General features: G+C 58.7%; 1 protein-coding gene and 1 long non-coding RNA gene across 14 annotated transcripts; both read left to right on the forward strand.

The window, feature by feature from the left end:
- The first annotated feature begins 6,595 nt into the window (after positions 1–6,595).
- On the forward strand, positions 6,596–37,795 carry TPCN2 (two pore segment channel 2). 12 transcript variants are annotated; one of them, XM_045165856.1, is made up of 27 exons: positions 6,598–6,793; positions 10,474–10,554; positions 11,307–11,371; positions 12,117–12,193; positions 12,563–12,740; positions 13,959–14,075; positions 14,921–15,107; positions 17,451–17,557; positions 20,378–20,477; positions 21,375–21,440; positions 21,749–21,813; positions 22,342–22,442; positions 23,008–23,089; positions 23,258–23,344; positions 27,449–27,568; positions 27,655–27,714; positions 28,792–28,920; positions 29,465–29,575; positions 29,677–29,726; positions 30,906–31,005; positions 33,042–33,113; positions 34,247–34,320; positions 34,807–34,888; positions 34,974–35,056; positions 35,398–35,479; positions 35,797–35,891; positions 37,003–37,795. In XM_045165856.1, the coding sequence occupies exons 1-27, from the start codon at positions 6,682–6,684 to the stop codon at positions 37,079–37,081; spliced, it is 2,562 nt and encodes an 853-aa protein (XP_045021791.1). In that variant the 5' UTR covers positions 6,598–6,681; the 3' UTR covers positions 37,082–37,795. The 12 variants fall into 12 exon arrangements, 9 of the variants coding, with proteins under 9 accessions (XP_045021797.1, XP_045021798.1, XP_045021791.1 ...); XM_045165859.1 differs by lacking the exon at positions 14,921–15,107 and adding an exon at positions 18,255–18,327 and having other exon boundaries at positions 6,600–6,793; XR_006641135.1 differs by lacking the exon at positions 37,003–37,795 and having other exon boundaries at positions 6,597–6,793; positions 34,974–35,100; positions 35,797–35,857.
- An 18,848-nt stretch (positions 37,796–56,643) lies between these two features.
- LOC123465773 lies at positions 56,644–63,783 on the forward strand. 2 transcript variants are annotated; one of them, XR_006641045.1, is made up of 4 exons: positions 56,644–56,990; positions 61,245–61,446; positions 62,548–63,306; positions 63,634–63,783. It is a non-coding gene; the product is annotated as an uncharacterized LOC123465773 (long non-coding RNA). The 2 variants fall into 2 exon arrangements; XR_006641044.1 differs by having other exon boundaries at positions 62,548–63,783.
- The last annotated feature ends 4,653 nt before the right edge of the window (positions 63,784–68,436 follow it).

A 68,436-nucleotide genomic window follows, 5' to 3' on the forward strand; every position in this document is an offset into this window, starting at 1 on the left:
TTGCCTGGAAAATCCCCGTGGACAGAGAAGTCTGGTGGGCTACAGTCCATGTGGTCCAAAAGAGTCAGACACAACTGAGTGACTAAGAACATAACATGCTCACCAACTCCCAGAGCCTACTCAAACTCATGTCCATCAAGTCGGTGATGCCATCCAACCATCTCATCCTCTGTTGTCCCCTTTTCCTCCCACCTTCAATCTTTCCCAGCATCAGGGTCTTTTCCAATGAGTCAGTTCTTCTCATCAGGTGGCCAAAGTATTGGAGTTTCAGCTTCGGCATCAGTCCTTCCAGTGAATATTCAGGACTGATTTCCTTTAGGATGGACTGGTTGGATCTCCTTGCAGTCAAAGGACTCTCAAGAGTCTTCTCCAACACCATAGTTCAAAAGCATCATCGTCCCAACCCACCTCCCAAACCCTGTCTTGGGCTCCCAGCCCAGGGGAACCTGGGTATGCTTGCCTGCCCTGGAAAGGCCTCGGATTCCTCCCAGCCTGACACAGCCCCCCGTCTCCCAGGCTCTCATTCGGGCTCCCCACGGGCCTTCTCTCCTGCAGGCACCCCAACCGCGAAGGCTTCTGGGCTCTGCCCTCCTGCCCCTGCCTTGCTGACCCTTATCACCCACAACTCTTCCCTTGGCCTCTCGGTTCCCATTGCGACCAACGACCCGGGTCTCCCCAGATTCCTTCTGTTTGTGTCATGTGTGGGAGAACTCAAAATAGCCCATGCAGTCTATGCCCAGCCTGGGAAGCAGATGGTTTTCCCAGGGGCTGGTCCCCAGGGCACACATGATGTCTTGCTCACCAATGCCCCAGCTTTTGGCCCCATGCTCAGCTGACATACTCTCTTCCCAGGCTCAGGCAGGCTTGATGTCCACTGAGTCCCTCACTCACTGTGTGGCTATAGACAAAGCACATGACCTCTCTGAGCCTCAGTTTCCCCAAGTGCAAACGTAGGATCGTTGCTTTGCTAATCTTGGTGGTCATTTCAGGAATGAAGTATGACAAGGGCCTTGAGAATTCTTTGTGATCTTAAAACACTGAGTTACATTTCTCCCAGAGATGGTGGAGGAGGGAGGCAGGGGAGGAGCCGGAACGGGGTCTGAGGCCCCATCATATGTCCTTCGTCTCTGCAAATGCGAGTGGCCGCTCTCATTGTCTCCATTTTATGGAAATAGAGACTGAGGCTTGGCAAGGGGGTGGGGCTACTTGAGCTTAGAACGGCGGTTGTGGACAAGGATGTGAATTCAGAGCTGAAAGATTTTCCCTTTGAGGACAGGTGATTTAAATGTTTTTCTACTTGCTTTTTTGTTTTGGTGTTGCCTTACTTGCATATGGGATCTTAGTTTCCTGAACTGGGATTGAACCTGTGTCCCTTGCTTTGGAAGTGCTGAGTCTTAACCACTGAACCACCAGGGAAACCCTTTCTGTGTGCTTTTAGAAATCGTTTGAAACTGTTCTGAAGAGCAGTTTTTGTCTTATTCAATCAACAGGAATGATTCCTAGCATGCAGAAGGTACTCAATAGATGCATGGATGAATGAGTGACTGAATGAGTTAAACCATGAAGCCACAGTGGCTTTATGGGCACATCAACCATGGCCATAGGAGCCTGGTGGGCTATAGTCCATGGCATCGTAGAGTGGGACACGATCGAGTGGCTGAGCACACACACACACAAGCATGCACAAACCATGGGTGTCTGCTTGCCGCTCCTGCAGTTGACAGGGGAGACCCAGCCCCATGGTGAGCACTGGCCTGGTACATCCAGGAAGGAAGTGGATGTGGCCAAGCAGTGTCAGGAGCAGGCCTAGGGCGCTGGTCACAGCCCCAGGCTGGGAAGGTGTCTGGGCCCCTCTCAGGTCTCCTCCACGTCCTGGCGGCCTCCCCAGGGCAACTCCATTTGTCGTTGTTGTTCAGTCTCTGAGTCGTGTCCGACTTTTTGTGACCCCAGGGACTGCAGCACACCAGGCTTCCCTGTCCTTCACTATCTCCCCGAGTTTGCTCAAACTCATGTCCATTGAGTCAGTGATGCCATCCAACCATCTCATCCTCTGTCGTCCCCTTCTCCTCCTGCCCCCAATCCCTCCCAGCATCAGAGTCTTTTCCAATGAGTCAGCTCTTCGCATCAGGCTGCCAAAGTATTGGAGCTTCAGCTTCATTAGGGCAGAGGTTCCATTATTTCTCTGTAAAACAATGTGGGAATGAGACATGGAACTTGTTGTCCAAAATAACATGGCTGCAAGCATGCATACAGAAGCCGAGGGGGCATTTCTGTCATTCAAACCAAGTTTGGTGTGACCTGTGGGAGAGAAAGTTCTCTGTTGACAGTGTGAGCCTCTAACAGTGGCCCTGATACGGCATGAGGGATGCCCGGGCTGACCCAAAGTCGCCGTCCCCACCAAGAGGACGCCTTCTTTCACTACAGGTTCCAAGGGACGCAGGCAACAAGAGCCACACTGGAAAGGCAGCTTTGCATGGTGGGTGGATTCCTCATTCATTTATGGCATGTGTGGGGAGGGGGTGGCTGGAGACAGGAGGACACTGGCCCCTGTTGACTCTTACGTCTGTTTTCTTGCCTGGGGCAGGGCAGGAAATGGAGTTTATGACAGGGATGCGCTTTCTCGTCTGCTTTGCAAACCAGGGATTCTGTGACTGCCTGTGGCTTCCTCTGGGTTGGCCGTGTTTGCAGGGGAGAAGCTGCTGCTCTGTGGCTTTGGAGGGTCACCTGGGCCCTGCCCCAGGCCTGGTCTGATGTGGCCTGTCCTCTTGGGTGGCCTGACTCTCCGGTCTGCATTCCATCCTGAGTGGGTCCTGCACTCCTGGACTCAGGTGGGCTGGATCTGGTGACTTGTTCTAACCAACAGAGCACAGTAGGAGTGATGGGTGTTGCTTCTGAGATTAGGTTCTAGAAGATGGTGATTTCCATCTTGTGAGTCCTCTCTGACTTTTCTCACTTTCTTGTCCTGATGAAGCCGGTTGCCCTGTCATTGGCAGCCCTATGGAGAGGCCATCAGCCAGGGAACTGAGACCCTGGCCCATGAGCCCGTGAGGAACTGAACTCAGCCTATAGCCACTGAGGGGGCCAGGCCCCGGCAGATGTCTGCAGCCTCTGCTGCACGTTGATCGCAGCCTGCAAGAGATGCAGGGAGGCATCCAGCTAAGCTGCCTTCAGATTCCAGTCTTGGAAAAGCTGGGAGACAAGAGATGTGGCTTTAAAATGTGACATTTTGGGGTTATTTGTTACGCAGCTGTAGATAGCCATTACACATATTGCATTGAATGTGTCTAAGGAAACACATAAGCAGCATGTGAAATTGGGACATTTATTGCTTGTCATTGTTTAGTTGTTGTTTAGTCACTAAATTGTGCCTGACTCTTTGTGACCCCATGGACTGAGGAGCCTTTTGGGATTTCCCAGGCAAGAATACTGGAGTGGGGTGCCATTTCCTTCTCCAGGGGAATCTTCTTGACCCAGGGATCAAACCTGTGTCTTCTGCATTGCAGGCAGATTCTTTACCTCTGAGCCACCAGGAAAGCCCATAAGTAGCACATGAAATCGGGATATTTGTGCACAGGAGACCCAAGGGGCCCTGCTCAGCATCAGGCTGTGGATGAGGGCCAGCAGGCCTGTGGCAGGAAGAGGAAGGAGAGAGGAAAATGGGGATGGGGTGTCAGCTGACACCCCGGATCTCCTGCAGGCTTGCTTCCCAGTCTGGGGCACCAGAAGGACCCATGGACAGAGCTGGTAAGAAGCCTGGTGACCTCCTACAACCTCACCCACAGACAGCAGGAGATCCTGGCGAGCTCTGTCACCTCTGGCCTCAGATTCCCCATCCCATGGCGTTTTGCGGGGCATGTGGAGAGAGCCTGCTGAGTCTGCCTCCCTCCCTGCAAGCTTGGGGAATGCCATCACAGCACCCTTTTTTCCTTTTCTGTCGGCCTCCTCCATTGGACAGACAGGGAGCTCAGAGGGCCTGCTGGCCCTCGTCACTGAGCGCCCCACTTTGTCCAGCGCCTGACATGCGTCATCTTGATTGAGCCTTCTCAACAGTCACATGTGTATGATAGTCGCTCAGTTGTGTCCAACTCTTTGTGATCCCAAGGACTGTGTCCCGCCAGGCTCCTCTGTCCATGGGATTCTCCAGGCAAGAATACCGGAGTGGGTTGCCATTTTCTTCTCCAGGGGATCTTCCCGACACAGGGATTGAATTCCGGTCTCCTGCACTGGAGGCGAATTCTTTACTGTCTGAGCCACCAGGGAAGTCTAACAGCCACGTGAGGCTGCTGTAAGTCTCTCCCCACTTTATAGATGGGGAGCCAGGCAGAGGGGGTGTGTGACATGCCCTCAGATAGTCCAGCAGCAGAAGCAGCAGTCAGAATGTCAGCATCCCAAGCACCTGCTTTGTTCACTGCTGTGCCCTAGCACCCAGCCTGATGTCTGCGGCACAGTAGGTGCTCAGTACACTTGCTGGGCAGGACTGGCTGAGTGACGGCTCCTGGTCAACCTCACAGTGGCTGGACTTGGAGGAGGCAGCTCACCCAGGGGCTGGACTTCAGCCAAGGTTACGTTGCCTTTGACGGGTGGGGAGGCGGGGAGCTGTGAGTGCCCAGGGACTCCTGTGGGCCAGTGCGATCCCCTTCAAGCTTCACAGCGGTCTTGGTTTTGTTTTGATCCTATTTCACAGAAGGGGAAACTGAGGCACCCAGAAGGGCCATGACTTGCCTGGAGTAGTAACATCAAGACCAGGCTGGTGTCTCTCTGGTTTCACTCACAGGCCAGCACTGCTCCCTTGGCCCTGCCCCTCTTAGCCAGGGCCCCAGTCCCAGGAGGTCCACACACGGCACTACCAGCAGCCTACCCAGAGGACCCTCCCAGGCTTTACTCTCCCCACAGTTTAAGGCTGACCGACTAACTAGTAATGGACATGGCCCAGAGGCCATCTGTCTGTGCCCCAGGGACAGTTTGGTTCTACCAAGGACATACATTGGCATCTCAGAAGCCTTGTTCCTGTCTTCCCTTTTGCTAGAGCTCCTCTGTTAACCCTGTGTTCAGCATCCAAACCAGCCTTGCTTGCACCAAAAAGTCCACGTAAATGCTTACTCAGCACTGCATTCCATTCTGGCCTCGTGGGTTTGTATAAACATCAAAGGAATTCTTTAATTGCAATAAAGACGAGTCCTTGGGGGATGGGCCATTTTTGCAAAGTGTTAGTTGCTTAGTTGTGTTCGACTCTCTACAACTCCATGGTCTGTAGCCCACGAGACTCCTCTGTCCATGGGATTCTCCAGGCAAGAATACTGGAGTGTGTTACCATTCCCTTCTCCGGGGGATCTTCCTGACCCAGGGAACAAACCCGGGTCTCCTGCACTATAGGCAGATTCTTTACTGTCTGAGCCAAGACGGAAGCCCAGAGCTGTGTGCATCTATTATTTGCTTTTTCAGAATAAAAATATCTTACTTTTTCCCAGGTTTGAAGATACAAACTGATTAAAAAAAAATAAAACCCAAACCAAACCCACAAACACATCCTGCGATTTCTCTCTATCATCCTGGGATAACCACAGTCTTGCCCACCAGGGCTGTATCATCTTTTAAATACTTGCCAAGCTATGGGCTCACTGATTTCATTGTTATTGCAATTTGTGTATCTTTATTTTAACCAGGTGGAGCTTTGCTTCAAGCACTCATTATTCATATTTCTTCTTTTGTGAGCTTCTGGTTCTTATCCTTTGCCCCTTTCCCATGACCATGATGCTGGGAAAGATTGAGGGCAGGAAAAGTGGGGGACAGAAGATGAGATGGTTGGATGGCATCACCAACTTCAGTGGACAGGAATTTGAGCAAACTCTAGATAATGAAGGACAGGGAAGCCTGGTGTGCTGCAGTCCATGGGGTCACAAAGCATCAGACATGACTTAGCGACTAAACACCACCACTTATGGGGAATTTAATCTTTTTCTTATTTCAGAACTCTGTGGAAGGCAGAATTTTGGGTCCCATGACCTCTCCCTCCCCATCATGCTTGTGGTTGTGGTGGGTTAGATGGCAAAAGAGATTTTGCTGATGTAATTAAGGATATTAATTAGTTGTGTCTGGCTCCTTGCAACCCCATGGACTGCAGCACGCCAGGCTTCCCTGTCCATCACCAACTCCCAGAGCCTACTCAAACTTATGTCTGTTGAGTCGGTGATGCCATCCAACCATCTCATCCTCTGTCCTCCCCTTCTCCTCCCACCTTCGATCTTTCCCAGCATCAGGGTTTTTTCCAATGAGTCAGTTCTTGGCATCAGGTGGCCAAAGTATTGGAGTTTCAGCTTCAGCATCAGTACTTCCAATGAAGGTGGGTCGAGGCGGCCCAAGAATGAGCATTCCTAATCCGTGCCCACGTGGGGCGGACTGAGCCGGCTGGACCACCCGTTAAGAACGCGCTTCTCCCTGCCCATAGGCTTTTATAGCCCCTCCCACCAGGAAGTTGAGCCCCGCCCACCAGGGGGCGTGGAGTCGGGTAAGTCCCGTCTCCACGAGCAAGCTCTCCATCCTTACTGGCTGGTGGGAAGGGACGCCCCTTCATCACAGTGCTGTCCCCGCCTCCGCCCGAACCCCGGGGCGGGGGCACTGCGCCTGCGCGGTGGAGCTCGGGTTTAGCGCCTCTGCGCGGTCCGGGTGGCAGGCGGAGACCCTATGGCGGACACCCTGGAAGAGTCGGAACCCCTTCTGAGCCGGGCCCACGGCGGCAGCGGCCGCGACTGCCCAAGGGGCGTACTCACTTGCAGCAGCGTCCAAGAGAGCCCTGGTGAGCCGCGGCCTGGGGAGGGGCTGGGCCAAGCGGGGGCGGCGCGTCAGGTTCCCGGCGGCCCGTGTCGCGTCCCTGCTGTCGCTGCGGGTGCGCCCCCCTCTCCCCAGGCCGGGGTCCGATCAGGCCTTGCGGAGGGCTGGGCGGCTGCGCCATGCGGACCCCGATCCCGGCCTGGGAGCTGGGGGCGCGGGGTTGCTGGGGGTGGGGGGGCGGCGGTCTCTCCCTGCTCCACCGACCGGCTGGACAGAGAGGCCTCGCTCAGCCCGGGAGCAGCCAGCCCCGTTCCCCCGCCCCACCCCCTAGTCTTCTCCGTGGGCTCGGGGCTTCGTACTTTCCGTAGATCGCCTTGGTGACTCCTAGGAGGACCTACTTCCGTTTTCCCCAGTTCTTATCCGGGAAAGTGAGGCACAGAGAGGGGCGTTCCCCTACCCAAGGTCACACAGCCAGGAAGTGGCCGAGGTGAAGTCCGGCTGGGAGTGAATTGTGAGGCTTCCCAAACCGGGGTGGCTTCCTGCCTTTGCCCTCTGCAGCTCTGGCCTGCCCTTCCTGTTTATCGGCAGAAAGACTGCTAATTCCTGGGGAGGCCTGGGAGGGTGGAGGCCTTCTGTCCCTGTCAGATCCCAGGGGCTTTGGGTGCTGGATTTGGGAGGGAAGGGCTTCAGCCTCCTTTTATGAAGGGGGAAACTGAGACCCCGAGAATGTCCACAACTGGTGCAAGATCACAGCCCTGGGACCTGTCGCAGCTGCTGCTGTCCTGCACGGGGTGCTCCTTAAGGGGCCACCTGGGCTCCTGCTTGCGGGGGGTCTGTACTGTGTGCGCGTCTGTTGGGGTGGGTGCCTGACCGGAGATAGGAAACATGCCCACCTGCCCATCTCAGAGCCTGTCCCAGGACAGTTCTCCATCCAGCCTGTGCCAAGCCTCCCAGGGCCCCGGAAAAGGGACATAGGACATGGTGGTGTTCAGGGGGAGCAGACTTTGTGTCTGGAGGTCCAGGTGCCTTTCTGGTGCTGCCACTTCCTGGCTGTGTGACCTTGGCAGGTCTAACCTTTCTGTTGTTGTTCAGTCTCTCAGTTGTGTCTGGCTCTTGCCAACCCCATGGACTGCAGCACACCAGGCTTCCCTGTCCTTCACCATCTCCTGGAGTTGGCTCAAACTCACGTCCATTGAATCGATGAAGCCAACCTTTCTGAGTCTTTGTAAAACGGAGGTGGTCACTGGGGCTGCCCTGGAGGGGGCCCTGGTGAGGATTCAGAGAGAGTCTAGGTGCCTGGCCCGGTGGCAGAGTTGGTGCTCACTGGTGCCGATAGCCATTCTGAGCAGAGAACTGTGATCATTGCAGGTCCAGCCCCGGGAGAATGCAGGGCCAGGCGGATGAGACCCTCACTGTAGAGACAAGAACTGGGGCAGGCAATGTGGCTGGTGCGGGGGGGACTCTGGGGAGGGCTCTTTGTCCAGACCCTGTGGCCTTGGTGAGGGCTTCTGAGAACACAGACAAGACACCCTGTGTTCTGGATTTCCCTGGCCAGGCTGTCCAGCCAGGCTCTGGGGACCCTCACTGAGTTTACCCCCAGCTCCCATGCAGGGCTGCTGGATAGGACCCTGAACTCAGGGTCTGTCTGGCCTACAGCCAGACTCTCCTAGGAACAAAGGTAGGGGAAGGCTGCTGCTGGGTGCCCCTCGGGCCCCAATGAGCCCCTGTGGTCAGGTCCTGATTCAGCCCCTCCTCATGGACCACGACTGCAGGGTGGGGATAGTCGTTTTCTCTTCCCCTTCCTGGTCAGGGAATGACCCTCTTACTGGTTATGGTAAAGTCAGAGGACAAGGGATTGCTATGCTATAGAAGGGGCTTTGAGAAGAATACTGATAGTGAGTGTTGATGAAGGGATTACTGTGCATAGCACGTTAGCTACAGTAACCCATTCAGCCTGCACATCAGTCCTGTTGTGTAGGGCCTGCAGGAACTGAGGCACAGCGCAGGAGGGGACTCGCCCAGGGTCACACAGGCCCAGCCAGGGGGTGAGGGGGGCTGGAACCAGCGCGGGAGGGGACTCGCCCAGTGTCACACAGGCCTAGCCAGGGGGTGAGGGGGGCTGGAGCCAGTGCGGGAGGGGACTCGCCCAGGGTCACACAGGCCCAGCCAGAGGGTGAGGGGGGCTGGAACCAGCGCGGGAGGGGACTCGCCCAGTGTCACACAGGCCTAGCCAGGGGGTGAGGGGGGCTGGAGCCAGTGCGGGAGGGGACTCGCCCAGGGTCACACAGGCCCAGCCAGAGGGTGAGGGGAGCTGGAGCCAGCACGGGAGGGGATTTATTCTGGGGTGTTGGGAAGGGGAGGCCTGGGGCAGGGGGACCAGTGCAGGGCTGACGTGGGACACAGTGTTTGAACCCTCTTGTCCTCTGTGCTCTGACATCCTACCCTGGTGTGCCCAGTGGGGAGATGGGGGTGTGGACAGGTGATTGCCCGCCCCCTGCACCCCACCCTGGGGCAGTGAGTTCCTAGACCGCCAAGCTGCAGCATGGTGCTCCTGGCAGGGCTGATGGTGCCTGGGCAAGGTCGTGGAGGCTTTGGAGAGCTTGGCCTTGGTGGAGCCAAGTTTGGGGTGAGTGGCGAGGAGGGCACAGGCTGGAGGAAGCGGCAGGGGAGGAGGCGGGCGGAGTGTGGACTCTCTCCTGGGGTTGGGGGGACCTGGGGGAAGCTATGAGGTGCAGGTGGAAGGCTGCTGCGGGGGGAACAGGGGGACAGGGTGGGAGGGCCCCGGGGGTTCTGGCGCTTCGAGGGCCAGGTGGCTGGAGTTGAGCGAGCCCCTTCAGCGGCCCCCAGTCCGGGTCCTGGAGCAAGCTCTGGGGCCTCTGGCTGCCTGTCTTATGCAGGCAGCTCGTCTCCTTGGGTCCCCTCAGGCCGAGCTCCGTCTCGCACCTGGGTTTTCATGATATGGGGGCCCTCAGACCGTTCTGCCTCCCCGGGCGCCCCTTGGCTGTGGGTCGACAGGCGTCCCCAGCCACTGTGTGCCCCGCGGCGGCCTGGGCTCAGTGGACGCAGCAGGGAGCAAAACCGAGCGCCCTCAGATTGCAGCGTGCCCGGGAGGCTTTCCGGGGAAGCAGCGGTCGCCACCCTCAGAGCCTGCCTGGGGGAACTCCTGGGCCCCTGGGGGTGAGCGTGGAGGTTTTCTGTGGGGGGACCCCGAGGTGCCGACGGACATGGTGCTTGTTCTCGGTGACACAGCAGGGTGATGGCAGAGTCCCGCCCCCTGTCTCTGTCCATGGTCCCCCATGTCTCCCATTGGTCCCTGGACCCCGCTGCATGGGCTCGGAGGACAGTGACACAGCCTCCCTGGGGACGGCAGACAAGAGGCGGCAGTGGTCTGGAGCCCTGCCCAGGTATCCAGCGTCCCCTTTCTTGGGCATCTCTCTGCCTCTCTGTCTTCTCTCGGTACCCGTGAAGGGTGGTTTTGGCAGCTGCTGACCTCCAGGGACCAGACATGAGAGTAGAGTCTTCAACAGGAATGGTGACTGATTAGTTCAGCTCATCTCAAAGCCCTGCGAGCCGCTGTGGGCTGCGTGCCGGCTCTGTGTCCTGGGTACCTGGGCTGCACCCCACCCGCCCCCCACGGCCTCCCTGGGGGGTTCCGCGTCTCCCTGGGCTACAGCTCCTCATGCCTTTCTCACACCCTTGTGTCAGGGAGTGGTCCCGTGCAGAGTTGGAGCGGCGCCCATGCTCACCAGGCGGCAGGCAGCACGCCCGGCCAAGGGGACCGACCAGGTGCGCAGCCTGAAGCTCCCTGATGGGGGGACTGGGGTACCGGGCTGAGGTGGGAGCCCTCAACTCGTCCTGCCCGAAGGCCCCTCGTAGTCAGTCCTCCCTGGCCCCTGATGGCCCCTGTCTGGTTGGCAAAGGCTCCCTCGGCTCCTGCCCTTGGGGTGACTTGGCTGCGGCCACCTGGCCCTGTGGGCTCATGACATGAGCTGGGGTGGGGGGGAATTAGGGGGACACGATGACCCCAGAAGGCCCTTCTTAGGTCTCCGTATCTGGTGGAGGGTCACGCAGCACCTCAGGCTTCTAGACGTGACGCTGATGTGTCAGTGTGAGACCCGTGCCCTTGTTTGGCAGAGGGCTGGCTGGGAGCACCACCCCATCTCACAGTCAAGGCAGCCGGGCCGCGGTGTCCTGACAAAGGCCGCCCAGAGGCCCGTGGTGGGACGGCGTGGGGAGGAGGACCATGAACGCAGTCCATGCGCCAGGCCGGCCCTGGGGGTCCTGCACTCACCTTGGGGGCCCAGCTGGGCGGATGTTAACACACCCATTGGACGGGGCGATGGGCACTGTGGGGGCCGCTCCTGTCCTGGGCCCGGAGCCTGTCGTTCAGACCCTGCCCCGCCCAGGGCGCAGGCATCTCATTCCAGAGCCTCCGAAAGGTCGCAGCTGGGTCCTCACCTTGCTCTCCCCAGGAGTCCTGGGCTGGGCGAGCATCTCCCGATCCCACTCCTCACCCGCCGCGTCCCCTCTGCCCACAGGCGCCGCGGCCAGGCGGGATCTGTGCTTGGACCAGGCTGTGGTCCTCATCGAAGACGCCATCCAGGTGGGTGGGCCTGCGCTTGCCCTGGGGCTTGTGGGGGTGGGCGGGCGCTGCTCCACCGGGCCCCTTCACCCCGCCGTCCTGGGGCCAAGCTGTGGTTGCCGGGCCGTACGGTCGTCTCCCCCGTGCTGATCGGGATTTAGGGCTTGGTCCCCTCCAACCCTCCTTAGGAGACGTGCGCCAGGTGCCCTTCTGGGTCCCTGGTCACTCATTTTGCCGATTCACCATCTGCCCAGGCCTGTCGTGTGCCGTACTGCTCTGGGTTCTTTGAAAGATACCCAGAGGTGGCATGACCTTCCTTCGCCTGCAGATGACACCCCGGGTTAATCAGGGAGATAGACTGTGGGAGCTGGCAGTACCCTCTGTGGGGGGTGAGGCTGGCAGCATCCTGGAGGGTGACCCGGCTGAGGCGGGGCGGGGTTGGCCTTGCACAGAAGTGAGGAGAGCCTCACGGGCAGACACAGCTGTGTGCACAGCTGTGCATCCACCAGGCCGGGGTCCGTCCACCCGCTGGCCCCGGGGTCCGGCCCTTGGGCGTTCTCCCTCTGCCAGGAAACCTTGCAGCTTGGGAGGGTCCGACCTTGCTCGGTGGCCACGAGCCCACAGTCCCTGTGGAGTGGACTCTGTGATCCCCGGGCCGTGTCCCCGCCGTGGATGTGTCGTGGGGTGAGGGGCTGCCCTGCACGGGCTGGCTGTGCGGTGTGGCACCGAGGGGACCCTCACCGCCCTGTGTGACCTCCACTTCCAGTATCGCTCCATCAACCACCGCATGGACGCCCGGTCTCTGTGGCTCTACAGGTGGTACTACTCCAGCAGCAGCCAGTGGTGAGCGGGCACGCGCCCCACGGGGCTCCTGCGGCCGGGCCTGGGGGGTTTCGGGGGGCAGGCAGGCTCCCCTCCCTGGGGTGGACGAGGAGCCGCTGTCTTCCCTGGACGTGCAGAGGCAGAAAGGGCCCCTCTGTGGTGAGGGCTCCTTTCCAGAATCTTCCGGCCAGCCGTGGCACCTGAATTTGGACCCCGTGTGTGTGGTCTGACCACACGCGGGTGGCCCCGGAGCAGGAAGTGTGGGCCCCGGCCTTTGGACCCGTGGAGTCTTCCCTGCCGCTTTCCAGGCATCCCGCCTGCTGGGCTGCTCTCTGGGCCCCCGAGCATGGCTGGTTCGTGCCTTCTGACCAGTTTCGGTTCCTTTTCCAGGATTCTGAGCTTCACCATTTTCTTGATCCTGGCTTTGGCCTTCGTTGAGACCCCTTCCTCACTCACGCGTACCTCAGACGTGCGCTACCGCCCGGCCCCCTGGGAGCCGCCCTGCGGCCTGACCGAGGGCATCGAGGCGCTCTGCCTGCTGGTCTTTGCGGCCGACGTCTCCGTGAAGGTGAGGGGCCACCTCGCCCACCTTGCCCTCCCTCCCGGCCGCGGCTTCCCGGGTTCATCCTTCCCTCTCCTGGAGCCAGCTGCTTGTCCCAACCATGCACTTTGACCCGCGGGGCACAGACCTGCCTCTTGGATGGCCCTCCCCCTCCAAGACCATTGATGGGGGTCGGCCGAGCCACAGGGGTGTGCAGACTCGCGGGACCCGGGGAGGGCGCGGCTGAGGGTCCACAGTGCCACCCTGGGGAGAGACCCCTGCTGATCAAGTGGGCCCTGGAGGGGTCTCTTCACAGCCCTCACTGCCCCCGCCGTCCACTGCCCCCGCTGTCCAGGGAGAAGCCCGAGGGGAGGGGCTGGTGAGGGGGGGGCCGGTGTTGGGGGCGGGACAGATGCCTTGCCAGTGTGCCAGCCTGGCTTCCGTGACCCGGATCCTTCCAGAAGCCAGGGCGGGGCACGAGCTGGGCTGTGTCAGGGCGTCAGAGCCATAGGGACCCACCAGTGAGACCCCGCTGCTGGCCATGGCTCCCACCACTTCTGATAAACAGCGGTGACGCCACCGCGTCAGCCTCACGGGCACGTCCAGGGCTGAGGAGCTGCACCTGCCTGCGGTCCCTTCAGGGGGCAGTTCAGCCTCTGTGGTCTGACCCCGAGGGGCATGGGTGAGCCTCAGTGCGTGTGTGACCAAGAGCCCCGGGCAGTGTCTTATTTCTCCTTTTTTAGCCTATGATGTGGTTAGGAGGTCTGGGGGTTTTAACCTGGAACTGAAAGTGGTGAGTTTTCATTGGCCTTTTTTGAACGGCCGGTCCGTTGGGGAAGTCTCAGAAGGTGGGAGAGAGCGTGGGTTTTATCTGCAAATAGTGACCTCTGGGGGTGTCAGTGATAGAAAGTTAGGCGCCGGCCACCCAGATGACAAACCCACCCTCCCAAGGCTGGCCCCTGGGCCACTGCGCTGGTTCCTGGTTTTTCCGGAACTGTCCCCACGCACAAGCCACAGTGGTGACCGGACTGGCAGGACGGCTGTGAGGACAGGCTGGAGCGGGTCAGTGCCGCGCCCGTGGTCATGGGCAGGCTGGGTGAGGCGCGTGGCCTCCTGCCCGCGCCCAGTTCCTGCTCCGAGTCACGCGGGGACCACGTGGCTGCCCGGGGCCGCCCAGCGCCCCAGCGTCCACACGGCGCAGGCCTCGCACTGGCTGCCCCCGCTCAGCCGCCGTCTGTCTTGCAGAGCTACCTGATCGGGTGGGCCCAGTTCCGGAGGAACCCCTGGCTGCTGGCCTACCTTGTGGTGCTGGTTGCGTCTCTCCTGGACTGGACCGTGTCGCTGAGTCTCGTCTGCCAGGAGGTGGGTGGTCAGGCGGCTCCGAGGGGGAGGGGGCGCTCTAGAGGGGGGTGGGGGCGCAGATGAATGGTGTGGGGTGCGGGGGAGAGCCCTGGGGCCCTGCAGAGGGGGTGGCCAGGCGCTTTGAAGGCAGCAGGGAGTTTTTGGGGGTGGGGGCGCCCATGAACGGTGTGGGGTGTGGGGGAGAGCCCTGGGGCCCAGTGTCCCTCTGGCCCAGCTCTGCGCCATCCTGCTCAGTCACCCACAAGCCAGAGCCTTGATCCCACCTTCAGGCCCAGGGAAGGCGCGAGGCCCTGGGGGCGAGTTCCAGGGTCCGGTCCTGCCTGCCATCTGCAATCCCACCCCCAGGCATGCTGCCTGCCCAGAACACCCAGAGGCACCGCCCTGTGATTCAATAGATCCGAGCTTGCAGATGTGGGTTTGGGGGCGTCTGTAGCCCTGAGGGCCGGTTGGGGCACAGAAGCCCCGTCAGGTGCTTTCGAGAGAATTTACTGTAGGAGCTCAGACAGGGCTTGAATAAGAAAGAGAGAGGGGAAAGCCCGTGCCCTGGGGCTGGGGGAGTAAAGGAGAGACTGGGGCTGTGGAACTCAGGGGAGGGGCTCTGGCCCTCCGGGGGGTGCTGGTGCTTCCAAGAGGCACGGCGGTGGCTTAGTTCTGGGGGTGCTGGACGCTGGGGAGGGGGCACACCCCGGGTGCTACCAGCGGGAACGGCATATGGACAGAGGCCAGCGGGCACCCCCGCCCCCTCCTGCTGCCCTCCCGCCCAGCGGGGCAGCCGATGCAGGCGTCAGGGGTGGGTTCCCAGCTCACAGCAGGGCTGCGGGGCTGAGGGGTGGTGCCCCCTGCAGCCCCCCCACCCCCGTGCCTCCTCCACATCCCTGCTTGAGGACCTCCTCCCTGAGGAGCTGCCGCCCCATCCCCACCAAGGAGAAGGCTCGTCTCCTCCCCAGACGAGGCAGAGGCCAGCCCACCCACCGCCGGCTCCATTTCTGAGCGATGGTCACTGTGTCCATCAAGTGTCACCGAACATTCTGGGTGAGGGTCCTCCGTGAAATTAGGGAAGAGAGAGGCATGAGGGCCCTTACTGTGCACAGACACTGTCCATGTACCCAGCAGGAAGCACTGCGTGGCTTGTGTGCTGAGAGGCTGGGGACCCGAACTCACACTTGCAGTCTCCCTGCCCCAGCCCCACATCCCTGGGTCTCTGTACACAGAGACCTTCACTCCTGAGGGGCTCAAGTCCATGGTGGTCCTGCCTCTTTATTCCTGGAGTTTTGTGATAGTTGTTTGTCCTGGACGTCCCTCAGGAGCCCAGACAGACCTCCCTGGAGCTCTGCGCCCTGCCTACCGGCGGCCAGTCCTTTTCACGGACAGCTGTGGTTCAGAAACACCCTCCTTGGGGGTGGTCCTGGGAGAGGTAGGGGGGGCGGGGGGCAGAGTCCACACCCACCTGCCCGCCTGTCTGCTGAGGACAGCTGACTTGCTTGGGGAGGGGCTGGCGAGTCCCCCCGGGGGCCACAGTGGGGCCGGCACTGGGCTGTGCCAGAGGCCAGGGTGGGGAGGTCCATACTGTTGGCCCCGGGCATGACCCCCATCCCGGTCGCCCCAAGCTGCAGGGGGCAGGTGGCCAGCTGAGCAGAGGTGGGGGTGAGGGTGCCCAGTGCGGCTGCCGGCCGGAGGTGAGGGGAGGGTGCCCTGGGCTTCCAGGTGGCCATGGAGGGCTTGGGCAGGGAGGGGAGGCCATCAGCCTTGTGTTTGTGAGACAAGAAGATGCCCGCTAGGACATGTCTGGAGTTGACGGTTTGGGCTGTAGATTGAATGTGGAGGGGCCCTCGATACTCTAAGGACAGACCAGTTCCTGGGCCGTGAGGCCAGCGAGAGGGGAGGAGGGACTCGGGGTCCAGCACGTGGTCGGGCACAGAGCGGGTGACCTAGGTGTCAGGTAGGGGGAGGCGCCTGCCGGCGAGGCTGGAAGACAGGAGGTGATCTTGGGCTCAGAGACTTGGCGGTCACCGTGGGCCGGTCCAGTGTCTCGGGCAGGTGGGTGGATCGTCGGGAACAGGGACAAGGAACAGATGAGCAAAGGGGAGTGTGGCGTTTTTGTTGTGAGTGGAAGGTATTGAAGCACGTGGTGTGTGTGTGCATGTGGGGACGGGGTAAGAGCCCTGGGGGGCCTCTGAGGGGCCAGGGTCCTGAGCACAGGGAGGAGGGCCCTCGGGTGTGACAGGAGGGGGACAGGAAGGGGTGTGTGTTGATGTGTGTGTGTGTGTGTGTGTGTGTGTGTGTGTATGGAGGTGCAGGTGTGTGAGAGCACATGGAGGGGTGGGGGTGGTGTGTGTGTGAGTGTGGAGGTGCAGGTGTGTGTGTGTGAGCGTGAAGGTGTGTGTGTGTGAGCATGGAGGTGTGGGTGTGTGTGTGCACGTGTGTGAGTGTGGAGGGGTGTGTGTATGTGTGAGCATGGAGGTGTGTGTGTGTGTGTGAGCATGGAGGTGTGTGTGTGTGTGAGCATGGAGGTATAGGATGTGTGTGTGTGAGCATGGAGGTCCAGAGTGTGTGTGTGAGCATAGAGGTGTGTGTGTGAGTCTGGAGGTGTGTGTGTGTGTGTGTGTGCACGTGTGTGAGTGTGGAGGAGTGTGTGTGAGCATGGAGGTGCAGGTGTGTGTGTGAGCGTGGAGGTGTGGGTGTGTGTGTGAGCATGGAGGTGTGGATGTGTGTGAGCGTGGATGTGTGGGTGTGTGTGTGAGCGTGGAGTTGCGGGTGTGTGTGTGAGCGTGGAGGTGCGGGTGTGTGTGTGAGCGTGGAGGTGTGGGTGTGTGTGTGAGCATGGAGGTGCGGGGGTGTGTGAGTGTGGAGGTGCGGGTGTGTGTGAGCGTGGAGGTGTGGGTGTGTGTGAGCGTGGAGGTGTGGGTGTGTGTGAGCGTGGAGGTGTGGGTGTGTGTGAGCGTGGAGGTGTGTGTGTGTGTGTGCATGTGTGAGCGTGGCGTTGTGGGGTTCCTGCTCAGTTTCTGCCGGTCTGGTCTGTGTGGGAGGCTGTGACCCAGAGCATATGAGGGGCTGGGGGCCACAGATTGAGGAGGCCTGGGACAGCCCCCGGAAGGTAGGACAGCGGCTTCCCAGACAGGTCCAGGGGCTCCTGCCCTCTGTGAGAGCGGGGTAGAGGGCTGGGGAGACAAGCTGGTCACCCACCGGCCTGGTGCTGGCGTGTCTGGGGCCCTGGGGGCCCTGGGTTCGACCTGGGCTCGGAGGGACGTGGAAGTCAAGGTCGGCCAAGTGGGCAGCCTGGGGACAGCCGAGGCCGTGGCCGTCCTCACCAGGCGTCGGGTCTCTGGCTCCATCCTGGGGGCCGCGCTCAGGGTCCCTGGTGTGGGTCTCTCACAGCCCCTGCGAGTGCGCCGGCTGCTGCGCCCCTTCTTCCTGATGCAGAATTCCTCCATGATGAAGAAGACACTCAAGTGCATCAGGCGCTCGCTGCCGGAGATGGCCAGGTGGGCGCTGGGCCAGGTGGGCCGTGGGGTCAGGTGGGAGCTGGGCCAGGTGGGCGCTGGGGTCAGGTGGGCCATGGGGTCAGGTGGGCGCTGGGCCAGGTGGGGGCTGGGGTCAGGTGGGCGCTGAAACAGGTGGGCCCTGGGGTCAGATGGGCTCTGGGACAGGTGGGCGCTGGGGTCAGGTGGGCGCTGGGTCAAGTGGGCTGGCAGGGCGGGGCGGGGTTTCTGCTCTTTGCTGGGGGCGTGGGGCTCCCTTCTTCTGGCCAGGGGGGCTTGTGGGCAGGCAGGCATTTGGGGGTCTCTGTCTCGCACCTAAGGCAGCCCTCTTAACGGCCTTGCCTTGACCTCTGCCCCCTGCTCCATCCTGCATACGCTTCCTGCCTTGGCCGTGACCACTCACTTCTCTCCATCCCTGGCCCCCCACCCTCTCCCCGCACCCCCACCCCCATGACTCACGTGGCTGACCCCTCAGCGCTGGCCCAGGTTGATGGCAGCGGTCTTTCTCCTCTGCGAGTCCCGGGGGTCCTTGGAACTGTCTCTCCTGGGACAGGTTTGCTCGAGTTGCACTTCTGCCAGGGTGCACTGAGCGGCTGAGCAGGGCCGGCTTGGGGCAGGGAGCTCCCCGCTGGGCTGGGCCGGGTCAGTGGAGCCGGGGTGCGTCCGCCGGGCGCTGAGTGCCGCTCCCCGCTCCCCCCAGCGTCGGGCTGCTGCTGGCTGTACACCTGTGTCTCTTCACTGTGTTTGGGATGCTGCTCTTCACCGGCGAGAAGGTACGGCGCCCTCTGCCCTGCTCCGCCAGGCAGCAGCCTGCCAGGCGCCCCGCAGTGCCGCCCCCGTCGGTCCACTGGCCGTTCACTGGCCCTCCTTCTCTGCACCCCTCTTAGATGGAGGCCTCTCAGACCGGCCGTCAGGGCAGCCCCTCTCAGCCCCTGCCTGTTTCTCCAGAGGGGACCCCTTCCTGCCTGGACCCCTCCCCTCTCAGCCCCTCACTGCTTCCCAGCCCCCAGCTTCTTGCTGTGTGGGGATGTTGTCTGTGTAACTGTGAGCATGCTGTGTGTGTGTTTCTGTCTTTGTGTGTACACGCATGGGGGTATCTGTGTGTGTGTCTGTGTAACTGTGTGTGCTGTGTGTGTGTTTTATCTGTGCGAGTGCATGCATGGGGGTGTCTGTGTGTGTGTGTCTGTGTAACTCTGTGTGTGTGTGTGTGTTTCTATCTCTACGTGTACACACAGGGGGTGTCTGTGTCTGTGTGTGTGTCTAAGTAACTGTGTGTATGCTGTGTATGTGTGTTTTTATCTCTGTGTGTACACACAAGGGGGTGTCTTGTGTGTGTGTGTGTGTGTGTAACTGTGTATGTCTGTGTGTGTGTTTCTATCTTTGTATGTACATGCATGGGGGTGTCTGTGTGTGTGTAACTATGTGTGCTGTGTATGTGTTTCTATCTCTGTGTGTACATGCATGGGGGTGTCTGTGTGTGTGTGTGAGACTGTGTGTGTGGTGTGTGTTTCTATCTCTGTGTGTGCATGCATGGCGGTGTCTGTGTGTGTGTTTCTATCTCTGTGTGTACATGCATGGGGTGTCTGTGTGTGTAACTGTGTGTGCTGTGTGTGTTTCTATCTCTTTGTGTGCATGCATGGGGGTGTCTGTGTGTGTGTAACTGTGTGTGCTGTGTATGTGTTTCTGTCTCTGCGTGTGCATGCATGGGGGTATTTGTGTGTGTGTGAGACTGTGTGTGTGGTGTGTGTTTCTATCTCTGTGTGTACATGCATGGGGGTGTTTGTGTGTGTGTGAGACTCTGTGTGTGTCGTGTGTGTTTCTATCTCTGTGTGTGCATGCATGGGTGTGTCTCTGTGTGTGTGTGTTTCTATCTCTGTGTGTACACGCATGGGGGTGTCTGTGTGTGTGTGAGACTGTGTGTGTGGTGTGTGTTTCTATCTCTGTGTGTGCATGCATGGGTGTGTCTCTGTGTGTGTGTGTTTCTATCTCTGTGTGTACACGCATGGGGGTGTCTGTGTGTGTGTGAGACTGTGTGTGTGGTGTGTGTTTCTATCTCTGTGTGTACACGCATGGGGGTGTCTGTGTGTGTAACTGTGTGTGCTGTGTGTGTGTTTCTATCTCTGTGTGTGCATGCATGGGGGTGTCTGTGTGTATGTGTGTGTGAGCCTGGGTGGCAGGGGCAGCTCGGCTGGGAGGTGGGAGCAGTCACAGTATCTCAGGACCCACGTGTCTGTCCAGTGTCACTGCTGTTTATGGAGCACAGGATGGGTGGGGTGGGTGAGGGTGCCCCCCTGGGAGTAGGGGAGGGGTGGGCCTCTGACCTGGGAACATGGAGGGTCCCGAGTTGCCCATGGAGGGCTGGCCCTCAGGTGGCAGCTAGGAGAGTGGCCTTGCGAGGCTCCCTGAGTGATGAGGTGGTTTTCTGTGCCTGGGCGAGCACCTCCCACCCACACTGTATCCAGGGCACACACACGGCCCGTGAAGTCTGGCTGGGAGCGGGCGGGCTGGCCTCTGCTGGGCCCTCTCGGCCCAGGCTGTGATGCTGCCCGCCAGGCTGGTAAGAGCTGTTCACTGTGGCTCCAAGCAGGCCTGCCCCAGTGGCCGGTGTCCGTGTGGGGCGTCCCTGGACACTGGCTCTCGGGCCCAGAGGTCCTGAGTGCAGTCTGCCCGGCCTGGGGCTTGGAGCCCACTGGGAGGAGATGGAGAGATGGGCTCTGAGGCTGCGCAGCCGTAGTGGGAGGGCTGGGCTTGTTGGGTGTGGGGCCTGGGCTTTGTGGCCCGAGGCCCGGTGACTCCTCAGTGCTGCTGTGTCTGCTTCCGCAGGACGCTGGGCAGGACCGGGAGCGGCTGACCTACTTCTTCAACCTGCCTGAGGCACTGACCACCCTCCTGGTGCTGCTGACCACCGCCAACAATCCTGATGGTGCGGGGGCTGGGGGCAGGGCAGGACGCGGGGGTGGGCAGGGGCTGAGCCTGGCACTGGGCGTGGGGGCCCCCGAAGCCTCTTTGTCGAGAGCTGGGGATTAAAGGTGGAGCCCCAGCCACCTCTTTGCTGGTTTTCTTTTCCCCCTTTTTCGAGTGTCCTTCTCTCTCCTACTCTCCACCCTCTTCTTCCCCTTTCTTTCTAGTTTTCTGTTTCTGTTCCTTTTCCTCTTCCGCTCATTTTCTGAGTCCTGAGAAGCTAGAGGTGGACACTCTTCTTTGTGGTGATGGACCGACCTGGGCTCAGCGGGCCCCTGGTGGCCGCCTCCTCTTTGAGGCTCAGCCCCACCACGTGTGAGGCCCCGGGGTCTCTGGTGGTTGTGACATGGACTGTGTCAGGGTTGTTGATGGGGCCTCTGTCTGCTCAGGCCAGGTGTGTGGCCAGGAGGTGAGGGTGTTGCGGTCCTTGGGCTCAGCTGTGGCCTGGCCAGCCTGGCTGGGGCCTTTCGTCTTGGGCTGGGGGTGATCACCAACCATAGAGACCCTCCCAAGAGCTCAGCCACTGGCTTCCATACCTGGTGAGAGCTGTGCCCGGGACCCTGAGCACTGCCCCCACATGTCCTGCGAGTCCTCCAGTCACTGAGGGAGGGCTGGGCCTTGTCTGCACGGAGTGCTCACAGGGATGTGTACAGGATGAGCAGCCTCCAAAGCTCGTGGGTTCCCCGTCCCCACAGGTGTGCAAGCAGAGGTGTGAGGGGCAGAGTTTGGGCAAGAAGGCCCTCCAGGTCCACCAACACAGGGCCCTCCTTTCTGTTGAAAAGACAGTGGTATAAGACAATGAAAGGGATCAGCTGGACGTTGGGATTATGAGTGTTTTATTGTCTCTGATTTCTTTCAGTGATGATTCCTGTGTATTCCAGGAACCGAGCCTACGCCATCTTCTTCATAGCCTTCACCCTGATCGGTGAGTCGGGGCGGGTCTGCAGGGGTCACCTGGGGCAAGGTTCTGGGTGTGTTCCCCAGCCCTGTGACCTCCCCTCCACGTGACCTGTGTGGTTTTCACTCTGTGTGACCACCAGTGCCTCAGTGCCTGCTGGGCAGGCCAGGTGCCGCCCCCATCCGTACACGAGGGCCTCGGGTCCCTGCCCTGCTCACTCAGCCGGCTTGCTGCTGACGGGCTGGCCCCCCGATGCTGCCGCTCCTCCAGACCCTGCCCACATGGTCCTCGCTGACCGTTTGATCTCTGCTGACCATGGCCTTTTCTCTCCCAAGGGAGCTTGTTTCTGATGAACCTGATGACGGCCATCATCTACAACCAGTTCCGGGGCTACCTGATGGTGAGCGGAGCTGCCCCCCTGGCCAGCTGTGCCTGGAACTGCCCCTGGAGGCCTGGCAGGGAGCTGGCCTGCAGGGTGGCCCCAGGGCTGTGTGGGTGTGGACGTGGGTGGGAGGGCGGGGCCTGTGGTGGTCTCGGCACGGCCTCCACCTCCCTGCCGTGGGTGACCTCCCTCTCTGCTCCCCAGGGGTGCTGGCCCCACAGCCACCACTGGCCCCTTCTCTGCCCCACTTCCTCTAGGGGGAACCGCAAGGAGACTGAAGCTCCCGGGGCAGTGACCACACCCCCTACCCCCCATGTAGGTGGGCCAAGGACCCCGAGTCCACTGAGAAGGGATGCATACCTTAGTGAATTTCACAGTGGTGGCTGCCAGCAAGACCTGGCCCTTGTTGTCTCTGACTGCCCCCCGATGCCCACAGGGCGAGGGGCTGCTCCCTGGGCTGCGAGTGAGCAGGGGCTGTCTGGGGCGAGGGGCAGGATGGCCATGGACAGGGCTGGGTCAAGCCCCTCAGCCCCATCCCCTTTTCAGATGTCTCTCCAGACCTCACTGTTGCGGAGACGGTTGGGGACCCGGGCTGCCTATGAGGTCCTCTCGTCCGTGACTGCAGAGGGAGAAGCCCACCCCAAGCGGTGAGACTGGGGGCTCCCGCCCCTCCCCCGAGGCTGCTCTGGGAGGGCTGTTCATGGGGGGATGTTTCCCGAGATCCCTGCTGGCAGTGGGTCGCAAGGCTCCTTTGGAGTCAAGCATCCCTGGGTGGGTTTCATGGTCCTGGTGTCCGAGTTAACTCGTGTCCTCGTGACCTGCTTGAGATCCCGGTCTGAGGGGGGCCGTGCACTCTGGCCTGTCCCCCTGGCGCCCTTCCCACACCCGAGCTGTGACTTGGGGTCCAGGACGAGAAAGGCCTGGGATGCACGTCCACTCTGCCCCCTACTCTGTGACAGCTTTGAGGCAGTGTCACAGAGCTGCTCTGGTCCCCACCGCTCACTGGCCCCGGGGCCCGTGGGTCGCATGCTCTAGCATCCTCAGCTGCTCCTCTCTAAGGCAGGACCACGGGGTCTCAGGATTTTGGAGACAGGAAGACTGTCAAGCGCTCCTTCCTGGAGAACTTGTCACTGCCCAGGCTGCTTGGGCCAGCGGTCAGGGCGCCTAAGGGTGCTGAGTTGGCTGGGCTCACTGAGGGCATCTTCCCCACAGACTTGGGGTGAAGCCTGAGGATTTCTTGCAAGTACTCCAGAAAGTCCAGCTGGACAGTGACCACAAACAGGCCATCACAGAGGTACTGGTCCCCCCTCCCCTCTACCCCGCCTGTGCCTCTGGGCTCCCTAGGTCACGCGGGTGTCATTTCAGATCGGCCGGGCTGGCCTGGTCCTGGTGGGCCTGGGGGCGGTGCCCTTCCTGCCCTTGGGCTGGCTGCCCAGCACCCCCGTGCGTTCCTGCTTTGCAGAAGCTGCATTCCCGTGCTGATGGCCTGCTGTCAACTGACGAGTTTCAGAAACTCTTCTACGAGTTTGATAAGAGGGTGATTAAAGAGGTAACTGTGGCCGGGCCAGGGGCACCTGAGGTTAGCAGGGAAGTCCTTGGTGTCTCTTGGCATTGATTGCCTGAGTCACTTTTAGTGACCGACGCTGGGACTCACCTTCCCAGGGATTCTGGCCCCTAGGGTGTTCGTGGGAGCAGAGCTGGTGTGGCTCTTGGGAACTGGGGAGATTTTGTGACCTCATGAAATTCCCAGACCACAGGGACTGTAGTCCTGACCCAGAGGAACTTCCCAGTTTTCTGCATTCTTCATAATAGACTTTTCTTCTCTTCTCATACATCCTAACCCGGGAGGTTCCTGAGTTTGTCCAAAACCTTTGTCCGTTGTCCTTGACACTGATTTTTAAAGTTAGCAGGTGGGCTTAAGCATCCAGCTTAACACTGTGTCCACAGTGTTAAGACCCTGGCCTGCCTGCATTTTATGTGGCAGGTGTCTGGGAGGCAGCAGGGGAGGAGGTGCAGGAGACAGCCGAGCTGTTCCCAGGCAGACTTTGGGGCAGCGGAGGGGGCTGCCGCTCCAGCCACTCCAGCCACCGGGCCTTGACAGGGCCGAGCTGGGCTTGAATGGGGGTTGAAGAGGTGGAGTCAGTCGTCTCCTGTTGATTGGATTCCTCGCACTCAGTGTCACCGTTGAGTCAATCAGCTCAGCTGCTGTAGCAGCTACCGCAGCCTGTGCGTGTGTGCGAATTCTGGAGGTACTTAAATACCAGGGCTTATTGTCTCCAGGTCTGGAGGCTGGAATCTGAGGTCCAGGCGTGGGCAGGGCCGGCGTGTGGATGGAGGCTGGAATCGGAGGCCCAGGTGTGGGCAGGGGTGGCATGTGGACAGAGGCTGGAATTGGAGGCCCAGGCATGGGCAGGGCCGGCGTGTGGACGGAAGCTGGAATTGGAGGCCCAGGCGTGGGCAGGGCTGATGTGTGGATGGAGACTGGAATCGGAGGCCGAGGCGTGGGCAGGGCCGGCGTGTGGACGCCGTCTGCTCGCTGTGTCTTCATGTGGGTTTCCCTCTGTTGTGTGTCTGTCTCCTCATCTCCCCTTCTTATAAGGTCAGCAGTCCTATGGGATTAGGACCCACCCCAGTGACCTTATTTTAACTTAGTTGCCTCTTGAAAGACCCAGTTTCCAAATACAGTCACATTTGAGGTCCTGGGGTTAGGCTCTCAAAATATAAATTTTGGGGGATGCACCTTAGCCCACAAGTTTCTTCTCCAGGTCTGTGGTCAACCTCTGAGGCCTCAGGCCCCAGTCAGAGGTGGTTTTCCCTGAGAACATGAAGCCTTTCCAGGTTCCCCAGAGGAAGTCCTGTTTGGCCTGGAGCTATGGGTGCTGTACCCTCGGCCCCTGTGTGGTCAGCAGCATCCTCGTTGCAGGACCCATGGGGTACAGGAGATGGTTATAGGGACAGACAGGCGGACACTTGGTATGTTAACATACATGACACCGTCTGTGTCCAGGTGACTTGAAGGGAATAGTAAGTACGTGCCATTGGGTGCAGGCTTTATAGAAACCATGATGATGGTTTTCAAAGGATAGTAATTCTGGAAGCACCTTTCTAGATGATGGTCCTGGGGCAGGAGGTTTGCGGAGGTTTGCTGGGCCCAGGAGGCAGCTCTTGGCAGCCGTTGTTGTTTTGATTTGCTGTGGTCCAGCCCGTTTCTGGGTGCAGCCTGACCTGGGTGAGAAAATGTTGGGAAGGTGGGCTCCTTTCTCAGGGTTCGCTGGGCCAGCCAGACCCTCCCTGGGCACTTGCCAACTGGCCTGTAGGATGCTGCTGGGTCCAGGTCGTCCAAGACCAACTCCCCCTTTGCCTTGAGCCAGGATCTGATATCAAAAGGAGGTGCGTGGTTGTGGTGGTGGCTGGTGACTGGTCGCACGTGCAGGCCATGCCCCTCATCTGACCACACCCTCCTGTGGCCACGCCCCTCCTCTGGCCACACCCCCTCTGGCCACGCCCCTCCACGGACCACACCCTCCACTGGTCACACCCCTCCTCTCACCACACCCTCCGCTGGCCTTGCCCCTCCACGGAATACACCCTCTCTGGCCACACCCCTCTCTGGCCACACCGTCCGCTGGCCACGGCCATCCTCTGGCCACGCCTTTCCTACTGTGGTTCATGAGATGCTCTCTCTTCCCATATGCCCTAGATTTAAACTCCAGAACTATGATTTGAGGCTGGAGTTTGGGTCCTAGAAGTTTGGGGAGCTGTGATGTCCTTGTCGTGGTTTTATGACATCCTCCTTCCTCCCCAGTGCTGATTGCCAGCGGGCAGGCAGGTGCCTCAAGGATTGTTAGCATGTGAGGGCTTGTCCCAGGTGCCCTGACAGGCTGTGATTTTGGAATCACTTCTGAAGAGAGGCGTTTACTAGGTGGCTGATAGCAGGACATCATGAGCCTTCATGAGAGTCCTCCCATGTATGGTCACCTTCTGTTCATCACCCAGGCCTTGGTCCAGTGCTCGTCAGTTCATGCTAATTGGGTGTAGAAAAGGTACCATGCCAGCTTCTGAAAGCCTGTTTCTCTTTTACTTTTTTGGCTGCGTCACACGGCATGTGGGATCTTAGTTCCCTGACCAGGGATTGAACCCGTGACCCCTGCAGTGGAAGCCTGGAGTCTTAACAACTGGACCACCAGGGAAGTCCCTGTTTTTGTTTTAATAAGATGCTTTTGAGGTTAAAAACATAGCAGGCATTCATTATAGATAGTAGCAAGAAATAGAAATACCCACCCAACTGTCCACCTTCCAAGAATAGTAGCAAGAAATAGAAAAACCACCCAACTGTCCACCTTCCAAGAAATCATTTCACGGAAATCATTTCAAGGTTTGTTATTTCTTAATAATGACGTGATATATGAGTTCATTCTTCTTGTAATAATTTAACATAACGGATAATGCTGAAGTCTCTTTTGGCCAATATATCAGTCTGGGTTCAGGCAGGAGACAGAAATCACGTAGAAATTTAACATCGAAAAGTATTAACTGTGATAAGAGAGTCACTGTAACATATGGGGAAACTCTGTGGTCCCTGAGGGTGGAGGAAGATGCCTGGGGAAGAACAGACCTGGGAGGGGACCCCTTCCCCAAGGCCAGGGTCTGGACAGCTTTGGAGAAGTTGTGGTCCAGACCCCAGGGGGACAGAGATGTTTGCTGGTTTACCTGGGCTGGAGCTGGTCTGCAGTCACTAGGCAAGCAGGATGCCACCGTCTAGGGTGCAGCAGGCACTGGCCATGAGCAGAGCATGTGGAGTGCAGAGGGAATTGGGCACCGGGGCCGGCTGGCGGCCTCTGGGCACCAGTACCCACGTGGAAGACGTTCTTACGGGATCAGGCTGTGCTGCAGGTCACCAGGGAACCGTGCGTCTGAGTGTGGGGCTGGGTCAGAGCTCCACAGGTGTCTTTCCCTGACTTGAGGTATGGTTAGTGTGACAGAGGAGCCAAGTGTTCAGTTTGATCAAATTTAAATTTGAATCAAGTGGCCACGGCCAGCGAGTAGCCGCCCTGTGGGATGGTCCATCTCGTGCTGCAATGACCGCTCTGCACCTCTGTCCTGGTGCACAGGCGGGGGCCTCTCTGACGGGGAGCAGGTTGGCGTGGGTCTCTGGGGGCGGGGGGGCAGGTTGGCGTGGGTCTCTGGTGGGGGGAGCAGGGTGGCATGGGAGTGCAGGGTCTCACAGGCATCTTCATGGTGTATTTGTTGCCCAGCTGCCCTCCTCTGATCAGGCTCCACTCCAGCCTGGTGACGGTGTGTGAGTTACCTCCATTATGTGCTAAGTTTTCATAGTTAATAGCAACTAATTTATATGTATATTTTCACGTGACACTTGGCATATGTTTAAGACGACTGAATGCTTGTCTGTCTCGGGCTGCTTGCAGCATCAGCGCCCTTCTGGGTTATTTCCATGTCTCTCGGTGTTAGACGATTGTGACGATCATCTTTGTGCATAAAACTGACACCGTTGGAGAGGTTTTCCTGAGGCTGGAGAGTCTGGGTTGGGAGGCAGGGTGGGATGACTGAGTCCCAGGAGAAGGGTGTTGGGCATCTCGGTCCCCCGTGGCCGAGGCCGGCTCCATCATGTTTCTGAGTGTGCGTGTCCCCCCAGCACCCGCCGCGGCCCGAGTACCAGTCTCCGTTTCTGCGGAGCACCCAGTTCCTCTTCGGCCATCACTACTTTGACTACCTGGGCAACCTCATGGCCCTCGGAAACCTTGTGACCATCTGTGTGAGTGCGGGTTTGCCCTGGCATCGCTGCCTGCCGGCTCTCTCACCGGCCCCCGGGCTGAGCCGCCGACCGCTTTGGCTCTGCAGGTGTTCCTGGTGTTGGACGCGCACGTGCTGCCCAAGGACCGCGATGACTTCGTGCTGGGGGTGAGCTCTGCAGCCACGGGGCTGTCATCCAGGGTGATAGGGCGTGAGGGGGCAGAGGGCACAGCCTCCCCACCTCAGGCCCGGGTCTCTGGGAGGCAGGGCCATCCTGGTGCTTCACCGTGGAGTCTGTGGAGTAGGGAGACGTAGGGCGTGGGGTTCGAGGGCCTGTCTGATGGCTGGGGAGCCTGGATTGGGGGGTACAGGTGTGCCAGTTGTGGTTGAAGCTGTGGCTGGGGTACAGGTCCCCCGAGGAGAGGATGTGGACCAAGAAGGGGGTGCTGAGATGCCTGCATTTGGAGGTAGGGGGCTCGGGAAGAGCCGCCTAGAAGGGTGTGAGGAGCAGCAAAGAAGTGGGAGGGGAGGGTCACGTGGCCCCAGCGTGGGAGGGGGTGCCTGTGCACCACGCATTTCACCATGTGCAGCCGGGCGGGACCCACGGGGCCCTGTGGACAGAGCCGCAAGGGTCTCATTGGCCCCACTGTGGGTGGGGACGTTGGGGGAGGTCGGGGAGCAGGGCAGGACCCACGGGGCCCTGTGGACAGAGCCGCAAGGGTCTCATTGGCCCCACTGTGGGTGGGGACGTTGGGGAGGCTGGGGAGCTGGGCGGGACCCACGGGCCCCTGTGGACAGAGCCGTAAGGGTCTCATTGGCCCCACTGTGGGTGGGGGATCTTGGGGGAGGCCGGGGAGCCGGGCGGGACCCACGGGGCCCTGTGGACAGAGCCGTGAGGATCTCATTGGCCCCACTGTGGGTGGGGGACGTTGGGGAGCTGGGCGGGACCCACGGGGCCCTGTGGACAGAGCCGTGAGGATCTCATTGGCCCCACTGTGGGTGGGGGACGTTGGGGAGCTGGGCGGGACCCACGGGGCCCTGTGGACAGAGCCGCGAGGATCTCATTGGCCCCACTGTGGGTGGGGACATTGGGGGAGGTTGGGGAGCTGGGCAGGACCCACGGGGCCCTGTGGACAGAGCCGCGAGGATCTCATTGGCCCCACTGTGGGTGGGGGATGTTGGGGAGCTGGGGGGGACCCACTGGTGGCACCAGGACCGAACGCTGGGCATGCTTCTCCCTTTCAGATTCTCAACTGCATCTTTATTCTGTACTACTTGCTGGAGATGCTGCTCAAGGTGTTCTCTCTGGGCCTGCAGGGCTACCTGTCCTACTCCAGCAATGTGTTCGACGGGCTCCTCACCATCATCCTGCTGGTAAAGTCTGAGACGGCTGAGGCGCAGCCTCTTGGGCGGGCGGTGTGCACTCAGCCTGTGTACAGGGTCTCTCAGCTGCCCCTGGACCCCAGGGGGCCGTAGGGCCTGGGCCTCCCGCCTCTGGTGACAAAGGGGCTGGCTCCCCCGGGTTCGGCTGCCTGGCGTGGGGCTACAGGAGGCTCATTTCTGCTGCCTCTGTGGGTCGTCGGGGCTGGGGCAGGGTGAGGGCAGGCTGCCTCTCCTGACACCCCAGGGACGCCTGCAAGGACCCTGCAGACCCCGCCAGCCAGCACAGCCCCACCAAGGACAGTGGGGCCTCGGCGTGCGGAGGGATGGGCAGGGTGTCAGGCACTGGGAGTCTTGGGAAGTGTTTGCCCAGGTCCTGGGGGAGTGAGGGCCGCTCCTGGTGTGCACGTCACGGCAGCGCTATTAGCGCAATACGGATTCGTGTCTGACGGATCGGAGCCGTGGGCCCCCGGCAGCAGCAGGGAGGCAGCTGAGATGAGGGCCTTCCAGTCCATCCTTGACCGCAGTTTCTCCCAAGCCCGGAACTCCAAGGCCCTGTCCCAGCCCTGCCCTCCGCACGTGCAGCCTAACTCCTGAGGCCAGGGCAGCCTCAGCAGCGGGACGTCCCCACGTGGCACCAGCTGAGGGGGTAGGACCGGCTGTGGCTTCTCCCCAGATGCCCTCAGGGCCCGCGTGTTAGAGCCACCGGTGGCCTGCCGTAGCGAGCCTTCTTCTCTTTTGTGATTAAAGGTTTTGGAGATCTCCACTCTGGCTGAGTACGGCTTCCCACACCGGGGCTGGTATGTGTCACGGAGAACCCGGGAGGCCTGGCTAGCGCCCCGGGGAAGGGTGTGTGTCTGGCCTCTAGCCGCTGGTGCAGGCCGCTCTAGGGCCGAAGGCCTGACTCGCAGGCGAGTGGCCACAGCTCCTGCCCCGCCACGGCCTGTGGGGTCAGGTGCCTTCTCCGCTCTTGGGGACTCTGCCTTAAAGGCCTTGTGGCCGCCTTCAGGATGATTGTGTTCCCAGAGCTGGGGTGGGAGGCTCTGGAGGTGCCCCTGCGATGGGACCTGGGGCCCAGGTGTGCCAGGGGCCGGAAGCAGGGAGGCCCCCGCCAGCACTTCCCACCCTGGGTGTCAGTGCACCTCCCCATGGACGTCAGGGTGGCTCAGGGCTCGCTGAACTCATGCTGCCCCCGGTTCTGGCCACGCGGAGGTATGGACGTTTGGCCAGGGGTCCCAGGGTGCCTTGCGGCGTGGCGTGTGGCAGCCTTGGGGGTCTCGCTGCCCAGAGCACAGCTGTCCTGGTGAACTCGCGTGCTGACCTCACGCCCTCAGGGGGCCTGGTCCATCGGCTGGGCTGCCTTCGTCTTAGTGGTGCGCTTGTGAGTCGTCTGATGAGGATGGGCTGGATGAGTCCTGCCCCTTGGGGTCTCGGGAGGGGTCTGTGTCAAGGGGGACGGGGGCAGGAGCAGTGAAGCCTCGGGGCCGCCCGGCGGCTGTGGGGCCAGCTCTCCATGTTTCTTACGTGCACTGAAAACCCACAGGGCGCTTCTGGTGGGAGGTGGTGAGGGGTGCGTCCTAGGTGAGAATGGGTGAAATTTAAATAGAAACGAGAGCACAGTAAGGCCCGTGAGGGGCACCCAGGGGACGGGGTCACAGCCAGGGGCAAGGTCCGAGGATAGGAGACGGGTCCGGGGCCACGTCTCTGCCAGCTCTGCTGGGGCCGGAGCTGGGCATCTGGCGCCCCCGGGTTCTCCCGTCACGTTGCCCTGCACCACATGGGGCTGTGCCCTGGGAGGTGCTGCCATGAGCGCCCTGGGCCGCGGGCTCAGGCTCTGCCCTCCCGTCTCGACGGAGTTTTTCCGGTGGGTGGCGCCTGTGGGGCGGCTTCCTGGCACCCCGGTGGCCCTCTCTGCGTCTGTCTCTGGACCGCGCGTCCCCTGCGTCCCTTTGCCGGCTAACCCGTCTCTGCGTCTGCAGGAGGCCGGCGACGCTGGGCCTGCTGTCACTGTGGGACATGACGCGGCTCGTGAACGTGCTCATCGTCTTCCGCTTCCTGCGCATCATCCCCAGCATGCAGGTACCGCCGGCGCCTGCGGGCCTCGCTCTGGGGGTGGGCGTGCCTGGCGGGCAGGGACCAGTGCTGAGCACCCTCCCCCAAGTACCTGGGGTCCCTCTGCATGCGCCCCAGCCTTGTGTCTTGGCTGGGTGACGCTGGAGGTGGTTGGGAGTGTAAGGGCACCTAGCCCAGACAGCACGGGGGTGTTGGTGGGGCCTAGGGGAGGTCATGTGCTCCTCGGGGTCCCTGGCCTTGGTGGGCAGCCCCCAGGCATCCTGAGTTTCCCAACGGCCTTGGCATGGGCTGCTGGCGGCTACTGGTGCCACCTCCAAGGACCCCCAGTGCAGGAGTGGAGTGGCTTGTGACTGTCTCTGAGCCCCGGTTTCTCATAACGTTCCTGCCAGGAGTAGCTCCAACTTTGGAGGCGGGGCAGTCCGGGTGTGCAAGCCCAGCCCCCACCCAGCACGGGGTGGGGGTGTCGTTCCTGTCTGCTTTCCTGAGCACTTCTCAGGAGAAAAGAACCCGAGGACACCTACCTGCCCCCTTTCTGACTGTACAGGTCTTTCCCCTGTGTGCGTCGTGCCAAGCTGTGCACCTGGCCTGTGCAGCTGGTGACCCGTCGCCACCCAGCGGTATTTCCCATCTGAAGGGGCTCCTGGGTGCAGAGGACTGGTCCCCTGAGCCCTCCATACATGTACACACCTGTGTGACCGACACGTGCAATGCACACAGCACATGATCACACACACCCAGAGCACACACAAAATCATACACGTGTACACGTAATCACACCCTCATATAATCACACACGTCATCTCACACACACACGCATGCATGCATACACCAACAGATGGATTTGCATGTAACTACACAATTACACATGTGTGTAACCACACACATACTTATAATCATGCAGTCGGGCGCAATATAAGCACAACTGTATGTATACACGTGTGTGTGCTCACACACACAATCATCTATACACACGCGTGTACACATGTGCATATAATCACGTGTGTGCACACGTACAGCAGAGTTCCCGCCTGCTGGCGTCTGGTGCTGTTTCTCCTGACTTACCAAGTGGGGAAACTGGCTGCTTGGAAAGCTGGTCTCTGGGGCTTAGATTGACATGTACCAGGGTCCCCGGCTGGGTCTCTGAGGCCCCACACCTCAAACCCCGTCACCCAGGGCTGACGGGCCATCTCCAGGTCAGCCTTTCTCAGGAGCCTCCAGACCAGCTTTCATGGGCCGGTGGGCAGTGTGGGCCAAGGCCCTGCACATTGTGGCTTCACCAGTGGTCTTGGAGGTGTCTGCACATGTAGGGGTTTCTGTGTTGGGGTGGGCAGGTGTGTATAGTCGTGAGAGTGTGGGGGTTGGCATGGGTGTATGTACAGGTGAGGCGGGTGTGCATGTGTACAGGTGAGGTGTGGGTGTGTGTACAGGTGCGTGTACAAGTGAGGTGTGTGTGTGCAGGTGTGTGTAAAGTTGAGGTGAGTGCATGTGTGTACAGGTTAGGTGTGTGTGGGTACGTGTACAGGTGCATGTACAGGTGATGTTTGGGTGTGTGTGCAGGTGTGTGTACAGGTGTTTGTGTGTGCAGGTGTGTGTACAGGTGATGTGTGTCTGTGTAGGTATGTGTACAAGTGAGGTGTGTGGGTGTGTGTACAGGTGATGTGTGGCTGTGCATGTGTGCAGGTGATGTGTGGGTGTGTGTGCAGGTGTGTGTACAGGTGTTTGTGTGCAGGTGTGTGTACAGGTGATGTGTGGCTGTGCATGTGTGCAGGTGATGTATGGGTGTGTGTGCAGGTGTGTGTACAGGTGTTTGTGTGCAGGTGTGTGTACAGGTGATGTGTGGCTGTGTGTACACGTGTCTGTGTGCACGTGTGTGTACAGGTGATGTCTGTATAGGTATGTGTCTGTGTAGGTGTGTGTACAGGTGAGGTGTGTGGGTGTGTGTACAGGTGAGGTGTGGGTGTGCATGTGTGCAGGTGATGTGTGGGTGTGCATGCAGGTGTGTGTACAGGTGAGGCGGGTCACCCGCTCTCTTGCCATCTCAGCTGATGTCCCTGGTGGCCAGCACCATCCTGGACTTGATCAAGAACATGCGGGCCTTCGGCGGGATCCTGGTGGTGAGTCTGGCCGCCCGTGCTGGCCTCTCGGGGGAGCAAGGCCGGGCCACTGGGTGGGCAGCCGGAGCTCTGTGGGAAGTGGCAGCCTTCAGAAGGAGGGTCCCTGCGTTCGGGTGGAGCAGGTGACCGAGGCCCGGGGATCCCAGGGCAGGGCGGGACGCTGGAGAGAGGAGCTGGGGTGGTTTGGCTGAAGGGACAGCCTGACCACACCGCCTTCCCAGAGAGCCTCTTGGTCACTTCCGAATCCCTCGTATGTCCTGGGCCCTGGGCCACAGTGAGGAGATGAAAAACCTTAGAGGCACCAGGGGCCCCCCAGGGCTCACAGAGGCCCCAGAGTGGTCAGCCATCCTTGCTTGAGGATTTGGGGAACTCAAAGCTGCTTTTGCTGAGAGAATCTTGATGTCCCCTAGCCTGGGCCAGGGCCCCCCAACCCTGCCTCCTCCACTGTGGTCCTGCCGGAGCTGGGCCTTAAAAAAGGGGCCTGGTGATGCTCTAGGCACGAGGCCTGGCAGGAAGGAGAGAGGGTGATGAAACCCTGCTGTTGTGGACATCAGGGGGCTCCGTGGTGCCCAGGGCTGTCAGGGATGCTCAGGGGACCTGCTTCAGGCACTGCCCACAGGCCCCAGTCTGCCTCGTGGAGGAAACAGGCCCAGAGAGGGGCTGGGTTAGCCTGGGGGTGCTCCTCGTCCTCCGCCCCCCAGACACATTAGCGATGGGTCAGGGGCGGCCAGCAGCCCCTTCTCTGACTGGCACACAGCTACCCAGGGGTGTGTCTCGGACGCCTGCTGATGGACGTGGGGAGGGCAGTGGGCTTCTCCCAGAGGGATGTGGCCACTCCAAGCCCTCTTCCCAGGATGCCTTCTGCAGCCCCTGCTGCCCAGTTCTCCATGGGGCCTGCCTCCTGCTGCACCTGCCCTGGAGGAGGGCTCACAGCCCCAGTTCTCCCCCCAGGCCCCCATGTATCCCCAGGGCTTCCCTCTGGGACAGGTTGGTGGCCAGGAGGGGTGCCTGGGGGCAGAGTCCCCGTGTCCCCGGGGAGAAACCCCTGCTGGCATGCAGCCCCTAGCAGGCCCTGCCTGGCTGTGTGGGGGCCCCCGCAGGCGTGCGATGCCGACGGCCGCCTGCCTCCCCAGGTGATCTACTACATCTTCGCCATCATCGGCATCAGCCTGTTCCAGGGCGTCATCGTGGCTCCTAGAAACAGCAGGTGAGCTGGGTCCTGGGGGTGTAGGGGGGTGTCTCCGGGGACGCTGGAGCCGGGGTGAGGCCTCGGAGGTGGTGTGGGGTCAGCTCCCCAGGAGGGACCTCCTGGGTCCCCTTTCTTCCATGGTGTCCCTGCTCTTCTCCCCCACCTTCCCTCTAGCAGCCCTCTCTAGAATCTGCACTGAGGGTGACCCCTGACCCCAGGCCCCTTTCTGGAACTGCAGCCCAGGCTGCTTGCTGCATAAGGGGTGTCCAGGGCTTGGCCTAAACTGCGACCCTCCCTGGCCCGCCTCTGCCCATGTGTCCACAGCACTGGTCTCGCTGCCCTTGGCACCTCCTCGGTTAGGGGGCACATCGTCTTTGTCCCCCTTTCTCAAGGGCCCGCTGGGCCCATGCAGAGTAGGGGCTCAGGCGGGGCTGGGAACGCGGGCGTGTGTCCCACTGCGGCCCCCACACTGACCGGGTTGTGCCCTCCCATCCCTCCCCGCAGCCTAGCCTCTGTCAATGGTTCCGCGCCCTGCGGGAGCTTCGAGCAGCTGGAGTACTGGCCCAACAACTTCGACGACTTCGCGGTGAGTCCCGTGCCCCTGCCCCTCGGTACCCCACCTGCTGCCCCTGTTCCCTGCGGCCCCCTAGAAGCCCTGTGTGCCCCCGCAGGCCGCGCTGGTCACTCTGTGGGACGTGATGATTGTGAACAACTGGCAGGTGTTCCTGGACGCCTTCCGGCGCTACGCGGGCCCGTGAGTGACCCGGCCTGGCCGCCCTGACCGCGGCTCTGCGCGGGGTGCGCGTCTTGGTCTAACCTCCCGGGGCTGCAGGGTGTACGGGGCAGCAGGTGGCTTCTGGGGGGGCCTGTGACCTGGGGTGAAGGGGCTCAGCCCGGAGCTTGGAGAGCTCAGATGGCCCCGGCGCTGGGCCAGGTCTGAGCCCCAGCCCTGCTCCTTCCAGCCCCCTGAAGGCCAGGCTGGGCCAGCCTGGGGGTTTGGGTGGAAACAGCGACATGGAGCAGGGAGCGGTGGGTCCAGAAGAGGGTTGCGCTGGACTCACAGGCGCCCCCCGGCCTCCCCCTCATTCTCCACAGGTGGTCAGAGGTGTATTTTGTGCTGTGGTGGCTGGTGTCGTCGGTCATCTGGGTCAACCTGTTTCTGGCTCTGATTTTGGAGGTAGTGGACACGCCCGGCCCAGACTCTCAGTTGGAGTTTCTAACTTGATGAGGTGGGGTCCACTTGGAACTTGGTCGAAGAGCCTGTGCTGGGTTCGCACAGCTCTGGGGTGCGGCTCGTCCTGAAGGCTCCTGACCTTTGACCTGTGGGGTGGGGCTGGAGGAGGGCCCTCAGGGAACCGCTTCTGTAGGGGCCGGGGGCCTTGTCGGGCCTCGGGTCCCGGTGTCCAGGGGGAGCTTCTCAGCCAGGCCGCCATGGGAGGGGTTCACGCAGGGCCCGGGCCTACCCACCACCTGTCCCTCCCTCCCTCCTGCCAGAACTTCCTTCACAAGTGGGACCGCCGCAGCCACTTGCAGTCCCTCACGGAGGAGCTGGAGGACACCTCTGAGATGACCCAGGAGCTCCCGTTCAGGTGCGTGGGGGCGGGCGGGACGAGAGGGAGGGCGGGGCCTGGGGCAGGAGGCGGGGCGAGAGGGAGGGCGGGGCCTGGGGCCGGAGGCGGGGTGAGAGGGAGGGCGGGGCCTGGGGCAGGAGGCGGGGTGAGGGAGGGCGGGGCGTGGAGCAAGAGGCTGGGCTAGAGGGAGGGCGGGGCATGGGGCCGGAGGCGGGGTGAGAGGGAGGGCGGGGCCTGGGGCAGGAGGCGGGGCGAGAGGGAGGGCGGGGCCTGGGCAGGAGGCGGGGCGAGAGGGAGGGCGGGGCCTGGGGCAGGAGGCGGGGCGAGAGGGAGGGCGGGGCCTGGGGCAGGAGGCGGGGTGAGAGGGAGGGCGGGGCGTGGAGCAAGAGGCTGGGCTAGAGGGAGGGCGGGGCCTGGGGCATGAGGCGGGGTGAGAGGGAGGGCGGGGCCTGGGGCAGGAGGCGGGGTGAGGGAGGGCGGGGCGTGGGGCAAGAGGCTGGGCTGAGAGGGGGCGGGGCAGGACCAGGAGGTGGGGCGAGAGGATGGGGCGTGGGACGAGAAGCGGGGTTGACAAGGAGGGCAGGTCGGGAGGCGGGGCCGAGGGGGAGGGTGGGGCGGGAGGCGGGGCGACTGGGGGCGGGGCCGAGAGGCGGGCCGGCGGGGCATGGGGTGGGGGCGGGGCCAAGAGGGAGGGCGAGGCGTGGGCGGAAGGCCTGACCGAGAGGGAGGGAGGCGGGAGGGAGGCAGTGGGCAGGCGCTCCTCTTGGGACCTCCGGGGCTGCTTTTGCTTCTGCCGTTAGTCCTCAGGTGACCCTGTTGGTGGGTGAAGTGAAACCTCGGCCCCTCTTTCCCATGGTGACCTGGAGCTTGTTCCTCTGGTGGCTCAGAGGCGACGGCCGCACCACCCTCCCTGAACGTCTGTGTGTGTCCCAACCGCACAGAGTGGGCTTCTCCCGGCCTTTGAGGGACTCCCCGTAAACATCCTAGAGGTGGACCCAAGCCCCCTGTGGGTGGTTCCGCGCAGCTCCTGGTCCCGAGAAGCCCTGACGAGGCCTCTCCATCATCCCTGCGCACCTACTTCCCTACAGGCGCCCAGGGCGCCCGGTCCATTGTCTCCCCCGTTCCGCAGGGACGTCCTGGAGGAGCCCACGGAGGAGGAGCTGGTGGAGAAGTTGAGCCGCCACCCGCACCTGCAGCTGTGCAGGTGACGTCCGGACACCTTCCCGGTTGCGGCGGCCAGGCGGCCTCGGGAGGCTCTCAGGCCGGGGAGGAGGTAGCCGCGACCCAGAGGAGGGGCCTTCCCCTTGGGCAGACCCGCTGTGTGGACCGAGGCTGGACAGGCGCAGGCCCTGATTCGCAGCTGAGCAGGACCACTCTGCAGCCCCTCCGGCGCTGTTCATGCCACTTTGCTTTATAAGCTGCTTCCGAGGGACTTCCTTTTCTAAATACAGTGGGTGACTCCACAGGGACCACTGATGTGTGAGAGGAGACGCAGCGGCCTTTGCCTCGCGCCCTGCTGTTTCCGTGGTGCCTTCGCTGCTGGTGGCCTTCAGGGACCAGGGGCCCGCACAAGGCCCACACTGGCCGACTGGCAGCTTTCCGGGGCATTAAGCTTGGGATCCTGGTTTTAAACTAGAAACTGGACTGTTGTTTTATTATTTTATGGTTCGTGTGAGTGTGATTGAGTGTGTTTCTTCCTGGGTGAGAACGCCAGTCATCTTTATCAGTAGGCCTCAGGAAGCGCGAGGTTGTTGCCTACTGGAACAGGACTGCTTCTGTGGAGCGGGGCTCCCAGGGCTCAGCCAGTCGGAAACCAGTGCTGTGGCCAGACCAGCCCTCGCGGTTCTTACTGTGTTTGCAAGAAGCCTTGCAGCAACAGCTGTCAGGAAACTTTGAAAAAAATAAAGATTTATTACCTACAAGACCTGGAAATTATCTACTGCACCTGGGCCCATACAGTGAGGTCACAGGTAGAGAGACCTTGGGCCTGGGGTTCTGCTTTTATTGCAATTGAGGGTTTCAGAGGACTCACTCTTGGTTGGTGGATTTAAAACATAAGAGCAGGAATTTAAAGTGAAGGAAGAAAAAAAGTGGCCCAAATGGTCAGTTATCAAAATCAAAGATTTCTAAAACAAATCTCAGAGCAGAAAGGTGGGCAGTGTGTTTGAGATACTCTGAAGCGGATGCCTCTGCAATCCAAGCTTAAGAAAACTATTGCCAGGGCCTCTGCTACTCCAGGTATGGCTGTACAGGTTATGCGCTGCACAAGAGTACCCAGCTGCAGAGGTGTGTCCTGGCATTGGCTGTCTGCCCCATAAGAGGGACCCTCTCTCTAATTTGCATAAAGACACATATAAGTCAGGGATGGCCCTACTTTGTGTGTGACCGGGGACTGGGGTGGGGAGGAAGGGAAAGTGAGCAGTGTGTGGCAGGCCACGTTGCCACTTGGTCCTTCGTAGATCCAGATTGATAAATGGGATTTTTATTTCAAGGACCACCTCGAGTGGTTGGTGGGTGGTAGCCCCCAGAAGGTCTGTTGAGAAGGATTGGAATCTTCGTGGGAAGGAGTGCTAGGATTTATTAGTGATGTCTGCCATGAGCCCAGAGAGGAAACCAGGGCATGGATGCTGACCCCACTGCAGGAAGTGATCCCAGTCTACCCAGCTTGTTTGGGAAACGGGATGAGAGGAAAGTTCAGCTAAAAAAAAGGAACTTCTAAAATGTCCACAAACCCCAGTGCTTGAGGTGTTCTAACCCCTGGTAGTGTTCTGTGTATTCAACTGCATTGTGGCTCCTGGCCCCAGAGTTTATCTGAAATTTTGGATATTCACGTGATGCTCCTCAGGTTTGGGGGACCTTTGGGGGTAGTGAGGTCTCTCCCAGGTTTACTCCTCGTGCAGTCTGCCTTCCTGGAAGGCTGGTTTTGGGGTGGGGAGACCTTTGCGGAACAGTGGTTTAGAAGTCATACCCAGCTTGGTTGGCGGCCCTGTTTGCTGGTGTTTCCTCCCCACCTCAAGGTGTGAGCGCCATCTAGTGGTGGATTCAGGTTCTGTTGCCTGTCAGCTTGACGCTGTGATCCCTGGCTTAACCAGGTGGCACAGCGGTAAAGAATCCACCTGCCAATGCCGGGTTGGATTCCTGGGCTGGGAAGATCCCCTGGAGGAGGGAATGGCAACCCACTCCAGTATTCTTGCCTGGAGAATCCCACGGACAGAGGTCTGGCAGGCTAGAGTCAGGCTAGAGTCAGACATGACTAAACTCACTTGACATGCACACACACGTGATCCCCAGGGGATAGCTCATTGTTTTCCCCAGACCCCTGGAGACCTGCTTCCTCTTTGGCCCTCTCATGGCACAAGGCTGGGAGCCCGGCCTCACCGGGTTGTAAGCCTGTCCACCCAGGCCTGGTTCTAGTGGGCAGTGTGCCCGCTGCCCTGTCCTGAGGCTGGTCCCAGCCCTGAGGGTCCACCACCTCCCCATTCCATGGCCTGTGTGCAAAGAAGCCCCCTGTAGTTAGGCTGTCACTCAGTAGATAACTCCAGACAACCCACGCTGGGCTCGGGGACAGCCCTTCAGAGAGGCTGGCTCTGCTCAGGGAGGGAGTGATTAAAGCTGGCGCTGGTCCCACTGTGCTGGTGCCTGGTGACTACTGGCTGGGGCACCTGTGCAATATCGTTTCCCTACGTCAAATGGTGTCAGCCTCAGAACCTTCGTCTAAAAGAGCTAGGGCTGAAGTGAAGGCTGATCTGGGGCCGGAGTCTTGTCCAGCTGGCGTGTGCAGCCCCCATGTGCTGGGGGCGGGGTGTCTCACTTCTCGCCCCACCCAGCTTCGTACCACCAGCTGCCTGGAGCCTCAGCTGTGAGCTGGTTTCCTGATCTGCAGGGGAGGGCTGGGGTTGGCAGGAGCAGGTTCACACCTGGGCATCTCGCTGAAGAACTTCCTGTGACCCCAGCTTCCCGCTGGAGGTGCTGAGGCCATGTCTACGATCTCCCAGGACAGACGGCGTCAACACTTTAAAATATTTATTTGGCTGTGCCGGTCTTAGTTGTGGCATGTGGCATCTTGGGTTCCTGACCAGGGATCAAACCCGGGCCGCCTGCATTGGGAGCGCAGGGTCTTATTCACTGGACCACCGGGGAAGTCCCAACCTCAAAAGTTTTGAACAGCAGCTGGTGATAATAGCATGGCTCCCAAACTGGGTTTTTGTGAGGTTTCCTTACGCGCTGCAGGTTCTGCGGTCTTTGCAGGAACATCGCAGGAGTGCTTTCTGGCAGGTCGTGTGCAGTGTTTGTTTTCCACAGCTGATGGCCAGTCTTCCTACTTGGGGTGGTGGATGCTAGGCTGCTTCGTATAAAGTAACTTGTTCTCCGTTTGTGATGAATGAGTGGGGAGGAGCTTTAACCCCGTGTGAATATCCTGTTTCTCACTCAGCTTTCTTCTCCTGCCCTGCTTCCATCTGTGTGGATCGTGGTTTCTTTTATTCAGTGGGTTATAGTCTGTCACTGGATTTTATTTCAAGCTCAAATCATCATTTTGGCTGGGGGAGAGGCCTTCACCCTAGCTTTTGTGTCCGTTAGCTATGTAGCTACTATCCTTTGAACATTTCTTTGCTTTCTGACATGAAAAGGTATTTCAGGCCTATTTTGTACCTTCTGTCTCCCAGCCTTGGTACAAGCCATTTCTCTAAAGACCCCTGTTCCTTTAAGTGAGAAAAGCTTTAGGAACCAAGGTGTGGTTCTGAGGTGTGCTCACTGCTGTTGAGGTGTTGCTGCACCCAGACTCCCTCAGGGCACAGAGCTAGGGAATCGATGCACTCATCTGTCTGTCTGCCTGTCTGTCTCTCTGTATCTGTCTGTTTCTCTAATCTATTTCTATCTAACCATCTCTCTGTTGTACTGACCACTAAACTACACCAATCCCTCTGATTTCAACCAGTATCCCCGCTTTCTCCCCTTCCACAGCTATTAAGCATTTTTCTCGGAATGATTCCCATTTCCCTTAATCTGTGCACTCACTCAATCAGTTTCCCTGTAAATAACCAGTCTCCATCACCACCGCCACCCTGCCCCCACAGAGATGTCCTCCTTACCCCACCTAGTGCTCTGTGGACACCCGGATCAGAAATCTGCAGGAAAGAGCTTTCCAGATGGTTAAAGAAATAAATAAACAGAACTACAAGAAATGCAACTTTATTCACAAATAAGGTGATTGTGTACCTAGAAAATCTAAAATTATCAAACGTGGTAAGAATTCAGCACGATGGTTTGTCATAAGATTAACACACTGAAGTCCACTGCTTTCCTAAACACTGGCAACAAACTGTCCTACGTTTATTTTAAAAGACGCCATAAAAAGTGCTACTTGAATCAGAGTGAAATCTTCAAGGTCCTTAAATTGAACAAGAGATGCTCAAGGCCTGTATAGGAAAACTATGCCATTTCTTTAAAATCCACGATTGTAGGCTTGAACAGGGAATGTGCTGGTTTTCTTTTGCTGTGAATCTAATTGAGGGAAGAACTGATTGAAAAATGACATGAAACTTACATGCAAGAACACCTAAGTCCCTTCTGTATGTTACTCCTGGGGCTTCCCGGGTGGCGCTAGTGGTAAAGAACTCGCCTGCCCATGCAGGAAACAAAAGAGACCTGGGATTGATCCCTGGGTTGAGAAGATCCCCTGGAGGAGGAAATGGCATCCCCCTCCAGTATTCTTGCCTGGAGAATCCCGTGGACAGAGGAGCCTGGTGGGCTGCAGTCCATGGGGTCGCAAAGAGCTGGACATGACTGAAGCTACTTAGCATGCATGCACTTCAGTATACACAGATAAGGTAGCCAGGGCAGTGTGATGCTGGTGCGGGACAGACGGACAGATGGACAGATGGGATGGAGTGCAGAACCACAAACAGCCTTGCACACTCAGAGAAACTCAGTGCGCAGCAGAAAATCACGGGGACAGGATAGGTTACCCAGGAAACGCTGGAAATTCCAGTCCCTGTGGAAAAAGAGTGAGATTATGTCCTGGTCTCACACTTAAAAAGTACATCCCACCTGGATTAAGGCATTAGGTATAAAGGGTAAACTTTTAAACATTTAGAAGACAATACAGAAAAGGAAATATTGATTAAATGAACACATTCATATCAAGAGCATCTTTCTTTAAAAGATACCATAAAGTAGGCAGGGCACAACCAGAAGAAGGTATTTGTAACAGATATAACTGAACAAGGACTTGTATCTAGACCATGTGAAGAGCCCCTACAAGTTAGCAAGGAAAATACAAACAAGTTAATTTTAAAAAAAAGGCTTGAACTGGCTTTTCACAGGAAAACAAACTCCCAAGCGTGGCAGGAATGTGATGTCACGAACAATTACTGAGGCGCAGAGCGAGACCACAGCACCATCATTTCACGGTCACTACAAGGTCAAAATCTAACAAGTCCAGCCAGTTGAATGATTGCTAAGTCACTTCAGTCGTGTCCGACTCTGTGCGACCCCATAGACGGCAGCCCACCAGGCTCCCCCGTCCCTGGGATTATCCAGGCAAGAACACGGGAGTGGGTTGCCATTTCCTTCTCCAGTGCATGAAAGTGAAAAGTGAAAGTGAAGTTTCTCAGTTGTGTCCGACTCTTAGCAATCCCATAGACTGCAGCCCACCAGGCTCCTCTGTCCATGGGATTTTCCAGGCAGGAGTACTGGAGTGGGCTGCCATTGCCTTCTCTGAAATGATTGATTGATTAGAACTTTTACATATACTCAGAGGAAATTTAAATGGATGCCATCTCTTTCGAAAACCATTTCGCTTTATTTGTTTTAGTGGAATATGACGGACGTTATTCTCCTGCTTCCCTGGTGGCTCAGACAGTATAGAATCTGCCTACAATGCTGGAGACCTGGGTTTGATCCCTGAGTCAGGAAGATCCCCTGGAGAAGGCCATGGCCACCCACTCCAGTATTCTTGCCTGGAGAATCCCATGGACAGAGGAGCTTGGTGGGCTACAGTCCATGGGGTCGCAAAGAGTTGGACATGATTGAACGACTTAACACAACAACAGCAACAACAACATTATCTTGCTAGGAACACACTCAAATAGCCTGTCCACAACAGACCGGTGGTAAAATGTCCAAAAGGGCAAAGGGAGTCCAGCAGAGGGCTGTACACAACATAGATGCCTCCAGCAGAATGTGCACATGCCATAGAATCTTACACAGCACTGAACCCAGTGAACTCCAGCCACAAACAACCTCATGACCAAGTCTTAGAAGCACAGTGTTGAGAAGACTCCACATGGCATCGTATTATTTATAAAATTCAAAACCACAGTTAAACACTATAGTGTGGGCATGTACACGTGGGCATTAGGATGACTTAAAAGTGAAATGTGAGGCCCCTGGAGGTTGGCTCTGGAGAGACAGGGGCAAGGTGAGAAGGCCCATCTGGATGACATGGGCATGTAATTGAACTTAAGTGCATCCCGCCAGGCTCCTCTGTCCATGGAATTCTCCAGGCAAGAACACTGGAGTGGATGGCCATTCCCTTCTCCAGGGGATCTTCCCAGACCACAGATCAAATCCACATCTCTTGCATCTTCTACATTGGCAGGTGGATTCTTACCATTGAGACACCTGAGAAGCCCTTTATAATGGACACACATTTACAAATATTCTTTAATAATTTTTTTATCTATTTGGCCGTGTTGTGTCTTAATTGCTGCATGCAGGATCTTGTTATCGTAGCTCGTGGTCTTAGTAGTTCTGCGGCATGTGGGATCTGATTAATAGTTCATTGACCAGGGATCCAACCACATCCCCTGCATAGCAAGGTGAATTCTTGACCCCTGGCCAACCAGGGAAGCCCCAAGAATTCTTTTATATATGTGCCACATGTCATATTAAAATATAATGAAGAAAGATGGAAAGAAGAGGGGCATGAAAGATGTAGGGTGTGGGAGGCTCCCCCCAGGAGCTTGGCTGCCCAGGGGAGCAGAGAAGGGGGAGACATTGGAGGGCAGTGTGGTCAGCTTTCTTTTTTTCTATAAAGAAAGCTGAATGCCAAAGAACTGATGCTTTTGAACTGTGGTGTTGGAGAAGACTCTTGAGAGTCCGTTGGACTGCAAGGAGATCCAACCAGTCTATCCTAAAGGAGATCAGTCCTGGGTCTTCATCGGAAGGACTGATGCTAAAGCTGAAACTCCAATACTTTGGCCACCTCATGTGAAGAGTTGACTCATTGGAAAAGACCCTGATGCTGGGAGGGATTGGGGGCAGGAGGAGAAGGAGACGATAGAGGATGAGATGGTTGGATGGCATCACTGACTCGATGGACATGAGTTTGAGCAAGCTCTGGGAGTTGGTGATGAACAGGGAGGCCTGGTGTGCTGCAGTCCAGGGGGTCGCAAAGAGTCGATTACGACTGAGCGACTGACCTGCACTGAAGTGGGATCAGGAGAAGGTCAGTTACTTATGTGGGGAAATTGTGTGGCCAGCAGGGGAGCACCCAGCGCCACAGGAGTGAGGGCGGGAGCAGCAGCCACCTTGGCTGTGAGTGAGGGACAGGCATGCCCCCCGGATGAGGGCAGAGGGAGGCGGCGAGGGCGTGGGGGCCAGCTGGGCCATCTGTGTGCCCCCGGGGTCCTGGGCAGCAGCAGTGAGTGTTCTCCAGCCCTGCAGGCCCAGGGTCCTCGTGGGAGCAACAGCGGCCACCGAGGTCCTCTCCCGGGCCCCGCCCACAGGCCGCGCCCCAGCCCCGGCAGCTGGATGGGGTCTGAGCGCAGGCCCGACCTGTCGCTGGAACCTCAGAGCCGAGCCCCGGCAGGCAGGTTTGGGTCTTTCATGTGGTCTGCTCTGAATCTTGTCTTTCACCAAAATGGCCAGGGTTTGGTTTCCTGCCTCTCTGATAATTGGTGGTTCTTATCAAAACGTTAGACCAATTCCTTGCTTAAAACAAAAAAATGGGAAGGCAGGCAACTTCGCGGCTCTTAAAAACCAAAGAAGGGGGCGTGGGGCACATGACACCCCCCACATCAAAGTGGCTGGTAGAGGCCACATCACCCAGCTCCTCCCCGCCGCCCCCCAGCATGTGGCTGAGTCATTCTCCTGGGAAAGAGAATCGGAGCCACCCCGGCAGCCGGCCCACACCTGCGGGCCCCGGCTGCTGCCCTGGATCCCACAGCAGTTGCCTAATCCGCGCCTGGGCCCCCGCAACACCTGTCGCCAGGTGAGCCAGACTTGCCAGACCCGCCCTCCAGCTCTGCTTTTCCATCGCGGTTAGCGGGCACGAAGACGCGTGGGGAGACAGGAGCCTCGGATACCTGCAGCCACGCCGAGCGGCACCCGCTTCTGAAGCCTGGTACCTGCTGAGGGCTGGGCATCGGGCAGGGGTCTCGGCCACCGGCTCTGACCTCCTGGGGCCTCAGCATCCCCTGGAGGGGGCCTGATTAGCACCAGTCCTGGGCCCCACCCACATGCCGTCTGGGGGCCTGGGAGCCTGCACGCTGACAGTTGCTGGGTGATGCCGCTGCTGGTTCGGAGACCACACACAGAGAACGTTCCTCCCCATCTCCAGTTCTCTTTCTTTTAGCAACAAGCACCCAGAGCTGCTGTTGATCAATTTCTACTTTTTAAATTAAAAAGTTATTTATTTATTTGGCTGCGTCTGGTCTTAGTTGAGGCACGCAGGATCTTTGTTGCGTCTTGTGGGATCTTTTGTTGGAAAGCATGGACTCGCTAGTTGTAGCGTGTGGTCTTAGTTACTCTGAGACATGTGGGACCTTCATTCCCTGACCGGGGATCGAACCCACGTCCCCTGCATTGCAAGGCAGATTCTTAACTACTGGTTGCTGTTCGGTTGCTAAGTCGTGTCTGACTCTTGGCCACCCCGTGGACTGCAGCATGCCAGGCTTCCCGGTCCTTAGCTATTTCCTGGAGTCTGCTCAAACCCATGTCCGTTGAGTCGGTGATGCCACCCGACCATCTCATCCTCTGTCACTCTCTTCTCCTCCTGCCCTCAATATTTCCTAGCATCTCAGGGAGGTCTCGTGAATTTTTAAAAAGCAACCTTTTGGGAGGGGGCCGTTACAGAGAGAAGCTCTTCCTGGGTGGTCAGAATTGCCCAATCCGTCCTCTCTGGGCAGAGGGTTCAGGGAGATTCCAGCTCAACTGGATGCGTGTCCTGGTCAGGAGGGTCCAGGCTGCCCGTTCTTGGCTCAGGCCCGTGTGCAGACCGCACGACTGGCCATGGGCAGCTGGCTGGACTCTGAGGGCCCCGCCCAGTCTTGTGGGGTGGGGTGGGGGTGGGTGGGCAGCACCCCCACCAAGGGCCCCTGGGCGCAAAGCGGAGAGAGCTGGGCTCCAGCCTTACACCCCAGCTCCGCAGTCCTGGGATCCCCTCGCTGCCCCCTAGGGCTCCCCCTGCCCACAGTGGGGTGCTTCCACTCTCTCCCCTGCCCTCAGGGCCTGTGGTCTTGGTGTGCAGCTGATGCTCAGGCCAGCTCTGAGCCTCCTGGCAGCCCGTGGGAAAAGGGAAAAGGTTTCTGCTGGAGGAGGCAGTGGGCTTCTTGCCGCTGAGCCGGGTCCCTCACCAGCCCGGGGGTGCGGGAGTGGCGTGCTGGGCGGGGCTGGGCTGGGTTGGGGAGCTGCTGGGTACCCACTGACTCCCAGCCTCAGACCAGACCCATCTCCTGGGAAGTGAGCCCCTACCCGCAGCAGCCTCCCCAGCCTTGGTCTGGCCATCCATGAGTTTCAGGGCTCGGGGTGGGGCCTGAGGGGTGACGATGTGCCGTTGCCTCCCATCAGGTCTGAGAAGCAGTGCACACACCAGGTGTAAGCCTCGCATGTCCCTCAAGGGACCCTCCCGAGAATCAGTAGCAGCGATCATTAGGAACAGGGAGAGCCACCGTCTGGGGCTTGCTCACTGCAGGCGCTCTTCTGAGCGCTTGACTGCTGGCCTGTTTAATCCTCAGGCGGCCTTGGCTGTGGCCCCCCTGGCGGGGGTGGGGCCTGAGGCCCAGAGAGGCTGAGTCACTTGCTCCTGGTCACACAGCGGGTGAAGGCATTGCCTCTTCTCCTGGGCTTGTCTCCGTCTCCATCCCCCCATCCGTCAGCGTGCCTGCTAAGTCGCTTCAGTCGTGTCCGACTCTGTTCAGCCCTGTGGACTGCAGCCCCCCAGCTCCTCTGTCCGTGGGGTTTTCCCAGCAAGAATACTGGAATGGGTTGCTAGGCCCTCCTCCAGGGGATCTTCCCGACCCAGGGATGGAATGCGTGTCTCTTGTGTCTACCTGCATGGGCAGGTGGGGTCTTTACGGTCCGAGCCACCTGGGAAGCCCACACATCACGGGGAGGGTTCAGAGAGCCGACGCTGCAGCGTCAGATGCCATCTGCAGGACCGGGAGGGTCGGCACGGCCGAGGCGGGCTCCGCGTGTCACCGTAGGAGGCGGGAGGTGGCACGCAGGTGACAAGGGGAGGTCCGGGGCACAGGCTGGGTTGCTTGTGGCTTTCTCCCGTCTTGGCCGCCATTCAGAGGAGCCTGGGGCAGCTGGAGTCTTGGCCTGGGTGTGCACCCCTGCCAGCCGCCTGCCGTGACCTTGATGCTGGGCTGGGCTTCCTGGGGCCCTGGTTCCTTCGCTGGGAAGAGAGGTGGGCGGGTGGCTGGAGAAAGCCCTTGTGCCAACTCTGGTGCAGGACTTACTCTGCAGGCACGGCTCCATCTCTGAGCTCCTTGGAGGCAGGCTCACTGTCCCTTGCAGGTAGGGAAACTGAGGTGCAACCCATGCCCACCCAGCGGTGGCAAGGCAGAGGGTGGGCCCAGGGCTGGCCCGGAGTCCAGGTCCCCTCAGTCCTCTGTCATCATGGCTGCAGCCACAGGTTCCTGGGTTGTTGGCTCCGGGTTTCCAGCCCTTGGCTCAAGCGTAGAGACTGTGGGTCTCAGTGGATCCCTGACTTCTCTTGTGTCCTCAGCTGTCGATGGGCCACTTGGTAAGCACCCTGTCACCCTGAGCTCGGGGGCGGCTGAGGCAGGGAGGGGCTCAGGTGTGCCCCACCCGGAAGGGCTGAACCTTTCCTCTGGAGTCCCCCTGCCCCAGTGCTGGGCACCTGGTCTTACCGGGGCGTCACTTGTACTTGGATGCTTTGGAGCCTCTCCTCTACCCCCAGGCTCCTGGGCTGGGTCACCGAGGCCAGGGGCTCCCCTCTTTGGAGGTTTCATCCGCCCCCCCCCCCACCCCCGTGAGCTTTCATGAGCTCTTTTTCTCGCTTAGGAGAAAGACAGGGTCCAGTCCTGGACACGGACGGGGTTGAGGGGCCCACCCAGGCCCACAGACAATTGAGCCTCTCCAAGATGTCACGGGCCCCCCATTTAGAAGGGATGGAAGGTAAGACTCTGGTTCTGAGGGTCAGGTTCCGAAGTCCTCCTGGGTGTCGCACCATTCAAGGCGGGGGTGCATAGAGGACCTTGTGAGCGAGGGCAGGGTGGCATGGGATGGTGTGGCCTCCTTTCTCCTGCCCCATGGCATCATGGAGAGGGTGCTTCCTCCTGTGATAGGCGCCCTGCTTGTCCTCTGATATGACGCTCGCTGCCGGAGACACTTGTCCTCCCAGGGGTCCCTTTGGACAGATCTTCAGGCAGTTTCACCCTAGGATCCCCATGCCTTCCCCCATCACCCACACCCGGCCCCGGAAAGCCTCAGGTGTTCCTGCCCCCCCACTCCCCGACTGGAGGCTGGGGGTGCCTCCAGGCTGCCTTGGCCTCAGTGCACGGTCCCCGGTCGTGGGGTACAGCCCTCCAGTGACCCCGAGCCCCGGGACAGGAAGTGGTGTTGGCAGATGGGGGAGGGGTATGAACCCTACTGTTCCCGCTCTGGGCACTTTCTAGTCTCAGGTGGACAAGGGAGCGTAAGAACCGGGGAGCTGGTTTATCCGACTCCTTTGTCAATCCTTTCTGTGTCCAAAGGGCTGAGACCGTGGGATGCCCCAGCTCTCGGGTGCAGGCGGAAACGTCATTTGTGGCGTCCCCTGCCGGTGTGTCTGCAGAGATGCAAACCTGGAAATTCTTGGGCTGGTGAGGCTGCCCTTGGGCTGTTCACAGAAAGGGCTGAACGCCTACCCTTCCCCGCTAATTCTGCCCCGGTTTTGGAAATGGAGGTGCAAACTGCTTGAAAATGAACCAGAAAGCTCTAGGTTTGATGGAGGGTTCCGGTCTGTAGCTCTCGTGGTGCCAGGGCCCTTGGGCACCTGCTGAACCCATAACCCAAACACCACGGGGACTTCCCCGCTGGCCCGGTGGGTAAGACTCCACTCTCCAATGCGAGGCGCGCTAACCAGATCCCTGGTTGGTGAATTACGATCCCACGTGCTGCACACACAGCCTTCAGCACGTCTCAGGGTGTGGTCCTGGGTGACACCCAGTGCAACTCCTGCGAGACTTTTTTTTAAAAAAGATTTATTTATTTTATTTGACTGAGCCGGGTCTTGGTTGCGTCTTGTGGGATCTTCCATCTTTGTTTCTGCACGCAGGATCTTTAATTGTGGCTTGTGAACTTTTAGTTGCGACGTGTAGCACCTAGTTCCCTGACCTGGGATCAAACGTGGGCCCCCTGCGTTGGGAGCTCGGAGTCTTAGCCACTGGACCCTCCGGCGAGACTCTTGTGTGTATAGGTCTGTGAGGCAGAATGGGAACTTTCTGGGGTCTTTCAGGTGGTCCTCAGCTTGAGTACATCTTAGGATGCTGGAGGGCTTACGGAGCATGGCTCGCTGGGCCCCACCCGAGTTTCTGATTCATCAGTCCCGGGGAGACCAGTCTGGGAACTTGCATTTCTCACCAGTTTCTGGGAGCTTCTCTTGCTGCTGGCTCTGAGAACCACTGGGGGTGCTCCCTTCCCCGGCACCACTGTAGGGGAGTCAGTGATGACCCCCTAAAATCTGAGTCCGACTCCTGACCCCTGGGGCCCGTGAAGGTGAGCTTGTGTGGAGATGGGGTCTTGGCAGGAGGGAGTATGCTAAGGATCTTTAGGTGAGGTCACCCTGGATTCAAGGTGCACCCTGAACAGCATGGGGTGTCTGACAACAGGAGAGAATGAGAGACACCCAGAGGAGGCTGAGGGGTGCTGCCGCTGAGCCCAGGGATGCCTGGAGCCCCCTGAAGCTGGAGCAGGAGGGAAGGACCCTCCCCTAGAGCCTTTGGGGGGAGCGTGGCCCTGCCCTCACCTTGATTCTGGACTCTGCTCTCCAGACGGGAAGGGAATCAGTCTGTTGTTTCGAGCCAACAGTCCATCCGTGGCACCTTGTCACGACCGCCTGTGAACGCTCACGCAGCCCCAGCACAGTGGCTGCAGGTTCTGGATTTTGCGAAGCTCGTGGAGACCTCCGATCACAAGCTCCAGGCAGCCCAGACTTGTCCAGAGGGACCAGGGCTCAAGGGACAAAAAGTACCAGATGATGTTCTGCCCTATTCCCCGCTGCCCATAGTGAGGTGACCCAAAGCCACCCCTGGGACGCCTCTAGGCCCAAGCAGCCTGGGTCTGAGACACTCCTAAGTTAGCCATCCCAACCTTTTTGGCACCAGGGACCAGTTTTGTGGAAGACAGATTTTCTGCAGACTTAGGGCATGGGGATGGTTTGGGGATGATTCAAGCGCATTGCATTTTGGTCCATTTTATTTCTATTATGAGTACCTTAGCTCCAAATGGCACCCCACTCCATTATTCTTGCCTGGGGAATTCCATGGACAGAGGAGCCTGGTGGGCTACAGTCCATGGGGTCACAAAGACTCGGCCGCAACTGAGCAAGGAACACACACACACACACACACAGCCCTCAGATCATAAGGTATTAGATCCAGGGGTTGGGACCCCTGCTCTAAGTGGTGGCCTGGGGGGAGCCTGGGTGCAGATGCCAGCGGGGAGAGGATGCACAGGGTGGATGACCTTCGGGGCTTCCAGGTACTGGGAGCAGCCTGAACAGCCTGCCCTGGGCCCAAAGGCACGGATCCACGGGTCAGGCAGGCTGTTGCACGGCGTGGGTGAGCATTCCAGCCCCATGTGGGTGGCCATCCATCCCGGTGTGGTCCCTGAAGCCGCGGGGGGCTGGAGGGCCTACCAGGGGGCCCACTGATTGAGGGGGAGGTCTGCCGATCCACAGTAAAGCCCAGGAGACAGTCTGGACTGGAGGTCACACAGGCTGGGGCTTGACTCCAGCCCTGCAGGAGCCCACTCTGTGCCCAGGCCCCTTCCCTCCTCTGGTCTCAGCTGCCTGGTATGTGAGGTGGACCAGGAGTGGGCACCTTATCCATCCACCAGAAGGCTGAGCTAGTTCAGGTGCCAGGAAATGCAGATTCCTCCTGCTGCCCCCGCTTGCAGGGAGCTGAGGGCTCCACCGGTGATTTGCATACAGGTGAGGCCCTGGGTGTTTGGGGCAGGGCCAGGTAGAGGGCCAGGTAGGATACACCTGGAGAGGCGGCTGTACCCGTACACACGCAGTACCAGAGCTGGCCAGCAGAGGGAAGCAGAGCCCCAGCAACAGGGGTCCCTGGAGGCCAGGCCTGGACCACCCCTGCCAACCCCAGCCCAACTCCAGCCCCAGGCCGGGCTCAGCCCAAAGCAGGTTCTCTGCTCTGGACCTCCCCCGTCCCTTCCCTACAAAGGGTCTCCTCTCGCAGCATTCCTGGCCCCAAGGGCTGTGCTGGGAACTTGCTGGGGCGGACACTGCCTCCATTAGGGCTCACATGTCACTATTTTAACTTGTCTGAGGACCAGCAAGGTGGCAGGGATGTGTCGGGGCCAGCTCTGGGTGCACAGCAGGGGAACTTGGCCTAAAAGTGGGGAGACGTGTGACCATCCTCGGAGGGCTGGGACATGGCCCAGGCCGCTCTGGCTGCAGGGACTCCTCTGGGTAGGTCTGGAGTGACCCTGGTGCCGGCCCCACCTGCCAGCCCCTGTGGAGGCACCTGGAACCCCATTTCCCTGGTGGGGGCACCTCCGTCGCCTGCAGCGAGAGTCTGGGTGCTGGGGGCAGGGACAGCGCGGGTCCCTCCGTCATGGCTGGGAAGACCTCGCGCTTCTAAGGATGCTCGATTCACACGGCCCTATTTCCCCAGGAACCTGGGCCTCCCCCGTGATCCCTGGCCTTGGGTGTGACCCCTCCCCACGGAGCCTTGAGTGTGTCTTGGGGCCTTTGCACACACCGTCACTCCCCACCCCTCCCCGACTCTGACTCTCTCTGTGGCATTTCTCTCCCTCTGGCATATCTTTGGGGGTGTCTGTCTATTGCTTGTCTTCCTTACTGGAATGTAAACTTTGTGAGGGCAAGGACGTTATTGTATCCACAGCCGAGTCCCCAGAACACTGCTCGGCTCAGAGTGGGTACTCCATAAGTAAGCCTCTGTCGACAGAATGGACAGAGAATGGATGGATGGACGCCTGACCCTGCGCCCCACGCCCGGGGCTGCCCAGTCCAGCTCCTGAGCTGGGGTGGGGGGTGGGCGGTGAGGTGAGATGAGAGGATGAAGCTCCCTCTTTGCACTGGCTGTTCGTCCTGGTGCCCCTCTGTTGTGTGGGTGGGGTGGCCACCCAGCCCAGGCAGGGTCGGGGGGCGCCGGGAGGGGAAGGGTCCCTGGCTGTGCACCAGAGCTGCGTGCCCGGTGCTTGGGCCTGGGGTCTGCTCATCTTCTTACTGGAGAGGCTGGCTGTTCCCTGGGTCCGGTCACACCCGGTTGGAAGAGGGATTCCAGTCTGACTACTCTGGGCCCGGAGGTGCCGGGCCACAGGCGGGCCAGAAACTTCGGTCGGGGAGAGCTGAGCGTCTCTGGCTCAACTCTTGTTCCTGACGCTGGAGCGGGGGAGGGGGCTCTGTGGGGCGGGGGCCTGGCTCAGAGGTGCCCAGAAGGCATCCGGGATGCAGCCAGGACAACTGGCCACAAGGAAGCGAGGGGACCATCCCGCCTGTTCTTCGTGCAGGGCCAGCCCCCCAAGTGCGGGCGAGGTTCTGGCTCCAGGGACATGCACAAGGGGGCCAGTTACAGGGTCCTAGCTCATGTCTGTGGAGAAACTGTGAAATAAACCCCTGGAGGTTGGGCCAGCAGCAGCACAGACCGGCGCTTGCTGGGGGTGTCTTTTTGCCCTCATGTGCTTATGTGTTCTCATTTCTGTCTTATAGAGGAAGAAACAGGGGCTGAGAACATTCCAGACCTACCCCTCCCTACCCCCAGCCTTAACACCCCCACCTCCTGTGCATGCCTGGCCAGCTGCTTCCAGAAAGCAAAGTGTTGGCCACTTACTTCAGGGATTGTCCAGGGTTAAAGGTCACCCCAGTGAGGCTGATTTTGGCTCAGGATGAGGCGGACATTGTCACTATCAGAAGCGTGTGAGGGTGTCGTGGGGCAATGGGCTTGGGGAAAACGGGCCTGTTCCCTTCCAGGCCCGAGGGGCTGGCAGCGGGTAGGGGACTGGCCAACGCTGGGGCCTCGAGGAAGGTTTCAGAGGGCAGGGTGTCCCGCTCTGGGGGCAGACTCACTCATCAGAGGCCTTCGGCAGGGTTTTGAGATGCGAGGAATGTGTTTGGGGGCGCTTGGGCCTGGATGGTCTTTCTTTCCACCTGGCACATAGTTCTGCCACATGACCAAAGGGCAGAGACCTTGGGACCACGGGCCGTGAAGCTACGCAGGACTGGAGCTCTGCCCCGGCCCGTCAGGGGACTGCAGCCGGGGATGGGGGTGCTCCAGGCTGGACCCCGAGGAGGGCGGGAGGCTGGCGCAGGCTGGCAAAGGGCCCCTTCGGGCCTCTGGTGGGAGGAGCAGGGGTCCCTGGCCGCATCCTGGGTGCCTTCTGGGCACCGCTGAGCCAGGCCTCCGTCCTACAGAGCCCCCTCTCTCGCTCCAGGGGCAGGAACAAGAGTTGAGCCAGAGACGGTCAGCTCCCTCCCCAAGGATCTCTGGACCGCCTGTGTAGCCTGGCACCTCTGGGCTCAGAATAGCCAGACTTGAGTCCCTCCACCAACCAGGTGAGACGGCCCAGGGGACAGCAAGCCTCTCAGTTAAGAGGATGAGGAGACCCCAGACCTGAGCACCAGACATACAGCCCTGGCCGATGACCAGGACCCTTCCCCCTGCTGACCCCGCCTGACCCCGATCCTGCCTGGGCTGGGTGGTCACACCCCCCACCCCAAAGGGGGGAACTGGGACCCATGCTCTTCAGTGCAGAGTTCTGACACCTGCTCCTCTTTTTCCAGAACAAACCCCACCCACGTCCCCCATCAAGGGTCATGTGTAGGGTGGGATCTGACCTGCCTGGTTCCTCTGCCTGGAACATGGGACGCTGGCGTGCTGCACTAACTTCCTGCGGTGGGGGAAGCTGTAACAGAGCCACAAGAGGGTGGCTGTAAACGACAGAGGTTTATCCCCCTGCAGCCTGGAGCCCGAAGTCCTAGATCAAGGCCACACTCCCTCTGGATGTTCAAGGGGAGGGTCCTTCCTGCCTCTTCCAGCTTCCGCCCCGAACTCCCCCCACAATCCTTGGCTCATAGCTGCATCCTGCTAAACTCTGCCTCATCTTCACATGGCCGTCTGTCTGTCTGTGTCCTCTTTTCTTATAAGGATGCTAGTCGTCAGCTTCAGGACTCACCCGACCCAGGGACCCCATCTTATCCTTGTTTTCAGATACAGTCATATTCTGAGAGTCGGGGGGACGCGGATGATCTGGTGGCCGCGTGTTGGTCACGAGACGTCACAGCCTAGGGGGGCTGCTGGAATCAGGGCTGGAGTTCGGTGCCTGATGTGGGTTCCAGCGCCGGCCCTGCCATTAGGTTGGTGCGTTATTGAGCTCCCTTGGCCTTAGTGTCTTTGTCTGTATAGCGGGTCTGCTGGTCCCTCCTCCATCGACGTCGGGCTTGACCCTCTGAAGGAAACAGAGAAGACAGAGAAGAAATCATGTCAGATCAGGAATGGTGTCCTCAGGAATGGCTGAGGGGCCCAGTCCTGCTGTTGGTGGCCGCGCAAAGCCCATCTTACCTGCGAGATGGGATAACAGCTGTACCCTCTTGGTCAGCCTGCAGGGACAACAGAGCAGAGACCAGCAGGAGGAGCCCCGTTGCTGGTGCCTGGCGCTTGTCCCCCGGGACTCCTGAATGTCTTGGTCCAACATGGGTTTTGTGGGCATTATGAGTGGTGAGTGCCAACAGCTTGAACCTGGGCGACTATGGTAATGCTCAGCACCTCTGGAGATGGGCTGTCCTGGACGGGTGGCTCGGGAGATGAGGGGAGGGGGAAAGGCAGGGTTTCTGGCATCAACGACATCGCAGAGTCTTTCCTTGGACATTGGGCTGCAGGAACGCTGGGCCGTGTGGTGCCCACACCCTCGGAGTAACCAGCAGAAGGCGAACGTGGGCCCTGGCACTGCCAGGCTGCCCCCACTGCATGACGAGACGCAGGCATCTGGCTGCACCCAGCCTCCTCGTTCAGAAACGGGGCTCCATGGAGTGGAGCTCACATTGTGTCGGGTTCCCGGGACCCCTTCGCATTCACATGACTCTTTCCTTCTGGTGTCTATGCCTCGTCAGCTGGCAGAGCCTCCCTTCTCGCTGATGTTCCAGCGCCTCACTCTGGGGCTCTCTGTCAACAGCTAATGATCCCAGTGGAGCAGTTCTAGGGGAGCTCTTGTTTGTAGGGACCCCCTCCGTGGGTCTTGCGTGACGGGGGGTTTCGTGGGACCCCCGTGTGGTCATCTGAGTCAGACATCCCTGGCCTCACCCGGCCCCTGGTGCCTTGCAGCGTGCTCACCTGGCCTAGAGGAACGGAACGAACGAGAGGGGGGCTTTTGATCTCAAGAAGGCTGGCGCTCTTGCCAAGAGCCCCCAACGGCCCCGCCTGGCTCAGGCCCAAGCCAGCCTCTCGGAGGGCAGCCCCTTCCAGAAACATTTGGGAAACACCTTTGACAAATGGCTTTGTGCGGGCGGCTGGGAGGGCGGGCCCCGCCCCAGGGCTCCTCCTTGGCTCCCCGCCTTGGGTCCCTGGATGCAGGACCATCTGGCGAGTTCAGACGTGCGTCAGGCTCCACATTCCTGTGTGGCGACCCCAAGACCCCCCCACCCCTACAACCCCGCCACCGCCCGCAGCCCCTGCCCAGCCCTGCCAGCTGGGGAGCCCTCAGGGGCTTCAGGGCCCTTGGGGTGGGAGGGGGCCAGGTTTCCTCGAGAGGTGGCAATTTGGAAACACGCTCAAGTAAAAAAGACCGAAGAACGCCTGGCCACCTGCTCTGGGGGCCGCGAGGCTCCACCTGGTAACTTGTGAGCTCTGGGCATCCGAGCTGTGGACAGGGCCTTAATTTACTTGCGTCGCATTCGGCCCAGAGAATAGTCGTCGCCAAGGCCATCGCGAACATTTCCTTGTGGCTGGCTTTAAGGAAGCATTTGAGCAGGGAGCGCTTTCCCACAGCCCAGGACAATGTGGTGGCCTTGCCAAAGATCACTTCTGCCATGCTCGGCTTTCCTGTGGCTGGAGGTGGGCCTGGAGCCCGGCCAGGCCCACGCTGCCAAGCCGCCTCCATTGATCATGATCAGGATGCATTTGATTAATATCCGACATGGAGAGGGGCCTGTGCCTGGCTGGCATTCGGAGGCCCCCATTCTGAGGGCAGGGCCTGGGGACCGCTGGCTGGCGGACGGCGGGAGTGACCGCTCCCGTGTGACCCGGCTGCCTGACCCTGCTCCCGGGCCTTTGAAGCGTTTCCAGGCCCGGCTTGGAACACCCTGTGCGGAGCTGCGCATTTCCAGTCCATCCGGATCCACGAAGCCAAACCGAACTGGCCGATCCCCCGGGGCCCGCTGGCCCAGCCACTCGGGGAGGCTTCTGTGGGAAGCCGCCTCCAGGCGATTCTCGGAGCCTGCTCCGGCCTCCCGCCCCACCTCCGCCCGGGGACTCAGGCCTCCTTCTCACCACTGTCCAGCCTTGGGCTGCTCAGAGGCCAGCTCCCCGGCCAGCCCTTGCCCATGGACGATCCAGAAGGCAACAGAGACAGCGTCTGGCCACGGGGAGCCCGGCCTCAGACAGGCAGGGGGGACAGGGGCCCGTGGTGACGGGGCTTTCAAGGATCACAGCCTGCAGCAGCAGGACCAGGACGCTATGGACGGTTGAAACGGTGGGTTCAGGGGGAGGAGGGCGGCAGGGCCCCCGGGACGCCTGGAGGCTCACGCCCAGAGCATGAGCTTTCTGTTCCATGAGCCGGTGGGCAACGTCTCGAGCGAGTGGGTGTCTAGGCAAGGCAAGCCCCACATGTCCTTGGAACTGGAGGACTTGAAGCAGGAACGGGCTTCGGGAGCCTCTGTCTCGGACCTCTGGAGTTGGGGAAGCTGAGATCAGTGAGGGAGGGAGCATCCTAGGCCTCGCTGCTCGGGAAGACCCTGCTTCCTATGCCCAGAGCTCATTCGGGGAGGGTCCTCGGGCCCCCCCAAGGCGTGTGCCCCAGGGCCTGGGACACTGTGTTTGTGCTGGGACTTCAAGGAAGGCTCTGCCGTTGACACTGCGAACATGCGCTGGGCCTGGGGTGTGCTCAGCCCCACGTCAGCACCACAGAGACATTACTCTGCGGACGACAAAGGTCCGTCTAGTCAAAGCCATGGTTTTTCCAGGACTCAGGTACTGATGTGAGAGTTGGACTATTAAAAGGGCTGAACATCTGTCTAGGTTGGTCATAGCTTTTCTTCCAAGGAGCAAGTGTCTTTTAATTTCATAGCTGCAGTCACCACCTGTAGTGATTTTGGAGCCCAAGAAAATAAAATCTGCCACTGTTTCCATTGTTTTCCCATCTATTTGCCATGAAGTGATGGGACCGGATACCATGATCTTAGTTTTCTGAATGTTGAATTTTAAGCCAGCTTTTTCATTTTCTGCTTTCACCCGCATCAAAAGGCTCTTTAGTTCCTCTTCGATTTCTGCCATTAAGGTTGGTGTCATCTGCATATCTGCAGTTATTGCTATTTCTCTTGGCAATCTTGATTCCAGCTTGTGCTTCATCCAGTCCAGCATTTTGCATGATGTACTCTGCATACAAGTTAAATAAGCAGGGTGACAATATACAGCTTTGATGTCTCTCTTCCCAATTTTGAGCCAGCCTGTGGTTCTAAAACTGTTGCTTTTTGTCCTGCATACAGGTTTCTCAGGAAGCAGGTAAGGTGGTCTGTTATTCCTATCTCTTTAAGAAGTTTCTATAGTTTGTTGTGATCCACACTGTCAAAGGCTTTAGCGTATGTAGTTCATGAAGCAGAAGTAGATGTTTTTCTGGAATTCCCTTGTTATCTCTATGATCCAATGGATGTTGGCAATTTGATTTCTGATTCCTCTGCCTTTTCTAAATCCAGCTTGAACATCTGGAAGTTCTCAGTTCACATATTGCTGAAGCTTAGCTTGAAGGATTTTGAGCAGTACCTTGCTAGCATGTGAAATGAGCTTTCTTTGGGATTGAAATGAAAACTGACCTTTTCCAGTCCTGTGGCCACTGCTGAGTTTTCCAAATTTGCTGGAATATTGAGTGTAGCACTTTCACAGCATCATCTTTCAGGATTTGAAAGCTCAGCTGGAATTCCATCACCTCCACTAGCTTTGTTCATAGTGATGCTTCCTAAGGCCCACCTGGCTTCACACTCCAGGATGTCTGGCTCTAGGTGAGTGACCACACCATCGTGGTTGCCTGGGTCATGAAGATCTTTTTTGTACAGTTTTTCTGTGTATATTTGCCACCTCTTCTTAATCTCTTCTGCTTCTGTTAGGTCCACACTTCTCTGTCCTTTATTGTGCCCATCTTTGCATTAAATGATCCCTTGTTATCTTTAGTTTTCTTGAAGAGGTCTCTAGTCTTTCCCATTCTGTTGCTTTCTTCTATTTCTTTGCATTGTTCACTTTAGAAGACTTTCTTATCTCTCCTTGCAACTCTTTGGAACTCTGCATTCAATGGGTATATCTTTCCTTTTCTCCTTTGCCTTTCACTTCTCTTCTTTCCTCAGCCACTTGCAAGGCCTCCTCAGACACCCATTTTGCCTTTTGGCATTTCTTTTGCTTGGGGATGATTTTGGTCACAGCCTCCTGTACAACGTCACGAGCCTCTGTCCATAGTTCTTCAGGCACTCCATCAGATCTAATCTCTTGAATCTACTTATCATCTCCACTCTATAATAATAAGGGATTTGATTTAGGTCATACCTGAATGATCTAGTGGTTTTCCCTGCTTTCTTCAATTTAAGCCTGAGTTTTGCAATGAGGAGCTAATGATTTGAGCCACAGTCAACCCCCGGTCTTGTTTTTGCTGGCTGTATAGAGCTTCTCCATCTTCGGCTGCAAAGAGTATAATAAATCTGATTTCGGTGTTGACCATCTGGTGATGTCCATGTGTAGAGTCGTCTCTTGTGTTGTTGGAAGAGGGCGTCTGCTATGACCAGTGCGTTCTCTTGGCAAAACTCTGTTAGCCTTTGCTCTGCTTCATTTTGTACTCCAAGGCCAAACTTGCCCATTACTCCAGGTATCTGTTGACTTCCTACTTTTGCTTTCCAATCCTCTATGATGAAAAAGACATCTATTTTGGGGTGTTATTTCTTGAAGGTCTTGTAGGTCTTCATGGAACCATTCACCTTCAGCTTCTTCAGCATTTGTGTTTAGGGCAGAGACTTAGATTACTGTGATGTTGAATGGTTTGATTATTATTAAATTAATGAGTGAATGAATAACTACCTCCTCCATCCATTTATCTATCCATCCATCCATCTATTTATCCACCCAGCCATTATCCATCCATCCATCCATCCACCCATCCATTCATCCATTTATCCACTGATCCATCTAGCCACCCATCCACTGATCCATCTACCCACCCATCACCCATCCATCCATCCACTTGACCACCATTTACTGACGCTTCCAGTGGGTGCCAGGGCTGCAGATACAGCTGAGCAGAGGATAGACAGGCGTGCCCGCCTCGCCCAGTGTTCTGGCGGGGGTAGGAGGGTGGAGAGGAGTAGAGGAAGCGTTCAGTGTGTCCAGCGCTGGTGGGGATTCAGGCCAGGGGCACTGCTGTTTTCAGTGAGTCAGGAAAGTCCTCTCTGATGAAGGGCCATCTCAGCAAAGGCTTGAAGGAAGCATGGGCGGGAGCCAGGTGGAGACCTGTGGGATGAACCAGAGCAAGCAGCCTGTGCAAAGACCCTGAGGTGGGCTTACCGGGTGCATCCAGGCTCACCCAAGGTGCTGCGTGGGGGGCAGAGGTGCTCAGGGGAGGGAGGGATTGCAGGCTGGCACAGGGGCTTTGTGGGCAAGGGAGGCAGGGAGACCATGCAGCGTTTGAGTGAAGGGGGGATATGGACTGATGCACATTTTTAATGCTCACACTGACAGTTGGCAATCCATGAGCTGGGCAGTTGGAGGTGAGTGTCCATGGGGCTGCTCATGACCCTGGGCTCCAGGATTTTTCTGAGGTGTCAGAGTACCCCCTTAATCAGGCACCGTGAACAGCTGAAAGCAAAGCCAGGAGCCCCGTCCATTTCCTTGTTTTCTTCAAGGCGGGATCAGGCTCGGCATCAACCAGGGGCTGAGATGTAACGATGGGATCATGGCAGTTGAGGGCTCTACCATGTTTAAGGGTGTCTCTGACCCAGCCTCCCTGAAGAGCAACTCTCCCTTCAGAGTCTCAGACAATCAATGAATTGACACATGTGTTCCCTGTGTGTTGAACATCTCCTGTGTACCAGGCACTGCATTGGCACATGTTACTAGACTTAATCCTCACCACTTCCCCGTGGGATGCCCTTCTTATAGACGAGGAAACAGAGGCTCAGAGAGGACCTTCACCTGTTCATCTGTCATCCATCCATCCATTCATCTATCCATCCGACTGTTCACTCAGTCATTCACCCGTCTATCTATCCATCCCTCCCCCTGCATTCTACAGCAGACAATCTTCTAGACATTGAGGATACAGGACAGACCTGGTCCCTGCTCTCACCATTGAAGGGTACTAAAGACACGGAACACTTCATCACACAAATCGTAACTGCGCTAGAATTCGGAGGCTCACCAGGTTGGGAGATGGAGCTCCCACTGAGTGGATAACCGTGGCCTTACCCCCTCCAGTGGTCAGGGTGGGCTTCTCGGAGGAAGGGGACTGTAAGTGGGATGAGTCAGGGGAACCTGGTCCAGAGAGTGGAGCGGGCAAGAGAGTGTGCAAAGCCTTTGGAGACGGAAGGCCTTGGGGCGGTGGGAGGGGGTGGGGAGCCAGGGTACTGGCCCGGCCTTGGATGGGGGAGCCACCTCCTGCATCTTCTGACCATGCTCACTTCCTCCGGGGTCCGTCAGCCACTCTGGGGGTGCCAGCACCTCCAGGTCTGTTTCACAATCTTTGCTCTCTTAGCAGGTTACTCTGAAAGGGGACCTTAAGGTCAAGATGGACACTTGGAGGCTTCAGATGCTGAAGCAGTTTCGTTCGGGCCAAGTCAGCTGAAGGAGCACGTGGGCCTAAATTTAGGCTGAGCCAGGTTCACACGCTCACAGCTCCCCTGTCTGTTAATGGTACAATCTGTTCGGACCTTTGGAACATTCCTCAGCTTTTATTGAAGGTAGGAAGAGTCATTTCTGGAATTAGCATTTAAATTGGCCCAAGTCAGCAGCTCTGCGGGAAGCCCTTTCCCCAGGTGTCCACTGCTGCAGAACCGGAGGCTGGAGGATGCCCCGCCGTCCTGTCCAGGGACCCCTTCCTTCCGCTTCCCTTCGAAGGGCGATGCACGTTCTGTTTAAATGACTCCAGGCCGTCTCCCCGGACGACAGCCTGGGAAAGGATACATGTTCCCAAGCGGTGGCTGCAGGGGAGGGGGTCTCGGCTGGAGAGGGGAGGTGTGAGCCTGGGAATCTTCTCCAGATAAGTGGTCTGCCCCCAGGCCCTGGACTCAAACCTCCACCCGCTGGCTTCTAGCGTAAGGTTGTCGAAAGGGGTGACGGAGCAATGAGCACTCCCAAGCTGTCATGTCTAGTCTGGTCCAGGCCAGACATTTTACACGTTTTATGGCCCTATTAGTCCTCAGTCTTTTGGAGAGGGGTGACCGGTTGATCATTAACTCTTTGCTACGTGTGGCATCCACATTCTGGCCCAAGATAGCTCAGGCCAGCATGGTGATTCTGCCTACCCATTGGGCCATGGCAGGGCGGGCCTGCCTTCTTGCAGCGGGTGGAGCAAATTCTCCTGATGCCAGGGGCTGGGGCCCTGGCTGTGCCCTCCCCGGCTCCCTCGGGCACTGGCATAAACGTGTAATTTTACTTTCTGGCAGTGCTCCCATCCCCTCATCTGCCCAAGGGTGCGAGCGTCCAGCCCTGGGGAGGCACACAGGCTCTGGTCTGGTGGTCCCCACTTCTGCTCATCATGTCCCGCACCAGGATGGGGCTGGCGTTTTCTTTGCAAGAGTTCAGCCTCGGGGCCTGGTCTGGGACACTGCTCTGACTTCCTTGAATTCTGTCTTAGATGTTCTTTCCCTACAAGGAATTCCTGCCAAAGGGCAAGCTTTGCTTGTGTTGAAAGTCTCCCAAATCGGTTTCTCGAATATCAAGAGTTGGGCAGCCTGCCGGGGGGCGGGTGGGAGTTAGGGGGTCACGCTCGTAATCAGATGCTCATTTCTTACAGCCACTGAACTTTCTAACATCCATCTGGAAACATCCTTTTCTTGCAGAGTCCAAAGGCATGGCAAGATGTTAAAACACGCACCACAGTGAACAAGGTCCTGGACCATGCCAGCTTGTCTGCCAGCCCTGCCTCCCACGATGAGCGCCCCCACTCAGCTCCACCCTGCGTGCCCTCCTGGCCTTGGGACCCACCCCCACTTCCTCTTCTGGGCACCGTGGGCTCCAGGGACACTTCTAAATGGTAGATGGCCTCCCTTACCCTGTGCTTAGAACTTTCTACGTTTCCACTGAATGAAAGTCTAAGAGAGGTCTCAACTCCTGGCTTGATCGTAAACGGCCCCTCCTTTTACTGGCCTGACCCCGGGTGGCTGTGAAGACATCCCTGGATGTGGCGCCTCCGTCCCTGCTCTGTTCCCCCCTGGCCGAGCCAGACGCCCAGTCCTGGGGCAGCTGCTCTGCTGTCGTGGCCCTTCACTGACCTCTTGGCCCGTCACTGGCGGACCTCCCCGCAGGACTGTGCTCACCACGCTTTAGGCTCCTTCCAAGGGTCTTCCTGTCGTATGGGGGTCCCCGGTGCCCTCCCGTTTCTGTGAGTTTCAGGCCTAGAGTCGGCTCTGAGCACGGCTGTGGAGAAGGGGCAAGGGCATGTGTGAGAGGGAGCATGCAGGCCCCCCCCCCCCCAACCCCGTCCTCAGTCTCTCGATCTCCTTGCCATCCGAGGGACTCAGGCTCACAGTGAAGACGGTGCAGATGGCACACACACCACCTCCCATGGGAAGACCGGTTCAAAGGCAGTGGTGCCAGAGGTGAGGGCATACAGGCAGAGGTAGACTGGGGCGGCCAAGGGCAAAGGCAAGGGGGCAGCCGGGTGTAGGCTGTGTGACTGTGAGCAAGTCAGCTAACCTCTCTGTGCCGAGCTTTCTCCTCGTGGAAGCGGGAGATAATAGCATCCCTGGAGGGACTGGCAAGTCCTTGCCCCACTCAGTTAATGGGGAGTCAATGAGGAGGCCTGGGTGGTGGAGGTGAAGGCTCAGATCCAGAGTTAAAAGACAAACCTGAGCCCCGGCAGGGGTGTTATATTGTTGTTCTGTCGCTAAGTCATGTCTGACTCTTTGCAATCCTACCACCTGCAGCGCGGCAGGCGCCTCTGTCCTCCGTGATCTCTGGGAGCTTGTTCAAACTCAGGTCCATCAAGTCGGTGATGCCACCCAACCATCTCATCATCTGTCATCCCCTTCGTCTCCTGCCTTCAGTCTTTCCCAGCATCAGTGTCTTTTCCAATGAGTCGGCTCTTTGCATCAGGTGGCCAAAGTATTGGAGCTTCAGCTTCAGCATCAATTCTTCCAAAGAATATTTAGAGTTGATTTCCTTTAGGATTGACTGGATTGATCTCCTTGCTGTCCAAAGGACTCTTGAGTCTTCTCCACACCACAGTTTGCAAACATCAATTCTTTGGGGCTCAGCCTTCTTTATGGTCCAGCTCTTATAGCCATACATGACCACTGGAAAACCATGGCTTTGACTGTACGGACTTCCGTCACAGCCATGTTATGGGACAATGCTGTTTTGTTCCTGCTTGGCCCTCACACAGCACTGAGGGGGTGATTGTGTCAGCTGTGGGGTTCCCGTTGGGCTCTCCTCACTGCTTGCTGGGTGACCTGGGGCCATATCCTGGTCCCTCTGGGCCTCTATCCCCACTTTTCCTGTAGAGGGGGCACTGCCTCTGAACTACTGGGGGGCTGCCTGGGAGCTGCCCTTGGTGATAAAGCAGGATTTCTAGGGCGTCTTCTAGGGCCTGGGGCTGGGTGGGCCCTGGGGCCACTTTGCGACCACGGCGTGTGGCTGTCACTCACAGCCTCCAGTTTCTCTGGAACCGATGGCCCCGATTTACAGAACACTCCCCACCTGGAAACGTGGTCTCTGCCGAGAACCGCCAGTGCCGAGACAGACCCAAAGCATTTCCTTTTGTCGGCACCAAACTTTGGTTAAGAGACAGAAGACCCTAAACAGAAAGGCTTTCATCAGAAGGGCCCTCAAACAGGATTGCCCCATGACGGATCCATGGGGCTGCCTTCCTGGTTTCCAGCCTCAAAACATTGCTTTGAGTTAGAAACACATGTTAATTACACACACGGAAATTCATACCTTGACAATTTCTTTTTTTCACATCTGCGCTCACAAGTGGAGTACTTTAGTGACTGAAAACATGTGTTAAAGAACAATTTTGCCAATATTCACATACTCTGCTCTCTCTGGGGGTGATTCACTTGGCGGATCCCCAGCCATGAGACCCTGCAAGAGTGTGGCCAAAAAAAAGCAAAACCAAACAAAACCAAGTACTCTGTGCATGGCCTGGCCGTAGGAAGTTCTCCTCCAAGTGTTGCTGGAGAAAACCGGGACCAGCCTTGTTCTAGACAGACAGGACCGGGGGGCAGCTGGACAGGCGGCTGCAGCGTGGAGAAAATAGGAGTGCCTGTCACCTGTCTTTATCAAGCGCTTTTACCAGGAGGCCGAGCCAAGGGCATTATCTGATGTAATTTAGAGACTGCCAAACACCCCAGTCTGCCCCGCAGTCCCAGTTGACGCCGGTCGCCTGGTGTCATCAATGAATGGTCCCCCTGAAAAGTGAAAACTCCAAAGGGTCCCAGTTTGGATGCTAAAGACCATGTGACTTCGTGTGTCCAGGGTCCCACCTCGTGAAGGAGCACTCCAAGGGTCAGCTGGTGGAGGAATTTGCCCAAGGTCATCAGTTGACTTCTGGGATTTCAAGTCTCAGAAATGTTCATTCAAGCCTTTTTATGGCTGCATCTCCATTGCTGCCCTGCAAATATCAGTTCATCAGTATCATCTTTCTAGATTCCATATATATGTGTTAATATGCAGTATTTGTTTTTCTCTTTCTGACTTACCTCACTCTGTATAACAAGTTCTAGGCTCATCCACCTCATTAGAAGCATATTCACTATCATATGTAAAGTAAATAGCCAACAAAAGTTTGCTATAGGACTCAGGGAACTCAACCTGGGGCTCTGTGACAACCTAGAGGGGTGGGATGGGGTGGGAGATGGGAGGGAGGTTCAGGAGGGAGGGGGCATATGTACACCTATGGCCGATTCACGTTGACATATGGCAGAAATCAAACCAATCTTGTAAAGCAATTATCGTTCAATTAAAAATAAATAAATTAAAAAAAATCTCAGAGGTGGGCTCTGAAGCTGGGTAGGGCCGACCCTCCAGCCTTCCCTGTAACCTTGGCCAGCAAGTCCTTCCCACAACGAGGGGGGCCTCCGAGGGGCCTGCTGTGGGAAGACCCCAGGGCGGGGTCCCCTACTGAAGCCCCAACTGCCTGGGAGCCCCTTCAGCAGCCAGCAGCCGGGGTCCCAGGAAGAATTCTGCAGAGAGCTAGCTTTTTCCCCTTGAAGGAATAAAAAGCACACACACACACATTCCTGCGAATCAGAGGTATGCCAAGCGGGGAGGGCGGGCAGGGCCCCTTGACCGGCTGGCCGCCAGCAGCCCGGGCACGTGACAGCACCGAGAGCCGCTGGCACCAACTCAGGCTGGGCATTTGCAGTGGGCGGCGGTGCCAGGGGCACGAGGGTGGCCTCTCACCAGCTTGGCACCTTGACCACGTGACGGCCCCTGCTTCGGGGCAGGCTGGCGTGGCCAAGGCCCGGTGCCCACACACTTGCCGTCTCTGGCTGAGAAGGCTGGGGAGGCAGCGTCAGAGAGGAGTTCAAGTGCCGTGTCAAGTTCAGGAGATAGGCTCACGGGCCCTATCACGGCTCCCAACGCTCCACGGGGAAAGGCCCTTCACAGTCTCCCACGCCGGGCCGTTTCCAGCGGCCCCATGGCTGCCCCACGGGGGAGGCACGCTCACTGTTTCCGTCTGGGATGGGGTCACCTCTTGGGGTAGCTCGGGGCTCCACCCTGGGGCTGCCTTCTAGAGTCCTGGCCTTGATGGCCCAGCTTCCAGGCCCTGGGGCTGCTGTGTGCTGTGGTCTTTCCGAAATAGTAAAGAAGAGCAGTGAGCCTGCATATATGTGAAGATACCAAAGATGGGAGATGTGTGACTGTCCCGGGGCAGCCATACATACCAAGGACCACAGACTGGAGGCTTAAAATAACAGAAATTGCTTTTACGCCCAAAGTCAGAAATCAAGGTGTGCCAGGGTTGCACTCGTTTCGGAGGCCCTGGAGGAGGCTCCTTCCTGCCTCTTCAGCTCCTGATGGCTGCAGATGTTCCAGGGCTTTCAGCTGCATCCCTCAGATCCCTCCCACCATCGTCTCATGGCCTTCCTGCTTCCCATGTCTTTGCCTCTGTCTCTCGCATGGACCCCTGCCAGGACGTTCTCATCTCAAGACCCTTAACTCTGCTGGGCCCACAGGGGTCTCGCCCATTTCACACCCCAGCAGCCCTCTGCAGTAGCTGTTATTCCAATTTTACGGCTGGAGAGGCTGAGGCCTTAGGTAACTCATAGAAGGTCAGGCCACCCAGCCATGGAACTAAGATTCAAAAGCACAGAGCAAGACCTCATAGGGCCTGGCTTTAAGCCTTTGGGACTTGGTTCCAGGTCACGGGAGGGTGAGGAGGCCAGTCTGGAGCCACTGAACCAGCTCGTTCATTCATTCAATCGGTCAGCCACAGACATGTTCATTCCTTCACTCATTCAAACACCTCCCACCGGCCAGGCACTGCTTATTGAGCAGGGGACGGCGTGGACAGGACAGACCGAGTTCTGTCCTTGTGGCTATCTTCTCATAGGACTGGGGACCCGTCCATGAGTGAAGCCCTCCCAAGGACACTCAGTGCAGAAGCAGGACGGGAGGACAGCAGCCTATCTGGAGGGTCTGGGGTCCTCCAGCAGCAACGTGTCCCTCTGTGGACTGGCTTTGCATCCCGGCAGCCACTTGTTAGCCCTGTGACCTTGAGCAGAGGTGCAGGGCTCTACAGGTCTCAGTTTCCTTGTCTGTACAGGGGGGACACTGGGCTCAGGGCCAGTGTGAGGATGGATTGGCCCTCATGGGGTCCCCGGCCTTGGCCTGACTTTCTGCTTGTCGTTGTTGTTCAGCTGCTAAGTTGTGTCCGACTCTTTCAACCTCATGGATCATAGCCCGCCAGGCTCCCCTGTACATGGGATTCTTCAGGCAATATTACTAGAGTGGGTTGCCATGCCCTTCTTCAGGGGAATCTTTCCGACTCAGGGATCGAACCCATGTCTCCTGCACTGCAGGCAGGTTCTTAACCGCTGAGCCACTTTCTCCTTGCTGCTGCTGCTGCTGCTAAGTCGCTTCAGTCATGTCCAACTCTGTGCGACCCCGTAGACGGCAGCCCACCAGGCTCCCCCGTCCCTGGGATTCTCCAGGCAAGAACACTGGCGTGGGTTGCCATTTCCTTCTCCAATGCATGAAAGTGAAAAGTCAAAGTGAAGTCACTGAGTTGTGTCTGACTCTTAGCGACCCCATGGACTGCAGCCTACCAGGCTCCTCCATCCATGGGATTTTCCAGGCAAGAGTACTGGAGTGGGGTGCCGGGTGACAGTAATTGGCTTCCAGCTGAGGGAGACCAGGAAGTGGCCCAGCCGTGTCCCTGTCACTCTCGCAGGTCCTACCAAAGCCTGGCTAGTGGGCAGGGGTGAGAAAGGCCACGGCTGGGTGGAAACAGGCTGGGTACACCGGCCAGGACCCCAAGGCCGGCCACGAGGGGGGCTCGGGGACCAGCAGGGACCCTCAAGTCCCCTCTGCCACAGGGCCCTCGGTCGAGTGGCCTCACCCTCCTGCCCACTAGGGGCAAGAGCCTGAGTGGGAGTCCCCTGCTGGGGGGGCTACCAGGCCATCCTGGGGTCTTCTGAAGGCCAAAATCTGGGTACCTGGCTGGTGCAGGGAGGTGGGCAGCTGGCACGAGTCCCCTTCTGGCCGCGCTGGCACCACGGACA

Source organism: Bubalus bubalis, chromosome 5, assembly GCF_019923935.1.
Source record: "Bubalus bubalis isolate 160015118507 breed Murrah chromosome 5, NDDB_SH_1, whole genome shotgun sequence".
Lineage (NCBI taxonomy): Eukaryota > Metazoa > Chordata > Mammalia > Artiodactyla > Bovidae > Bubalus > Bubalus bubalis.

Excerpts from the sequence above, each read along its gene's own strand:
- TPCN2 (XM_045165856.1), top strand. The coding sequence starts at position 6,682 with ATGGCGGACACCCTGGAAGAGTCGGAACCCCTTCTGAGCCGGGCCCAC. Across the intron at positions 29,727-30,905 it reads GGCTTCCCACACCGGGGCTG|GAGGCCGGCGACGCTGGGCC; the intron begins GTATGTGTCACG and ends CTGCGTCTGCAG. Across the intron at positions 34,889-34,973 it reads ACAACTTCGACGACTTCGCG|GCCGCGCTGGTCACTCTGTG; the intron begins GTGAGTCCCGTG and ends GTGCCCCCGCAG.